The sequence below is a fragment of the Artemia sp. Qi Xiang Cuo genome, chromosome 20 (assembly GCF_049724085.1).
Source record: "Artemia sp. Qi Xiang Cuo chromosome 20, ASM4972408v1, whole genome shotgun sequence".
Lineage (NCBI taxonomy): Eukaryota > Metazoa > Arthropoda > Branchiopoda > Anostraca > Artemiidae > Artemia > Artemia sp. Qi Xiang Cuo.
Window position 1 is genome coordinate 266,744 of NC_142813.1, and position 72,089 is coordinate 338,832.

Consider the following 72,089-nt stretch of genomic DNA (forward strand, 5'->3'; position numbering starts at 1 on the left):
CAAGAGTTGGAATATTTAAGTAGTGACTTGTTGTGCTTTACCTTGTCACAGTTACATTCTCAGGATTTTTCGAAGTTCATTTTGAATTTCTGTCGTGAAATGCAAGAGTTGGAATATTTCAGTAGTGTTTTGTTGTGCTTTATCCTGTCACGGTTACATTCTGATAATTTTCATATTTCATTTTGAATTTCTTTCATTGAAATGCAAGAGTTGGAATATTTCAGTAGTGTTTTGTTGTGCTTTACCTTATCACAGTTACATTCTCTTGATTTTTAAAAAGTTCATTTTGAATTTCTTTCGTGAAATGCAAGAATTGGAATATCTTTTCTTCAACTGAAAGTAAGGAGCAACATCAAAACTTAAAAATGGACAGAACATAGAGGCTGTTTTCAAAAGATTTAGGATTCATTAACATTTTTTAACTTTATTTATTTTTTTCTTTTTGTACATATCTTAAAATGTCAAAATATGCTTATGGTTCTAACAATTATGCTCTATGATTGGTCAGAGACACGATGGGGGTCAATTTTGGAGGGAAAATCAAAAATACTCAGAATCAAAAATAAACTGGATCTGCCTCAAGGGAAGGCTCAGAGGCCCTTCGTTTCCCCATTTCTGAGGGCTGGAGAGGGGAGGGATCAATTTTGGAGGGAAAACCAAAAATACTCAGACACTAATATCAATATTTGTAACGATTCTATTTGAACTTTCTCCAAGTTGATCAAGGGGGACGATGGGATTGAATCATAGAGAAACATCGAGTTTATTTAAAAAAAATACCACTAATCACCATCTATAAATAAATGAAACCCAAACCGAAAAGAAAATACAATTAATAATCGAGTCAAACTCAAAACGAGCAGAAATTAAGATAAGTTGGGGGGCAAAACCCCCATGCCTTCCCAAGGCCAATGTGGGGGGTTGGGGGTTAGGTGGAAGGATCTTTCCACGGAGGGGGGGCTCTGGGAAATTTTTGCGTTAAATAAGTAGTTTCTGTATCTTTTAAAAGGGCTTTAAGGGGATTTGAGAGACTTGGTTGCCTAATTCCGTTTGATTTTCTTTCGTGAAATGCAAGAATTGGAATATCTCACTAGTGTCTTGTCGTGGTTTACATTGTCACAGCTATATTCTCATGATTTTTCAAAGTTCACTTTGAAATTCATTAGATTTAGAATTCATTAACATTTTTCAACTTTATTTATTTTTTTCTTTTTGTACATATCTTAGAATGCCAAAATATGCTTATGGTTCTAACAATTGTGCTTTATGATTGGTCAGAGACACGATGGGGGTCAATTTTGGAGGGAAAATCAAAAATACTCAGAATTGAAAATAAACGGGATTTGCCTCAAGGGAAGGCTCAGAGGCCCTTCATTCCCCCATTTCTGAGGGCAGGAGAGGGGAAGGGTTAATTTTGGAGGGAAAACCAAAAATACTCAGACACTAATATTAATATGTGTAACGATTCTATTTGAACTTTCTCCAAGTTGATCAAGGGGGACGATAGGATTGAATCATAGAGAAACATCGAGGTTATTTACAAAAAACTACCACTAATCAGCATCTATAAATAAATGAAACCCAAACCGAAAAGAAATTGCAATAAATAATCGAGTCAAACTCAAGACGAGCAGAAATGAATATAAGTTGAGGGCAAAACCCTCATGCCTTCCCAAGGCCAGTCTGGGGGGTTGGGGCTAAGTGGGAGGATCTTTCCATGGAGGGGGGCTCTGGGAAATTTTTGTGTTAAATAAGTAGTTTCTGTATCTTTGAAAAGAGCTTTAATTTCTTTCGTGAAATACAAGAATTGAAATATTTCAGTAGTTTCTTGTCTTGGTTTACCTTGTCACAGCTACACTCTCATGATTTTTCAAAGTTCATTTTGGATTTCTTTCGTTGAAATGCAAGAGTCGGAATATTTCAGTTGTGACTTGTTGCGCTTTACCTTGTCACAGTTGCATTCTGTTGATTTTTAGAAGTTCATTTTGAATTTCTGTCTTGAAATGCAAGAGTTGGATTATTTCAGTAGTGTTTTGTTGTGCTTTACCCTGTCACGGTTACATTCTGATGATTTTCATAGTTAATTTTGAATTTCTTTCATTGAAATGCAAGAGTTGGAATATTTCAGTAGTGTTTTGTTGTGCTTTACCTTATCACAGTTACATTCTCTTAATTTTTCAAAAGTTCATTTTGAATTTCTTTCGTGAAATGTAAGAATTGGAATATCATTTCTTCAACTGAAAGTAAGGAGCAACATCAAAACTTAAAAACAGACAGAAAATAGAGGCTGTTTCCAAAAAATTTAGGTGTTTTTTGTTCGGCATAGATGAAAGGTCCAATACCTCAGTTAAACTAAGAGATTACATTTTGATATTGTATGACAATTTACTAAATTTTAAGGTTTTCTTAGTTTCAAAATGTTTATTTTTTGTCAGTCACCATCTTTAATCATTCACAAACAATACTGAAGAAAACCAATTTCCCCTGTTTATCGACATTAAATTGTTAAGAAGGCTATTATTTCATTGAAATACGCATTTAAATTTTTAATTTTCATGTTTTTGATTTTATATTGATGAAGAATTTAAACACAGCTTCAACTAGTTTTTTTTGTTCGGCATAGATGAAAGGTCCAATGCCTTGGTTAAACTAAGAGATTACATTTTGACATTGATTGACAATTTACTAAATTTTAAGGTTGTCTTTAGTTTTAAAATGTGTTTTTTGTCAGTCACCATCTTTAATCATTCACAAACAATACTGAAGAAAACAAATTTCCACTGTTTATCGACATTAAATTGTTAAGAAGGCTATTATTTCCTTTAAATACGCATTTACATTTTTAATTTTCATGTTTTTGATTTTATGTTGATGAAGAATTTAAAAACAACTTCAACTAGTTATTTTTCTTTTTTGTTCGGCATAGATGAAAGGTCCAATACCTCAGTTAAACTAAGAGGTTACATTTTGACATCGTTTGACAATTTACTAAATTTTAAGGTTTTCTTATGCAAGAGTCAGAACACACACACACACAAACACACACAGACATACACACATGTTACCAAATTCCACATTATTGCACAGAAATACCAAAACCATAGATTAGGTTAGCCTATGTACGCGCGCGTACATAGGCTAATCTAACCTATGGTTTTGGTATTTCTGTGCAATAATGTGAAATTTTTTCTTTGGATGTGTCTGGGAAAATGATGGGTATCCACGGGGGGGGGGGGGAGGGTGGCCCTCAAATCACTTCCGACTCCTAGAAAGGGCACTAGCCCTTTCAATTTCCAATCGAATGAACCCTTTTCAAAATTTCTACGACAACTCCTTCAGTTTTGACTAATTTTACTGATTTTTACCTAGGTTTTACTAATTTTCGACTCGGTCAAAAATTTCGGGGGGGGGGGGTTCAAACCAGGTGCCCCCCCACCTGGATAAGGCCTTGCATTGTGCCCACTTCACTCTTTACCTAGGCTGTGCTACTGCACTCCCATCAGGAGTAGTGCACTATGATCAGGAGTAAATAAAATACATCCAGTTATAAAGTTTCTGCCCCCCTTAATAAAATTATGTTTATTCGCCCTCTTTCTTGCCTTAGGAAAACATTAAAGGCCCATTAACAGAGAAATTTCGAATTTTAGCTCGTGCTAATTTGAGCTAATCAGATTTTTTGTTGAATTTTCCTGATTGGCTGAAAAATTGATTCACATTAACGATAGCTACATTTTTGTGGAAGAATAATTCCATTCCTGTTCATATAACTATCGTGAATCTCTAGCGTTTTTGCGTATAATCAAGATCTTTATCGAGGGGTTGCCCCCTTTAAAAAAAAATCACACACCAGTTAGCGCACGCCGCGCATGGTGAAAACGGCTACTGTACCGTTGAACCTTATTGTTTAGTCGTAATTAACTAATAAGTGATGTAGTTAGTTCAGTCCACCTTTAATCAATATTTGATAGCTTATCTCAGTTGTTTATGGTGGCTTACTTGACTAAAACCCTTAACTGGACTTAGTGGACAGGGGTGGGTCCAGGAACGGGGGGGGGATCTGGTGCCCTTATTCTTCTTTGGTTCTAGTTAATTAAATAAAAAGTACCCAAGAAGTGAAGATAGGTTAATCCATATGAAGCAAAACCTGAGGATTTCCAAAATCCTGCTGCCCCCGTCGTGATGTTTAATTTTTTTAATTCAAAATTTTAAGCGGCAAGTAATATTTTTTGAAAACAAAATTTTCATTTTTTTCTCAGTTAAGAAAAATGTGTTCTTCACTTTAAACAGCTTCGAAACTTGGAGACTTTCAGTCTCCAACACGCATTTCAGTAAAAACACAATCTCAGTTGCAAATTATTTAATCTTACTTACAATTTTTAACGTCTTGGCTCTTTTCGTCCAATTTTGACCCAAAAGGAATTCCATAAACAAGCCGATTAGGCTTGTTTTTATGTTTTGTTGTTGTAACAATGTAGGAAGAAAAAATTCGTAATATTCCCATTAAAATGACGCAATCTATAGGCCTATGCGATATACCAGGCAAGGTCTGAAGGTTTGAGTTACTTGGGACATCGCCCGATGATTGACAAAAACAGAATAAAGATAGAGACTCACAACTGCTGGTGCCACTGGCATTCTAGCATTTGACAACTGCGTTAAAAAAAAGAAAAAAAAAGAAATAAATATCTAATTATTCAATTCCTTCTGTTCCTCCATGCATATATTGATACAAGCAGAAAATTCTACGAAAAATCTGATTAGCTCAAATTAGCACGAGCTAAATTTCGAAATTTCTCTGTTAATGGACCTTTAATGTTTTCCTAAGGCAAGAAAGAGGGCGAATAAACAAGATTTTATTAAGTAGGGCAGAAACTTTATAACTGGATGTATTCTATTTGTTCCTGATTATATGCAGTACATTAGCACAGCCTAGGTAAAGAGCGAAGTGGGCAAAATGCAACGCCTTATCCAGAGGGGGGTCAATCGGTTTGAACTCCCCCCCCCGAAGTTTTTGACCGAGTCAAAAATAAGTCGAAAATTAGTGAAACCTAGGTAAAAATCAGTAAAATTAGTCAAAAACTGAGTCAAAAATTAGTAACCCCCCCCCCCCAAAAAAAAAATCATTTATCTGCCCTTGGCACAATGTAGTATTTTTTTTTTTTTCTTTTTAGAATGGGGCAATTAGTATAAAAGGAGTTGTCGTAGAAATTTCGAAAAGGGTTCATTCGATTAAAAATTGAAAGGGCTAGTGCCCTTTCTAGGAGTCGGAAGTGATTTGAGGGCACCCCTCCCCCCCCCCGTAGTGATTGCTGTGCGTGTGTGTGTGTGTGTGTGTTTGTTTGTGTGCGTGTGTGTGTGTGTGTAAACGTGTGTGCGCATGTGTGTGTGCGCATGTTTTTGTGTGTGCGTGTGTGTGTGTGCGCATATGCATGTGTGTGCATGTGTGTTTGTGTGTGTGTGTTGTGTGTGTGTGTGTGTGTGTGTGTGTGTGTGTGTGTGTGTGTGTGCATTTGTGTGTGTGTGTGTGTGTGTGTGTGTTTGTGTGTGTGGTTGTGTGTGTGTTGGTGTGTGTGTGTGTGTTGGTGTGTGTTTTTTTTTGTGTGTTTTTGTGTGTGTGTGTATTTGTTTCTATGTTTGTTTCTGTGAGTGTGTGTGTGTGTGTGTGTGTGTGTGTGTGTATGTGTGTGTATGTGTGTGTATATTTGTGTTTGTATCTGTATTTGTGTGTGTGTGTGTATGTGTGTTTGTGTCTGTGTGTGTGTGTGTGTGTGTGTGTGTGTGTGTGTGTGTGTGTGTGTGTGTGTGTGTGTGTGTGTGTGTGTGTGTGTGTGTGTGTGTGTGTGTGTGTGTGTGTGTGTGTGTGTGTGTGTGTGTGTGTGTGTGTGTGTGTGTGTGTGTGTGTGTGTGTGTGTGTGTGTGTGTGTGTGTGTGTGTGTGTGTGTGTGTGTGTGTGTGTGTGTGTGTGTGTGTGTGTGTGTGTGTGTGTGTGTGTGTGTGTGTGTGTGTGTGTGTGTGTGTGTGTGTGTGTGTGTGTGTGTGTGTGTGTGTGTGTGTGTGTGTGTGTGTGTGTGTGCGTGTGTGTGTGTGTGTGTGCAAGTGTGTGTGTGTGTGTTATTAATGAAATTTGTAATTTATTGTGCATTGTTTTGTAAAAAATGCTATGAGCAAAAATATTTTAATTTATTATGCATTTGTTCTGTAAATAATGATATAAGCAAAAAGTATTTAGTTTAAATAATTCTAGGAGGAATTGAGTTTTATGGGATGATTTGGAAAAAAATGGTATGTGTTAAACATTCAGGTAAACATACGACTAGAATTGAGCATGATTTTTCAAATTTATGAAATAATGCTTATTTCACATAGAAAATAAAACCTTTTTTCTACAGATTAATGAAATAGCAGTGCCACTGGGTCAAGAAACATCAGAATTTACTGAACCAATTCTATCACCACCAATGGAGTTTAGAGACGAACCTTCATTAGTTCTAGATAATATGGAGTGGCATAGGGGTTTTCTTAATGATTTTTTTGGGGACATGGCTAGCCTAGACGATTTAACTTGTGATATTGACATGATAGAGGATCCGGAGTCGGCCGATAGATTTATGCATGAGCATTTAGGGAGTGTTACTAGTGCATCTGAACATGGTCCTCATAAAGATATCCCATCACAGGACAGTACAGGCGGGCTCGATCAATTGTCTCCAAACAGCTTGGAATATATACTAGCAGGTCTAGGGGACCTCATGCCATCTCCAACCATTGCAACTGAACAGACTGGGGATGGTGTTATTGACAATTCTATGTCACCTTCCACCATTCCGCTTAATGATACAGCAACAACAATTCAAATTGTCAGACCTAATTTTTCCGGGGACATTTTTGACGATGACTTTACTATTAGCGAAATGGATCCTGTGCAAATAGGTGCAGGCCATAAAAATAGCATTGCATCCCCGGAATTACGTGAATTTTATTTGTTAGAGTCTGCTCTAAGTCACGCACAAACATATAGGGTAGATTTTAATCCTCCTGAAGAAAACGTGATTGAGGGGAGCGTTATTTTAACAGACCCTGTAAATGTTCTTCATACCTACATCTACCGAATTGGAGCACATGTAGAAATTCAGATTCAGATATGGGGGGGTCAAGAGGGGATTAAAGCATCAGTAAATCAAAAAGTATATTTACAAAAGGGGATATCTGGGGACATTTTTTACTTTCATTTTTCAACTGGCAACGAAACGTTTTATCCTGGTCTAAATGAATTTGAGGGCAACTTTTTCAACTGGGTTAATAAATTAATATCAACTTTGGACACGTTTAACGAGAGGGGAAGTGGGTCCACAATTTTATGCATTGAACACATTGATCTGAATCTCAGTAGATTTAAAAAAAAATTTATTTTAAGGGGAGGGCGGGGTAACAAAATAAAATGCCACCCAGATTTGTCGGCTACCAAAGGAGTTCAGAGTTTCAAATTTGACACGGGGCTGCAATGCTTTAAATACGCATTTTGAGCAGCAGCCCATAAAACATTGAAAGATGAGTCATCAATGAAAAATCTCGACAGACTTGCTCGTAACGGTGGAGAAAATTTCCGTAAAGTAAATTTTGACTGTTTAGAGGGGAAGTATACAGTGTCCTTGAAAGAAATAACCATATTTGAAAAAGCAAATGAAACTCTTGGGTTGGGGGGGGGGTGTTCTTCAGTATGACATGGAATTTGTAAAGGGGGGAAAGAAACCAAATAAAAAAGGGCTTTATATTCAGTTAGGACACCGATGGTAGATAATGTTAAAAATAGGGTTTGGGTTATTTACGAGCCTTCCAAAGATGTAAATTCCTATGGTCATTTTTCCCCGTTTCAGCAATAGGTCGACTCTTATCCCAAAGCACGAAGAAAGGAGAATGTCACTACTGCCCCATGTGCCTTTCCTCATTTAGATCTGAGCGAACTTTCTCGCATCCCATGAGACGTCGCAAAATTCATGGCAATCAAAGAATAGAAATGTCGGCAGAAGGCAAAGATACTTTACAATTTAAAAATTTCCCAAATTCCCTGATACAAGTTGACAAAGTATCTTTAAACTGTGAATCAAGACTGGTAGAGGTATCAGACCCATCAAGGCCAAATACAGCCAAGGAACACAAATTAGTTGCGTGTTCCTATGCGCATGCCCCTCGCAATTCCAATGATGAAATGCAGCTGGAAGAGTTTTTTTTAGCTATGGATGAGGAGGGTAACATGGAAAATTTATTGGTATCTTTAATAAAAACAGGAAACGGTGCAATTTCATGATTGCGTCACACCAACTACCCAATGTCATTATCAGATAAAGAGCAACTAGCACTAGAAAATGGGACAATTTGTTGGGTTTGTAGGAGTGCTCTTGCCCCAAAAGACAATGTCCAGGATCATAATCATGTTATTGACTCCAATTCAACGGGAAAAAGTAACTTTCCGGGGTGGGCTCACAATTCATGTAATTTAAAAATTAAACAGCAACTCTTTCTTCCGGTTTTTATACATACTTCTAACTACGATCTGATGTAAGTGCTACCAGCAATGGCACATCTTCAAAGAAATGAAACAGTGGATGATGCATGGGTGATAGACAGCTTTTCCTACAAAATCATTACTAAATCATCGGAAAAGTTGCTTGTTTTGGAATTTATGTGGAAATTTGCTGAAGACGACGTTGAGTACACGAATAAAATTCCCTTTTTAGATTCCTACAGTTTTTTTCTAAATCATTGAGCGAATTAATTCAAGTGCAGAAAAACGATGACGGCTGCAACGCTTTTCCCCTTCTCAAGCAACAATTTCCAAATGATTTATATGATTTTTTGACGGTCGAGGGCATATATCCTTATGATTATTATTGTTCCATTTCGAGATTCACCGAGGAAACTATTCCATCGATTGAATCGTTTTACGATAGTCTACACGATCGTAGGTGCACCCCCGATGAATAAAGTTTTGCTAAAAAAGTGTTGACAGAGGGAGGGTGTAAAAATGGGTTTTACTACTGCAAGCTGTATTTGTCGACTGATGTGTTAACTTTGATAGACATTATGTGTAAAAATACGGACAAAATCTATGGGGAATTTAATCTTGATTGGAAATATTATTTTTCATCTCCTCATCTGGTGATGGACCTCATCCTGAAAATTAGCGGGGGAAAAACTGGGCTAATCACTGACATTGATCAGCGTCTTTTCATCGAAAGGTCAATGAGGGGTGGATTTGTTTTTCACGGGGACCGTATCTTGGAAACTGATCCAACTGGAGAGAAGGTGCGGACAAAATCAGATGCAGTTTTCCTTGATATGAATTCTCTCTACCCCTCGGCCATGTCCCATTATGCGCTACCTTGCGATGACTATAAATTGCTCAATGACCTTCAATCTCCCCATTTCCCCAACATTGACAGTGTTGAGGAGAATGGACCGGTTGGATGGTTTTTTGAAATTGATGGGGAGATACCAGTTGAGCTTCACGATTCACTAAGGGATCTTGTTTTCCCGTGCTTCAATAGACCTGTGACTAGGGACACTTTGAGCCCTCGCAATAGGCGTTTAGTCGAGGCGGATGGATTGCATTGGTCGCCTTCAAAGCAAAAACTTATTGCGAACCCTATGCCGAAAAAAAATATTGTTTTACACCCGATGGTTTCAAAATGGATGCGCAACAGCGGGTTTCAAAGTTATAAAGGTTCACAGAGCGCTCCATTTTAGCCAAAAACCATCTACAAAAACGTTTGTTGACGCCTTTGTCAAGAAACGTTCTGAAACACAAACGAAAGCCGAAAAACAAATTTATAACCTCATTTTGAATTCGGCTTTTGGTAAAATTTGTGAGAGTTTTCGCAAAAGGAATCGTTTTGATGTCGTTACCAATCCCAAACAATGTGCTCGAATTATTGCCAATCCAAATTACACTTCCTTCACGAGCATTGACCCAGACATGGTACTATTGAATAGAAAAAAAAGAAGCACTGTCCGGAACAAAAATATTACTGCATTCAGTGTTATCTTGGAGATCTCTAAAAAGCTCATGTTGGGATTCTACTACAATGTAGCTAGGGTACAGTGGCCACAGAAGGGGCAAGTAGAGGTTTACTACGGGGACACAGATTCTCTACTGTTAAAAGTAAAAACCCCAAATCTAATTGATGATTTGGCGCAAGGTGAAATTATCAGCTCACGGATGGACTACACCAATTTGAGTAGGCTTTACCCAGAGCTAGTGAAACGTCGGGCACCAAACCAGCTTTTATTTTTTAAATCAGAAATGGGAAGCGACATGATTTCCCGTGGTATTTTTGTAAGTCTCAAGGTGTACTTTATACAGACACACGACGAGGAAATCAAGAAACGTTGCAAAAAAGTACCCACGCGCTATGTGGATAAGAATTTTGACATGGACATCTATAGGAATTATATTGCTGAAAATACAATTCCATGAGCCAAATTGCTGGCAATTCGTTCCCTCAACTACAGGAAATTTACTGTAAATGTAGAAAAAATTGCCATGAGTACCATTTCCGACAAGGTCTATGTATGTCAAGACGGTTTGACTACCCTCCCTCTTGGACACTATTTAACTTCAGACCGGGCTAAATGTGTTATCCATAGGGAAAGTCTTGGTTTGAATAAAGTCCAATAAATTTTTCTCAAAACCTTCGGGGGAGGGCCTCGCGGCCCGAGGGGGGGGGATGGGCTAGCTGCCAGCAGGGGGCGCACCGCCACTACCAAAGTTTTACTTTTTTGACTTAGAGCATATTTATTTTTTTGTAAATATACATGTTTCACTGAAAAGAAAAAAAAGTGATATAATTTTAAGTGCTTTTTCTAGTGCTTTTTTTATAAATAAATTTAAAAAGTGTATTTTTTCTTCGTTTTTTTCTGTAAAGTGCTTTTTTTAACACAAGAAATATGATTCTTTATTGATGTTGCTCTTGAACGGAGTAGTAGTAATAAGGAAATTATTTAGTCATTCGACAACTATAGTCTACGGTTATTTGTTCAGGTGAACTATTGAAGGGAACATGTATCAATTTAAAACACCATTCAGATCGTTTCTGTGTGGGCCGTCAATGTCGGGCAAAACAACACTCTTAACTAAAATAATTAAAAATTGTGATATAATGTTTGTGGAAAAGCCGAAAAAATCTACTATTGTTACAGTATTTGGCAGGAGTCATTCAATAAAATAAAAGCAATTGCCACGACAGGATTGGTGCAGATACAATTCATACAGGGACTTGATGTTTTCAACATTATTGAACCCAACCCTTGGCTGATTATTGATGATCTGGCTGAATCTATTGAACAATGGTCCCTGGAAATGCTGCAATTATTCACCGTTCGCTCTCATCATGAACAGATTTCCGTTACTCTGGTTCTACACAATCTCTTTCATCAGAGCAAATGTATGCGAACACTTGCATTGAACTGCACCTACTATATGATCTACAGAACTGTTCGTGATTCCAGCTCCCTAACAACTCTCAATAAACAAATCTATCCAGGCACCCCTAAATTTCTGCTCTCAGCATACAATCAGGCAGTTAATAAACCCTACGGCTATATCCTATTAGATCTTAATCAAAATACACCAGAGGATCTGCGTGTAGTCACAGACATTTTCAAAAATAAAATTACAGTGTATCTCCCCGTGAACACTAAAAAGACCTATTAGTTGCTATCATGACACTGAAGAAACTATATGAAAATAGACATCTGTTTTCAGTTCTAAGCACTTCAAAACCCTCGCTAAGGAAAGCCATACTCAAACCTGGTGTTGACAATGATTTCATTAATCTAATATCTTGACTTCTTTTAAATTTGACCGAGGGTAATGTTCAACTGCCAGAAGTAGTTAAGCAACAGGCGAAGCAACATCGTTCCATTGTGCGTACATTGGCCTCTAAAAACAAAGGAAATAATTTTAAAAGGAAACGACTTCTTCAGGCGGGTAGCAGCTTTTTCACACGTTTACTGCCAATAACTGCAGGACTTGTAAACAGTTTTCTCTAGTAAGAATGGAGAAACCCTATAAATTGACTCCAATAGAACTCGCTCTCTCACCCGTGGAACACTTTGAGAGCAATCTGAGTAAATTCCTTGACAATGAGAATATTGAGGATGATAAAAAACTGCTTTTACTTCAAGATGCACTTCGCCAAGTGGACAAACATAAGCCCTATCATGTGAAGGCCACTGCTGCTGCTATTGTTCACAAAAATGAGTCATCTCCTCAAGATTTTACTGCTCCTGTTGCTGCTTCTGCTGGAACACAATTAAATAAGGAAGAATTGGATTCAATTGTATTGAAAATTGAAAATCTAATGCCCCACTCATATCGTGAACAAAATAAACGACTCCTAATCTATCTCATGGAAAGTGTTCAGGATCATATTCAAGTTGATAGCAATGGGAAAGAGATTATAATTCATGGCAAGAGCTATAATCTACTTAATTTAATCTTTGACATGGTCACAAATCTCAAAGGACTATTATCATTTGACTCTCATCTATACAACTTTCTAAATACATTAAACTTCCCCAAAAGTCTTATTAGCAATAGACAAATTCTAAAAAAATTAAATGAACATGCATCAACAACAACAACATAAACTAAAACAACAACAACACCATTAAAATATAAAGAGGAAGAAGAAGAAGAAGAAGATTTTAAATCAATCTTGTAAAATACTAGCACACCTAGTGAAAAAAACTTGACAATGGTGGCAAGGAAAAAACGAAAACGTATCATGTCACCATCACCAACCACAACTAGTATACAAAAGGGTAGCGGACGTTACACAACGTGTTTACGTTCAAAATTGTTGAAGTTCTGAAAGGTGTTTATGAAAATATTGGTGAAGCGGGGAGTTTAAGCTCCCCCACAACTCTTTCCACGGTCACTGGTGTTCACACTAAAATTGTACATGACTATCTACGAAATGAATCAAGTTACACTCTGCATAGAAATCATAGACTTTGCGCTAATGAATATCGAAAAACTAAAGCCTTTTTCCCATTGCATATAATGCAAGCAGATCTCCTGACTCTAGATGAGATTCACAGACGTCACAATACACCATACAAGTACATTCTACTTGCAATCAGTGTTTTTAGTCGCTATGCATATGAAATTCCATTACGCTCGAAGAGAGGCATTGAAGTTGCTCAGGCCATTGAAAGTATTCTCGAACAGGATTCATATAAAAAAATTCAAACGGATTGCGGTAGTGAATTTGTTAATCCCCATGTTGCAAAAGTACTAGTGAAATATAATACACTGCTCTATCACAGTCATAGTCCTATAAAGGCTGCATTGGCCAAACGATTGATAAGAACTATTCGACTTTTAATTTTAAGATATTGTACATTGAAAAATGCATCTGTTTTTATTCATGATTTAGATAAAATCATGTTGATTTATAATCAACGACCTCATCGATCATTGTCCAACTCAACCCCAACGGAAGCTCATCATTCTGATCATGATACAATTGACACCATTCTTAAACAATATTTCAATGAAACGATTGTCAAGAAGAAAATTAACTCAATGTTGGTGATACTGTTTGAATTAATAGAACAACTAATGTTTTTGAAAAGGGGAATTACTTATGGTCCACAGAACTTTTTAAAGTGGCAAAAATCATAGACACTAAGCCCATAACTTATCGTTTGCACGATACCAAAGATGAAGAGATTCTCGGCGGCTTTTATGACTATGAACTAAAAAAAGTTAAAAAAATAGTGAAATCTATCAAATTTAAAAGAAATTAAAAACTCGTACTCGCAGGTTTAAGAAACGGTTACTTGTTCGGTGGCTAGGATAAAATTCTGATTTTGATTCTTGGATCGGTGTTGAAGATATTGACAATGCCCAATGATTTCTATGTAACTTTTATGTCCAATGTTTCCGATCCTTATTACAACGACTTGAATACGACAAATGATTTTTGGACGAAACTCTCCCCCACCATCGAATTTGACGGTGCGTATGAAGTGGCTCTTGTCGACTGTATTCTCAAAATACCTTTGACATCCTTAGAAAGGATCGTGTGTATGATATAAAAGTTATACCATTCGATTGGACACTCTTTGTCGACTATGAATTGGTTGAAGCACTTAAATCTAGTCAGTATCCCCATGCTAAATTAAAATATATTGAATATGATGATATGAGAGATTTGTGTCGTACGATCAATATAAAAATCTCATATCGTAGGAATGGTACATTCCATTTTAATTATTCATTGGAACACGATAGGATTTACATTACCTCACCTGTTGACACCGCAATATTTATTCTCAATAATAATCTGACAGACATTTTTGGCTTTAAACAGAATATGATCAATGAGAAAAATGCTGTCACCGTTTACGGGATGGATCAAGTAATTTTTGCTGATTATCCACCTGGTTTCGCCTTGAACTCTTGCATATTTCTCTATGCATCCTTTGTGGAAACATCGAGAGTTGGTAATTCAAATGTTCCACTCCTACGGGTTCTTGAACGAAAAACAACCCATGAACATGTGCATCACTATAATATAAAGCATCTTCAATACGTTCCTGTAAACACTTTGTATTTGGAACTCTGTCAGTTAACACTAAGAAGTGAATTGGGTGATCCCCTAGCAATAACAAAAGGTTTAGCTGTGATTACCTGTCATTTTTGACCCATTGTCGGCGACAGCACAATCACCTAAAATGAACAATAGAAGAATTCCACTTGTCTGTCCCGATATTGATTGCTATGTTGATGCTTTGAGTCCACGTCAAATAGGCAATGGATTGGACTACTACAAGGGGCGTACTATAATGTCTGGCTATGGTCTTGGTAGCTGGTTTCCTAGGCTATTTCGTTCTGCACTACCCCTTGCCAGAAAATATCTTGTACCTGCTGCATCAAATTTTACTGCCTCAACACTACAGGACTGGGGGTCGGGCAAGAATTTCAAGGAGAGTTTTAAGGAAAATATTAGATCTTCTGCAAGAGCCGTTGGTGAATAATTAAAATCTCGGCAAAATGGGGAGGGATTAAAAAGGATGCGTGTGCGTCATTCACTCATCAGTCTCCACCCAGGCGGGAAGAGAAGGATATCAAGAAGGACTTTGTGGAATAAATTAAGGAAGACCAATAAGCAGAAGAAGAAGAAAAAGATTGTTAGATCAAAGAAGGATTTCTTCTCTTAAGATGACTTATCTCCCCCACAAGGAATCATGCCCATCAATCAGTTCCTCATTGAATCTATTCAATGCTGAAAATTTTGATGTCAGTGTCAAGTATGGCTACTACAAACAATTTCAGCCCCAACAACCCCTCTCGGAAAATATCACTTTCAAATATTTTCCAATGAAGACTATTTCATAGATTTGTCATCAACATTCATTGATTTAAATGTTGTGGTGAAGAAAAAGTCAGATAATACAACTCCAACTGCTGCCGATGGTCTCTTCTATGAAAACTGTATTCTACAAAATCTGTTCAAACAAATTAATGTATTTATGAATGGAACATTGGTGAGCACTAGCAATAATGTATCCAACTATGCAAGCTATATACAATTTATGATGATGATACCAAAGGCGTACAAGGAGATGAGAGGACAATCATTGGGCTATGAATATCGATCAGGTGTTGATACTGACGGTGAGTTGACTACTTCAGAGACCCAGGAGTATCATCTGGTTGGAAAATTAAATCATGTGATATTCAATATATCCCAATGGCTACTCCCCAATGTCAAGATTGACATAAAGTTACAGATGGCCCCATCGAATTTCATTTTGAAAAAAAAACACTTCCTGCAGAACCCGATGCAAATGTCATTATCAAATCGGCACTCCACTTCCGAAAACAGCAGGTTATGAGCTCTGTTGCATTGGCAGTGGAAAAGCTAAGAACCAATGGCAACAACATTAAACTTCTTGTCCCCCATACGATCACCAATCAACTTCACATTGCCAGCGGCTCTCGTGGCTATAGCGATTCATCATTTATCAATGGAGAAATCCCATCAAAATTGGCTTCGGGCTTTGTGAAGAGTAGCAGTGCCGTTGGATCCTGGACCGAATCCCCCCATGATTTTAATTTTTTTGGTATATCTAGCCTTGTGTGCAAAGTGAAGGGTATTCCATTGTACACTCAATCATTTGACAAAAAATCCTATAGAACTCTGTACGAGTTGACCATGCAATCCCTAGATCATGACTCTCAACTATTTAAAAATGAATAAACGATTCAATGTTTTCAAAAAATCATGGGGTAATTGTTTTGGACTTGTTGGGGACTCAGGATATGAGCGTAGTACGAACAGGGAATGTATGTTTAGAGTGTACATTTGCCGATGCTCTGACTGAGAGTAATACGCCAATATCACTGAGTCAATTTGAAACCTATTGGGAAATCACACCCGACGGCAGTGTTCTATTAGACCTAGCACCATGAACACAAACCAAATAATTAACGTATTTAGTATGGATCCATACATGTCCCAGTACAACTCCTATTGTATACCTTTGGACTTCACTGAAAAAATTCCAAGTGTTAACAATACCATAATCGTTGTTAATAGAAGCCCATCAACTTTGAAGACCGGCCATTGGCTATGCATCTTTCAAACATCGAAGAATATTGAATTTTTCAATTCTCTTGGCCTATCGTATAAATTCTACACGCCGTACATCAGCAACTTTATTGAAAGCAGTGGGAAAACCATCATTCAAAATAAACGAAGAGTACAGGATTTAACGACTAAGACATGTGGCATTTATGCACTACTCTTTTTCATGTTCAGATGTCGTGGCTATACCCACAAGCAGTTTCTCGACATCTACGTTGACTTACCTCGATTGAACGACTGGCTAGTGGAAAATATAATTACAAGCGTATTTAATATTAATTTTAGCGCCCTACGAATAAAATGTTCTAAAAAAGTATGTGAAATTGTTTATTAATAAAAATTTATATACATGATATAACGACTTTTCTACTCTTTAGATTTCATCTTCTACTAGGTATTTGTCGACAGCAACTAATGCAGGTGGATTATCTGAATTCACTGTATACTGGTCCTGATTTACTGCAATGTCAGGGTGACATTTTCTACAGTAGAGTGTAACTTCACTCTTGTCTTATCTCTTTCTACAATCAATGATACTATTCTTATTCATTCTGTAGAATTCTCGTGTTTCAATTTGCTTACTCGAAGCAATTTCACAAACAGTGTCCTCAAGCGTCGAATCACATTCCGTCACAGCCAAATAAAAATTAGTGGGCGTATATTCATAAGACCCATTGTCTTCACAATGATGACGTAGAAACCGTATTCTTTTGTTGTTCCAATAGTTGAATCGCTGACCCGGCTCCTACTCCCAGAACAATCTAAAACCACGACGATACCAATCTCGTAGCAATAAACTAAAATCATGGTTAGAATTCTTTCCAATCATACCTGGATTTGTATTCTCCCACTTATTACATTTATCATAATGGCAATTGGAGCATAGGTGGTCTCTAGGATGAGAGTCACACACCTCTTCAAGACATGAATTACAACCTTTAATTTATACAGCATATCCTCTATGCAATTTACACGGGTTGCATAATCTACACTTTTCATCATACTCATCGATCATCGTGCGATTCTCACATGATGACCAGCTGCCCAGTGTGTATATACATAGCGGACATGTATGGAACATTTTTTCATGTGTTGACACTCTCACCGCCACAATGAAACTGAGCTAGCAACAACAAAAAATTGTCTGAGATAGAGAGAGAGAGGAGTAAATCATCCTTGAGCAACATCTTTCTCATGAAAAAAAATATCCTAAATTTCTAAACTAATGTTTAAAAGCATATCCACAATATAATTTTGCCATGTCGTGATTAATATATCAATAAATTGTGTAAATGCATTTGGATCATGACGTAGAAGCTTCATACAATAGTATACGGATGGAGAATAAGTTTTCATTATATCGACATGCATTCCCCGAGAAAATATCTTTCTTTGAATAGACAGCTCTAGAAAATCGTCATCTAGAATCAATTGTTTTTCCATTAGCACTCGATTCCTCATGATTCGCTCTTCCTCAAATCTATCCATTTTTTTTTAGTCCTAACACTCTCACAACCAACTACAGACTAACCAGAATTTTTTTCTACTCTAGAAAATATATGCTAGTCTACTATAAAAGGAAAAATACCTTTGATTTAGAAACAATTTCATTGAGTGTAATTACAATAATAATATTCACTGATGAATTTTGTTCTCATCAATATATTTCGATAGGACATCTAATGCTGACCGAAGTTTATTTATATGGAGAATATTTACTTTTCCAGTAAAAGATAGTTGCTCCTCCTGTTTAAACTTGCTTAATGATATCACTTATCTAGCATATATATTGTCCCATTCAGGACATAGTCTACAGCAAGCGGTTATTTCCACAGCCACATTGGGTAATCGTATATCGTTGCTGCTGCTGTCGACTCCATCATTCCTCTCCAATAATGTAAATGCACCCCGCATTTTTTCTCTTCTAATATACTCTCAAATAAACTATTCTCTCTGAATTCAATTCTCTTACTAATATGAATTGTAGTGAAAACCATTCCTTTTATTCAAATCCCTACCACAAATCAAGTTATACTAACTCTCTTTGAAAAGGTGAATTTGTCTTGTAAAAATGTTTTCCTATATGTCCCATAAAATCCATACGACATAACGAGGGGATTCTCACTCTCTTTGAAAAGGTGTGTGCGTCCCGTAGAAATGTTTACCTATATGACCCATAGAATTCCATACGACATTCCGAGGGGATTCTCACTCTCTTTGAAAAGGTGCATACGTCCCGTAGAAATGTTTACCTAAATGACCCATAGAATTCCATAGATACACCCTACTGTTGTAAGTTATGCCCTGGGGCATAAAACGTCTTTATAGAAAGAGTGGTCGTTATAAACTTTTGAGGGACCTCATTGGGTAGGTAATCAGAAGTTCTAGTGCCCCTTTTAAGAGTCAAAGTCATTGGAGGTCATATACCACGCCCTCCCTCCCCTGACCAAAATGGATCATTTTCCCAAAATGTATCGGATAGAAATATTGAGATGGCACTTAGATGTGGTAGAAACTTTGAAAAGGGCTTATTCGATTAAAAATTGAAAGGGTTAGGGCCTTTTTTAATAATCGAAAGTGATTGGAGGGCAAAAACCCCCCACCCACCCCTCCCCCATACCTATCATTCCCGCAAAGTAATCCAATCAAAATTTTAAAATGTGCTCAGCGTAGTTGAAAGGTCCAGAAATAATCGGAGGGCAGCTACCCCCCCCCATGTTATATTTTCCCCAAATGCAGCATTAGAAATTTTTAGATATCCCTTTGTTGAAAAATAGTCCAAAGATCACATAACAATGCCTTTGCAATTGACACAACGGGGGTGAAGGTTTTCAGTTATACCCCTGGGGAAATCAAGGTTTTTATGGAAAGGGTGGTTATTTAAACTTTAGAGGAGGCTCATTGCATTAAAAAAGTATAATTTTAGTTCTCTTTTAACATTCAAACATGATGAAGGGCAATTATCCGCCCCCCTCCCCATCACTGACATCTTCTTTTCTCCAAACGCATTTGATCGAAATTGTGAGAAAACAATTTTGGTGCCAATAATCCAAAAAAAACAACAATGTCTTCAAGGTGGACCCATCCCCCCAGAGCTCGGTGGAAATAGTTGTAAGTTACGCCACTGGGCTTATGTTGTGAAGTATTATTGTGGTATTTCGGTGTTTTAGTCGTAGATGCCTTCATTCTCCCTTTATAGGGGAGATAAACTCTGGCTCTAAGGTAATTTAACTTTGGTAGCGTGCCTTAGGCTATGACCGAACTAATGAGGCATACCGACTGGGTATGTTCGAGGGCTAACGGTAGATCGTAAAGAGGTTGTCTAAAATACAATACTTTTATTCATTTAACATATAATATATCGGATATATTCGGTCCACTGGGAGTGGCTGTTCCAAGTAGACCACAAGTCTCAAAAACAACAATAATATATAAATAAGATACTTCGACACTGACAATGATAAGACAAAATTCCAAGGTATTTCTAAAAACAATGGACCAGAGGTCAGTCCGGTATAAAGTTAGTATAAGATTCCTCCTTCCGATAAAATGTATCTTTTATACATTTTAATCAACCACACCTTCCCACGTAATCGCTAGGAAGTGGTAATTTCTCAATTTCCCGTTAAACAGAACTTGGCAGGATATGTTCCTCATCTTAATAAAAAGTGATATTTCCAAACTTCGTATTTGCGTCTTGTATATTTTTACTAAATTAATAATTAACTAAATTAGAAAGCTTTACCACAATTCTCCCCATTGAAAGAAGAATTGTCCCAATTCTCAATATTTTACTTTTAAAAATTCTTAATTTCGTTTACAGCTATTATGCTGCCATCTTTGTGTCATTATGTGCATCTACCCTTAATGGGTTTCCTTAGGGTTATGTTTCTGGTCCAATATAGGCCATGTTCTTTTTTTTGTCGAAAGATTTCAATTTGACATTCATCCTTGTTTCTTTTTTTCTGTCTCTAGGACTGAAAATTACTCTTTTATCCTTCTTCATATGTATCTTCTGTTTTAACTACACCCCAAGCGGCTTAAACATAATATTAATGGTTTTGCTAAAATTAGATTTCAAGCTATATTAGACAAGTTTATGAATTATTTGAGTTTAAATTTAATTCCCCTTAATAATTTAATTTATCTGTGTGATGTGGTTGATATACCGTTTATTTTTCGATTTAGAAATGCCTTGGTAAATTACACATAACACTTTGATTTCAAAATTTTTACATATTTTTCCAGCACAAAGCATTTTCACATATTTCAATAACATAAGCCATTGGGCTATGTAGCACATTTTCTAGGCCTAAATTATGTTCTGATTTTATCTCACTTTCTGACAAACTTGTAGTAAAGTCTGTATTACTGCTATAGTTTCCAAAATATCAGTTGATCGAGTATGAGATGATAGTATCAGGATATATTTGAAGTGTCTTCAAGATTTGTTACTTCCCAAAAATTTGTCAAAATATGATTGAAGGAAAAATGGATCCGAAAAGATGCTACGAAAAATTTAGATTCAAAAAAAAATAGCTAATGCTGTATTTAAAATAAACATCCACATTAGTATACATATAAAGCATATATTTTTACATATATAGCAGAATAAAACACTCAATTTTCGTATATATCAATGCATTCGAAAGTTAATTACTTTAATTACTTTCTCCACTTTTTTAATCACTCTAAAAATAATCGAAACACGCTTAAATCGAAACATTATGTTCCTTGCTGGATTATTCTTTCAAACTTAATACTAAACAGATTATTTTAAAATAAAAAAAATTATTAATACTTTGACTCGAGGTCAAAAATTTACATATAACATTACATCACTAGTTAAAATTTAAAGTAATTTAAACAAGCGTATATATAAATAAGAATTGTGTAATAACTTACACAAGTATTTAAGTCGCAAAACTAGATATGTTATTATACTATTGGTTAAAACTTAAAGCATTTTTAAAACAAAACACGGTGTAGACTAGTATTTATAACAATAGATATTTTCTCAATTACATTTTATACAACTATATAATTTTTCTCATATACGGCTACATACATTTTGTTTTAGAACTTTGGTTCTATTTTGAACCCACTTGTGTTATTAACTGTCATTATTTTATAAGCCTGTTTGTCTATTCAGACTTTTAAGCTTTTCAATTCTTTTCAAATTTCTAGGTACTTTAGACCGTTTTATAACGTTTCTGTCTGTAATCTCTCTTTTTTCAGCTTTAATGTCTTTTTGTTTAAGGCTTTTATTTATAGCTTATATCTAATAAGCTAAAAATTTTAGCTGTTCGTCTTTTTACCTGTTTTGGCACTACCAATTGACTTATGCCCGTACCCTGAAGGTTTGCTTACCAGGGCTGCCTTCTGGTAGCTCCTATAACGTTTCTAAGTTCTCTTGTCCTCAGCTACAGCTAAAAAGACTATTATGAACCTGCACACAGAGTAATTAATTATTTAATAATTTTTGGCACATTTTTATCTTGGGCTATTCTTTTTCCAGAAAAAGTGGCCCTTCTGCAGAAAATACCTGGCCTTCATGGCACACAGTAGTTCGGTTTTTGACATACAAGTGACAATGACTATTTTCTCTTTAACTTCCCCACTTTTAGTGGTCTTGTCTTAGGTTTCAAATTCAAATTCTTATAGCTATTATGTGCCTTACTTTCAAATTATGTCAAGCTAGTCATTTTTCTGAAAACGACTTCCACATAAGAGAGCCAAATTTCTTTTCTTGACTATTTTGTGCAGTTCTCCAATATTTCTATTAATCTCGGTCCGCGTTTACCAATGTAACGGTGGCTCCGTAGTATTAATGCTACTTATTTGTACTAATTTACAAATTTTTTACTTATTAGTACAATTTTCATACTAGTTCGTTCGGCAAGCTCAATAAGTGCGTATAACAGAGTTTAACTGACTTCATTCAGTTTATTTTCCTTTTATTTTCGTCTGGCTATATTTTCAAATTGAACCCTTCTCTTTTTTTTGATTAGACTTTTCAATGGAGCCTAAGAGTTTTTTCAAGTCTTTTCTGCTTTTTCAGTAAAATATATCTTTTTTTAAAGCCTATATTTATATATTCCATGTTCTTTTTCACAAACCTTAACAAGTTTTTATGCTAATTGCCCTTTATGATCAAATTCATTATCTCCCTATTTCTAAGAGGTGGGGGGTTGTCGAATTTTTGCAACTTGTATTTTTTGAAATTATTTAATTTTTTTTTGAAAGTTTTTGGTGTTAGAAAAGTACTGTAGTTTTTCAGCTAATTTTTTTGAATACTTTTAAGTAAGCTTTTCCCCAAAATTTCTAGTTCTTATGTATTCATAAAAATGTACGTTTTTACGATATCCTTGATCCCCACAAAATTGTGTGGTTTTGATTGTAGACACATATTTCTGTCTGAGGTAGTTTTACCAAAAATTAGTGCCTATGTCGTGCCAAAAGTTGCTTATAGATAGGGGTTATCTTTTTGCGGTTTCCCTATAATTTTTTTTTATTATTTGTGTCTGGAATGGAATTATCCTCAGTTTAATTTGCGCCTTAGTTTTATACAGTCATTGAATGCAATTTGTCCCTTTTGTGATATTTTGACTATTACTCTGTTCTACAAGTGGATGGGTCTAGTGCCCGTATAAAATGTTTCCTTTTGCTATTTATTTTAGCAAAAAGTATTTTATACGAACACTCAGCCCAAACCTTCTTCAGTTTGACCGATATTTCTAATATCAATTTGATTAGCTTGGTGGATCTCCCCCAATGACAAGACGTTTAGCAGTTTCGTTTTTTAATGCCAATTGTCCTGTCATTGGTGTCTTTCACCTGCAATATCCTCGCCTGGTTATTTCTGTTAATGGTGCGTCGTCAATTTATTTAATATGTGAAATTAATTTTACCAGAGAAAACTGTTTTACACTGTGCTATGCTTTTAAACTGTGACCCATTTTATCTACGGCTTCTTGTTTATACATATCTTCCTTATTGGTAAGTGTTTAATTTTTATCTTTTACTATTTATAACAAGATTACAGCTAGCTTGTACATGTCACGATTCATGTAAACTCTTGCTGTCTTTCCCATTATAATTATTTTAAAAATTCTAAAACAAACAGATTTTTTTTAAATTATCTCCCCCGAAAAAAAAAATTGATATATACATATCAAAAGAATTGCCTTTTAATGCTGATTCTAAATATGTATAATTTAATTAGGTTTACTACACTAATTTAAAAGTTACGTGGCCTTACTTATTTCCTTTTTTTTTGAAGCGAAGCCTAATTTTGTTTTGACAAGTCTTGACATTATACCGCTCGCGAAGTCTTATCTCGTATCGGAAACAAAAATTTGGAGGAATCTATGATGTCACTTCAGATCGGAGCTGTAATTTAACGTTAGAATGTGACGGTCATAATTTATACTGGCGATATATGGTTGAAAGAAACCTTGATGTTATCTATCTACCAATTAAAAAAAAAATATAGATATTTCTTAAGTGGCTTTTATACTCGTTTGATTTTTATTTAATATTTTTTTTTATTATTACTATTTTATTAAAATATTAATCTGCTGGGCGCTGCACTTGTTTTGCCTTTCTCTGTTTCCTGGTCCGAGTTTTGAACCCCAAATTTTTGTTTTTTTTCTTTATAATATTGGCAAGTTTTTCCGTGGTTTCTATAGTGTGGCTTACAAGGCTCTGAGTCCCAGTGCTGCTTTGTTGCCTCGTCAAATATCTTTAATCTTTGTTTCTCTTGATGTTTGGCCTTTTTCATAAGTGTTTTAGCAACTTGTGCTGCTGACAAAGGAACTTCTTGTTGCTCCTTTGGTTTCTTTACTGTTCTCCATAATTTTTCTCTCAAAGAAGGTTTTCTTGACGACGGCCCAGGTTTAGCTACATTGGTTTTTGTCGAAGAATTTTCGGTGTCACATTCTGTTAGCTCGCGTCTGGTAGATGGCGTATGTTCCAAAAGCCATTTTTGCGCTACGACTGTAGGTGGGTCTAGCGCATGAAAATCAGATAATTCTTTAGTTTCTTCCAATTTTTCTTCCTCTTTGCATTTAACCTTTGGTTTGTCATGTTTTAAACCAGTAGGTTGTGTTTGAGGCTCTTCTCTGTCGCTTTCATCGCTAGTATCCGATGGACATTGAACTTTTCCTTTTTTCTCTTGTTTGTTGTGGAAAGTTTGTAGCCAAGACTGGGTTAAATATTCCTTCCACTTCTCCCAACTGTTGTTGTCATTAAAAAGGTCATAAAATTCATATAGTCTTCTGATATATTCTGGTGAGATCGTGTCTTCTATTTCTTCTTCTGAAAGTATGAGTTTTCCACGGTTTTGAAAAATATCCCTTTTTCATTCTATTATGGTGCACTATTTCTTCCTTTTCCTTATGCAGATGCTTTAGAACATATGTTAAGTTATTTGGTAGAATTTTTATAATCCTTTAGGGTCCATCCCATTTTGGTTTTAACTTTTTTGTTCCTTCCAGATTCGTTTTGTAAACATAAACCAAATCTCCTAAACAGTAACTCGTTTTATTTTTGCTTGTTCTGTCATAGTGTCGTCGTCTCTGTGTGGTCTGTCGACATAGAGAGACGACACAGAGACGACAAAGAGACGACACAGAGACATGACACAGACAGAGACGACAGAGAGACGACAAAGAGATAAAACAGACCACACAGACGTCTCTGTGAGATAACACAGAGACGACGACAGAGACGTTGTCTCTGTGTCGTCTCTGTCGTCTCTGTGTCGTCGACACTGGGTGTCGTGACTCTGTGTTGTCTCTCTGTCGTCTCTGTGTCGTTGACACTGTGTGTCGTGACTCTGTGTCGTCTCTGTGTCGTCTCTGTGTCATCTCTCTGTGTCAACATCGTCTGTCTAATGTCTCATCGTCTCTCTGTCTCTGTCTCATCGTCTGTTTCTGTCTCTGTCTCGTCCCTCTGTCTCATCGTCTGTTAACATAGAGAGACGACACAGAGACACGACACAGACAGAGACGACACAGAGACGACACAGAGATGACACAGACTACACAGACGTCTCTGTGAGACGACACAGAGACGACGACAGAGACGTTGTCTCTGTGTCGTCTCTGTCGTCTCTGTGTCGTCGACACTGTGTGTCGTGACTCTGTGTAATCTCTGGGTCGTATCTGAGTCAACGACACAGTGAAGACACAGAGATGACACACAGACAACACAGAGACACCACACTGACAGAGACGACACAGAGACGAAACAGAGACGACACAAACGACACAGACATCTCTGTGAGACGACACAGAGACGACGACAGAGACATTGTCTCTTTGTCGTCTCTATCGTCTCTGTGTCGTCGAGCCTGTGTGTCGTGACTCTTTGTCGTCTCTGTGTAATCTCTGTGTCGTCTCTGTGTCGTCTCTGTGTCATCTCTGTGTCGTCTCTGTGTCACACAGAGACGACACAGAGACAGAGAGTCGACACAGAGACGACACAGAGGCGTCTCTGTGTCGTCTGTCGACATAGAGAGACGACACAGAGACGACACATATACGACACAGAGACACGACACAGACAGAGACGACACAGGGACGACACAAACGACACTGACGTCTCAGTGAGACGACACAGAGACGACTAGAGAGACGTCATTTCTGTGTCTCTTTCGTCTCTGTGTCGTCGACACTGTGTGTCGTGACTCTGTGTCATCTCTTTGTCGTCTCTATGTCGTCTCTGTGTCGTCTCTGTGTCAAACAGTGATGACACAGAGACACAGAGACAGAGAGTCAATACAGAGACGACACAGAGACGTCTATGTGTCGTCTCTGTGTCGTCTCTCTGAGTCGTGACACAGAGACAACACAGAGACGACACAGAGACGACACAGAGACGAAACGGAGACGACGACGTCTCTGTCTCGTCGTCTGTGTGTCGTCTGTTGACATAGAGAGACGACAGAAGCGACAAAGAGACGAAACAGATACACGACGTCTCTGTGTCGTCTCTGTGTCGACTCTCTGTCTCTGTGTCTCTTTGTCGTCTCTGTGTGACACAGAGACGACACGGAGACGACACAGAGACGACAAAGAGATGACACAGAGACGACACAGACGACACAGACGTCTCTATGAGACGACACAGAGACGACGACAGAGACGTCGTCTCCTTGTCGTCTCTGTCGTCTCTGTGTCGTCGAAACTGTGTGTCTTGACTCTGTGTCGTCTCTGTGTCGTCTCTGTGTCGTCTCTGTGTCGTCTCTCTGTGTCAACATCGTCTGTGTAATGTCTCATCGTCTCTTTGTCTCTGTCTCATCGTCCGTCTCTGTCTCTGTCTCGTCCCTCTGTCTCATCGTCTGTTAACATAGGGAGACGACACGTAGACGACACGGAGATGACACAGACGAAACAGACGTCTCTGTGAGACGACACAGAGACGAAGACAGAGACGTCGTCTCTGTGTCGTCTTTGTCGTCTCTTTGTCGTCGACACTGTGTGTTGTGACTATGTGTAATCTCTGTGTCGTCTCTGTGTCAACACAGAGACGAAACACAGACGACACAGAGTCACGACACACAGTGTCGACGACACAGAGTCACGACACACAGTGTCGATGACACAGAGTCAAAACACACAGTGTCGACGACACAGAGACGACAGAGACGACACAGAGACGACACAGAGACGACACAGAGACACAACACAGACAGAGACGACACAGAGACGACACAGAGACGACACAAACGACACAGACGTCTCTGTGAGACGACACGGAGACAACGAAAGAGACATTGTCTCTTTGTCGTCTCTATCGTCTCTGTGTCGTTGATCCTGTGCGTCGTGACTCTGTTTCGTCTCTGTGTCGTCTCTATGTCATCTCTGTGTCGTCTCTGTGTCACACAGAGACGACACAGAGATAGAGAGTCAACACAGAGACGACACAGAGGCGTCTCTGTGTCGTCTGTCGACATAGACCGACGACACAGAGACGACAGAGATAACACAGAGACACGAAACAGACAGTGACGACACAGAGACAATTCGGAGGTGACACAGAGACGACACAGACGACACAGACGTCTCTGTGAGACGACACAGAGACGACGACAGAGACGTCATCTCTGCATCGTCTCTTTCGTCTCCGTGCCGTCGACACTGTGTGTCGTGACTCTGTGTTGTCTCTGTGTCATCTCTGTGTCGTCTCTGTATCGTCTCTGTGTCAGAGAGACGACACAGAGACAAAGAGACAGAGAGTCGATACAGAGACGACACAAAGACGTCTCTGTGTCGTCTCTGTGTCGTCTCTCTGTGTCGTGACACAGAAACAACACAGAGACGACACAGAGACGAAACAGAGACGACGACATCTCTGTGTCGTCATGTCTGTGTCATCTGTTGACATAGAGAGACGACAGAAACGACAAAGAGACGACACAGAGACATGACGTCTCTGTGTCGACTCTCTGTCTCTGTGTCTCAGTGTCGTCTCTGTGTGACATAGAGACGACACGGAGACGACACAGAGACGACACAGAGACGACACAGAGACGACACAGAGACGACACAGAGTCACGATACACGGTGTCGACGACAAAGAGACGACAGAGACGACACAGAGACGACGTCTCTGTCGTCGTCTCTGTGTCATCTCACAGAGACGTCTGTGTCATAGACACGTCTGTGACACAGAGACGATGACATCTCTGTGTCTTCGTCTCTGAGTCGTCTGTCGACATAAAGATACGACAGAGAGACGACACAGAGACACGACACAGACAGAGACGACACAGAGACAACAAAGACAATAAAGACGTCTCTGTGAGACGACACAGAGACGACGACAGAGACTTCGTTTCTGTGTCGTCGTCTCTGTGTCGTCTGTCGACATAGAGAGACGACACAGAGACGACACAGAGACACGACACAGACAGAGATGACACAGAGACGACACAGAGACGACACAGACGTCTCTGTGAGACGAAAAAGAGACGACGACAGAGACGTCGTCTCTGTGTCGTCTCTGTCGTCTCTGTGTCGTCGACACTGTGTGTTTTGACTCTGTGTCGTCTCTGTGTCTTCTCTGTCGTCTCTGTGTCGTTGACACTGTGTGTCGTGACTCTGTGTCGTCTCTGTGTCGTCTCTGTGTCGTCTCTCTGTGTCGACATCGTCTGTCTAATGTCTCATCGTCTCTCTGTCTCTGTCTCATCGTCTGTCTCTGTCTCTGTATCGTCCCTCTGTCTCATCATCTGTTAACATAGAGAGACGACACAGAGACGACACAGATGACACAGACGTCTCTGTGAGACGACACAGAGACGACACAGAGATGACACAGATGACACATATTTCTCTGTGAGACGACACAGAGACGACGACAGAGACGTCGTCTCTGTGTCGTCTCTGTCGTCTCTTTGTCGTCGACAATGTGTGTCGTGACTCTGTGTAGTCTATGTGTCGTCTCTGTGTCAAGAAAGAGACGAAACAGAGACGGCACAGAGTCACGACACACAGTGTCGACGACACAGAGTCACGACACACAGTGTCGATGACACAGAGTCAAAACACACAGTGTCGACGACCAAGAGACGACAGAGACGACACAGAGACGACACAGAGATGACACAGAGACAACGAAGAGACACATTACAGACAAAGATGACACAGAGACGACACAGAGACGACACAAACGACACACACGTCTCTGTGAGACGACACAGAGACGACGACAGAGACATTGTCTCTTTGTCGTCTCTATCGTCTCTGTGTCGTCGAGCCTGGGTGTCGTGACTCTGTGTCGTCTCTGTGTAATTTCTGTGTCATCTCTGTATCGTCTCTGTTGTCATCTCTGTGTCATCTCTGTGTCACACAGAGACGACACAGAGACAGAGATTCGACACAGAGACGACACAGAGGCGTCTCTGTGTCGTCTGTCGACATAGAGAGACGACACAGAGACGACACAGAGACGACACAGAGACACGACACAGACAGAGACGACACAGAGACGACACAGACGACATAGACGTCTCTGTGAGACGACACAGAGACGACAGAGACGTCATCTCTGTATCGTCTCTTTCGTCTCTGTGTCGTCGACACTGTGTGTCGTGACTCTGTGTCGTCTCTGTGTCATCTCTATGTCGTCTCTGTGTCGTCTCTGTGTCAGACAGAGATGACACAGAGACACAGAGACAGAGAGTCAATACAGAGACGACACAGAGACGTCTATGTGTCGTCTCTGTGTCGTCTCTCTGTGTCGTGACACAGAGACAACACACAGACGACACAGAGACGACACAGAGACGACACAAACGACAGAGACGTCTCTGTGAGACGACACAGAGACGACAACAGAGACATTGTCTCTTTGTCGTCTCTATCGTCTCTGTGTCGTCGATCCTGTGTGTCGTGACTCTGTTTCGTCTCTGAGTAATCTCTATGTCGTCTCTGTGTCGTCTCGGTGTCATCTCTGTGTCGTCTCTGTGTCACACAGAGACGACACAGAGACAGAGAGTCAACACAGAGACGACACAGAGACGACACAGAGACACGACACAGACAGAGACGACAAAGAGACGAAACAGAGACGACACAGACGACACAGATGTCTCTGTGAGACGACACAGAGACGAAGACAGAGACGTCGTCTCTGCATCGTCTCTTTCGTCTCTGTGTCGTCGACACTGTGTGTCGTGACTCTGTGTTGTCTCTGTGTCATCTCTGTGTCGTCTCTGTGTCGTCTCTCTGTCAGACAGAGACGACACAGAGACACAGAAACAGAGAGTCGATACAGAGACGACACAGAGACGTCTCTGTGTCGTCTCTCTGTGTCGTGACACAGAGACAACACAGAGACGACACAGAGACAACACAGAGACGAAACAGAGACGACGACGTCTCTGTGTCGTCGTCTCTGTGTCACATGTTGACATAGAGAGACGACAGAAACGACAAAGAGACGACACAGAGACATGACGTCTCTGTGTTGTCTTTGTGTCAACTCTCTGTCTCTGTGTCTCTGTGTCGTCTCTGTGTGACACAGAGATGCCACAGAGACGACACAGAGACGACAAAGAGATGACACAGAGACGACACAGAGATGACACAGAGTCACGATACACGGTGTCGACGACAAAGAGACGACAGAGACGACACAGAGACGACGTCTCTGTCGTCGTCTCTGTGTCGTCTCACAGAGACGTCTCTGTCATAGACACGTCTGTGACACAGAGACGATGACATCTCTGTGTCTTCGTCTCTGAGTCGTCTGTCGACATAGAGATACGACAGAGAGACGACACAGAGACACAACACAGACAGAGACGACACAGAGACGAAACAGAGAAGAAACAGACGACACACACGTCTCTGTGAGACAAAACAGAGACGACGACAGAGACCTCTTTTCTGTGTCGTCGTCTCTGTGTCGTCTGTCGACATAGAGAGATGACACAGAGACACGACAAAGTCAGAGACGATAAAGAGACGACAAAGAGACGACATAGACGGCACAGACGTCTCTGTGAGACGACACAGAGACGACGACAGAGACGTCGTCTCTGTGCTATCTCTGTCGTCTCTGTGTCGTCGACACTGTGTGTTATGACTCTGTGTCGTCTCTGTGTCGTCTCTGTGTCGTTGACACTGTGTGTCGTGACTCTGTGTCGTCTCTGTGTCGTCTCTGTATCGTCTCTCTGCGTCGACATCGTCTGTCTAATGTCTCATCGTCTCTCTGTCTCTGTCTCATCGTCTGTCTCTATCTCTGTCTCATCCCTCTGTCTCATCGTCTGTTAACATAGAGAGGATTATTTTTGCTCAGAATTCTCTGTGAATGATAAATTTCTGAGCGTCTTATTTTTGGGATTGTTTTTTATGCATCAGAAATTTGTTTATATTCATTGTTGTTACGTTTTCACGAGACAGACAAATATTTAGGAGGAAGGGGTCAACACCTCTACCCCCCTGGATACAGACTTGTCTGACAGATATTCTATCTATTGTACCTGGTTGTACTATTTTAAGGCGGCACTAATTTTCATACATTATTACAATAACAATATGTTAACATTATACAATAATTTCAAGATAAATACAGTTTTTTTTTATTTTTAAAAGATTCTTACTTTCGTTTCTGTTTTTGCCATTTTCAATTCATTTTTTTAAGGTCTAGAGAAGTCAATTGACTATGTGATACTTTTAGCAAGTAATTAATTTAGTTTTCAGTAGTGCAAATGAAACTAGCCTTTCTGGGGGGGGGGGGTAGAAGAGCACAATACATTTATTATTTATGCCAGTTTCTCGTCGTTTTATGTTTAAATGTAGTTTCTTCATAAAGAAATAAAAGTTCACCACGGATAAACCCTTTTATTGGGCGGTGGGAGCAGTTGCAATTTTTAAGTCACATATGCAGCGATCGTCTTCAGCCGATAAACCAAAATACTATAAATAATGCATTGAAAATTTTACAAAAAAAAAATACTTCCGGATCATAAATAGATTCCAGTTCATTGGTTAGATTTGTTTGAGATATGTTCATTATCAGGGTTCATTGAAAGTCTTGAATGTAAACTTTTCTCCTTTAATAGTGCCTAAATGTAAATTGAAATTGAATTTTTAAAATGAATTGTAAATGGCCTTCTCCAGGCCACTTAGCGTGTCCCCAGGTGGTGATAAGGGAACGCCCTACATATGCTTAGGGTACCTCCATAGAAGGCACTAACCAAGTGGGGACCCTTAGTTGCTCACCAATCACTTTCAACTATTAAAAAAGGCACTAGCCCTTTCAATTTTTAATCTAATGAGCCATTTTGAAGTTTCAATGACAACACTTTCAATAAAAACCTTATATGCCCCCCAGACATAACTTACATCCCTTGCCCTAAGGACAGGGGGGAAGTTGTAGTTCTCAAAGACCTAATTTCCAAAACTTTTATTTACGTTGAATAAAATTGCTATCTCAAAATTGTGATTGGATGTGTTTGGGAAATTGTGGGCGTGAGAGGGGGGTTAGTTGCCCTCCAATCACTTCTGACTATTAAAAAGAACACTAGCTCTTTAATTTTTCCAATCGAATGAGCCCTTTTTGTAGTTTTTACAACCACGCTTTCTATAAAAAAAACTTATATACCCCAGGTCATAACTTACATTCCTTGCCCTGAGGGCTGTGAGGGGATTGTCATCCTAAAAGACATAGTTTTTAGACGTTTCAACTATGTTTAACAAAATGGCTATCTCAAAATTTTGATTGGATGTGTTTGGGGAAAAGGTGATCGTGAGATGGGGGTTACTTGCCCTCCAATCACTTTCGACTATTAAAAAGGGCATTAGCCGTTTCAATTTCTAACCGAATGATTCCTTTTTGAATTTTCTACGACAACGCTTTCTATAAGAAAACAATTATATGCTCCCAGGGCAAAAACTTATGACCTCTGCCCTGAGGGCTCTTGGGGGAGTGTCATTCTCAAAAACATAATTTCCGGACTTTTTAACTATGTCGAACAAAATGGCTGTTTCAAAATTTTGATTGGATGTGTTTGGGGAAATTGTGGGTGTGAGAGGGTTGTTAGTTATCCTCAAATCACTTTCGACTATTAAAAAAGGCACAAACCCTTCTAATTTCCAATTGAATGAGCCCTTTTTAAAGTTTTTACATCATCACTATCTATAAGAACCTTATATCCCCCAGGGCAAAACTAATTAACCTTTTCCCAAGGGCACTGAGGGTGTTATCATCCTCAAAAACCTAATTTCTAGGACTTTTAAGCAAGTTTGACATAATGTCCATCTAAGAATTTTGATTGAATATTTTTGGGGTTTGGCAAATATATAGCCCAAATTTGTTTCTAAACTGTTATATTTTCATCGTATTTTGTTTCATTTCATTAGCATTTTCCAAACTTCACTTCTTGCGTTGGTTCCAGCTAACTGATAAGTACCGACATAATTTCCGGATCTTTCAACTACGCTGAACAAAAAAGCTATCCAAATTTTTTCTTTGGATGTGTCTGGGAAAATGATGGGTATCTACGGGGGGGAGGGTTGCCCTCAAATCACTTCCGACTCCTAGAAAGGGCACTAGCCCTTTCAATTTCCAATCGAATGAACCCTTTTCGAAATTTCTACGACAACTCCTTTTATACTAATTGCCCCATTCTAAAAGAAAAAAAAAAATACTACATTGTGCCAAGGGCAGATCCAGGATATTTTTTTTGGGGGGGGGTTACTAATTTTTGACTCAGTTTTGACTAATTTTACTGATTTTTACCTAGGTTTTACAAATTTTTGACTCGGTCAAAAATTTAGGGGGGAGGTTCAAACCGGGTGACCCCCCCCTGGATAAGGCCTTGCATTGTGCCCACTTCGCTCTTTACCTAGGCTGTGCTACTGTACTGCCTATGATCAGGAGTAAATAGAATACATCCAGTTATAAAGTTTCTGCCCTACTTAATAAAATTTTGTTTATTCGCCCTCTTTCTTGCCTTAGGAAAACATTAAAGGTCCATTAACAGAGAAATGTCGAAATTAGGCTCCCGCTAATTTGAGCTAATCAGATTTTTCGTAGAATTTTCCTGATTGGCTGAAAAATTGACTCACATTAACGATAGCTACATTTTTGTGGAAGTATAATTCCATTCCTGTTCATATAACTATCGTGAATCTCTGGCGTTTTTGCGTATAATCAAGATCTTTATCGAGGGGTTGCCCCCTTTAAAAAAATCACACACCAGTTAGCGCACGCCACGCATGGTGAAAACGGCTACTGTACCCTTGAACCTTATTGTTTAGTAGTAATTAACTAATAAGTGATATAGTTAGTTCAATCCGCCTTTAATCAATATTTGATAGCTTCTCTCAGTTGTTTATGGTGGCGTACTTGACTAAAACCCTTAACTGGACTTAGTGGACAGGGGTAGGTCCAGGAAGGAGGGAGGTGTAAAGCTTAGCATATATTAAATACGTAACGTAACCTAGGTATCTTTTTTTGCCCCTTTAACCCCAAAAAACAAAAGTTTAAACGTTGTTCACGTAGTTAGCAATACCTCACTAGGCAGAGGAGCCCAGTTTTTCATTAGGATCTGAGACTCTATATGCAGTTCTTGTTGTATGTGTTAAAGCTAAACAATAACCACCATTATGTCCTTGAAGATGACACCCCCCCACAGCCCTCAGGTCAAGGGTTGTAGGTTATGCCCTGGGGCAAAAAAGGTTTTTATAGAAAGAGTGGTCGTTATAAACTTTGGAGGGACCTCATTGGGTAGGTAATCAGAAGTTCTTGTGCCCCTTTTAAGAGTCAAAGTCATCGGAGGTTATATACCACGCCCGCCCTCCCCCACCCTACATGTAATATTTTCCCAAAATATATCGGATATAAATTTTAATATTGCCATTAGTTGTGGAAGAAACTTCGAAAAGGGCTTATTCGATAAAAAATTTAAAGGGTTAGTGCCGTTTTTAATAATCGAAAGTGATTGGAGGGGAACCCCCCCCAAACACCCCTCCCCCACGCCTATCATTCCCGCAAAGAAATCCAATCAAAATTTTGAAATATTCTCAGCGTAGTTGAAAGGTCCAGAAATAGAGGATAACAACCCCGCCCCCCACAGTCCTCAGGAAAAGGGTTTTAAGTTATGCCCCAAGGGTATATACGGTTTTGGTCGAAATGGTGGTCGTATAAGCTATGGAGGAGGCTCATTGAATTCGAAACGAGAATTCCTATTTCCCTAATGAAAATTTAAAGTAATCGGAGGGCAGCTGACCCCCCCATGTTATATTTTCCCCACATGCAGCATTAGAAATTTTTAGATATACCTTTGTTGAAAAATAGTCCAAAGATCACATAACAAAGCCTTTGGGGTTGACACAACGGGGGTAAAGGTTTTAAGTTATACCCCGGGGGCAAGCAAGGTTTTTATGGAAAGGGTGGTTGTTTAAACTTTAGAGGAGGCTCATTGCATTGAAAAAGTTTAGTTCTAGTTCTCTTTTAACAGTCAAATATGATGGAGGGCAATTAGTTCCCCTTCTCACTGACATCTTATTTTCTCCAAACGCATTCGATTGAAATTGTGAGAAAGCAATTTCGGTGCCAATAATCCAAAAAAAACAGCAATGTGTTCAAGGTTGACCCATCCCCCCAGAGTTTGATGGAAATTGTTTGACTTTATGCCACAGGGCTTATAAGGTTTTATGGAACTGGTGGTTGGATAAGCTTTGGATCGTATATGGCTCATTTGATTGGAACTCGGAAATTCTAGTACCCTTTTTAAGAGTAAAAAATCAATGGAGGGCAATCAGCCCACTCCAAAGCAAATCATTTTTCAAAACCCATCTGATCAAAATGTTAAGAAAACTATTTTGTTCATCATTCTTGAAAGGTCCAGTAATTTCGGATTCGGGGATGTCAACCACCCCACAGTTCCAAAGGCAGTAAGCTAGGCAATTCGTTCTTTGTTTACCCATAGTATATGCTATATTCAAAATTGAAAGTGTGAGACAGCCATTTTGGTGCCAATTGGCACCAAAATGACGAATACTTAACAATGTCTTCAGGGTGGACACATCTCCCCGGTGCCCGGTGGAAAGGGGAACAAGAATGGATAGGGTCAAAATGCATCTGATATACTTAGCAATGTTAGATAATTTTAAGGAACTTAGCTTTTAGTTTTGGGAACTAGGATACATATTGACAAAATGCATCTAATATCCTTAGCAATGTTAGATCATTATGAAAAACTGAGCTTTTACTTTTGAGAAACAAAGATACATGTGGTCAAAATACATTTGATATCCTTAGCAATGTTAGATCATTTTGAGAAATTTATCATTCAGTTGAGAGAAACAAGGATGCATATGATAAATATGCATCTGATATCCTAAGCAAAATTAGATCAGTTTGAAGAATTTAGCTTTTAGTTTTGAGAAAAAAGGATGCATATGGTCAAAATGTATCGGATTTCCTAAGCAGTGTTAGACCATTTTGAGGAGCTTAGCATTTAGTTTTGAGAAACAAGGACACATATTGTCAAAATGCTTCTGATATCCTTAGCAAACTTAGATCATTTCTGAGGAGCTTATCATTTAGTTGAGAGAAACACGGATGGATAGGGTCAAAATGCATCTGATATACTTAGCAATGTTTGATCATTTTGAGGAATTTAGCTTTTAGTTTTGAGAAACAAGGATACATATTGTCAAAATGCTTCTGATTCCCTTAGCAATGTTAGATTATTATGAAGAACTTATCATTTAGTTGAGAGGAACAAGGATGCATAGGGTCAAAATGCATCTGATACTCTTAGCAATGATAGATTATTTTGAGGAAATTAGCTTTTAGTTTTGAGAAACTTGGATGGATGTGGACAAAATGCTGCTGATATCCATAGTAATGTTAGTTCATTTTGAGGAACTTATCATTTAGCTGAGAGAAATAAGGATGCTTAGGGTCAAAATGCATCTGATATCCTTAGAAATCTTAGATCATTTTGAGGAACTTAGCTTTTAGTTTTGAGAAACAACAATGGAAACGGGCAAAATGCATCTGACATTTTTTGGTAGTGTTAGATTATTTTGAGGAACGTATCAATTAGTTGAGAGAAACAAGAATGGATAGGGCCAAAATGAATCTGATGTACTTAGCAATGTTAGATCATTTTAAGGAGCTTAGCTTTTAGTTTTGAGAAACAAGGATACATATTGTCACAATGCATCTGATATCCTTAGCAATGTTAGATCATTATGAGAAACTGAGCTTTTAGTTTTGAGAAACAAAGATACATGTGGTCAAAATGCATCTGATATCCTTAGCAATTTTAGATCATTTTGAGGAACTTATCATTTAGTTGAGAGAAACAAGGATGCATAGGTTCAAAATAAATCGGATATCCTTAGCAATGTAAGATAATTTTGAGGAACTTAGCTTTTAGTTTTGAGAAACAAGGATACATATTTTCAAAATGCATCTGATTCCCTTAGCAATGTCAGATCATTATAAAGAACTTATCATTTAGTTGAGAGGAACAAGGATGCATAGGGTCAAATTGCATCTGATACCCTTAGCAATGTTAGATCATTTTGAGGAACTTAGCTTTTAGTTTTGAGAAACTTGGATGGATGTGGACAAAATGCTGCTGATATCCATAGTAATGTTAGTTCATTTTGAGGAACTTATCATTTAGCTGAGAGAAATAAGGATGCTTAGGGTCAAAATGCATCTGATATCCTTAGAAATCTTAGATCATTTTGAGGAACTTAGCTTTTAGTTTTGAGAAACAACAATGGAAACGGGCAAAATGCATCTGACATTTTTTGGTAGTGTTAGATTATTTTGAGGAACGTATCAATTAGTTGAGAGAAACAAGAATGGATAGGGCCAAAATGAATCTGATGTACTTAGCAATGTTAGATCATTTTGAGGAACTTAGCTTTTAGTTTTGAGAAACAAGGATACATATTGTCACAATGCATCTGATATCCTTAGCAATGTTAGATCATTATGAGAAACTGAGCTTTTGGTTTGAGAAACAAATATGCATGTGGTCAAAATGCATCTGATATCCTTAGCAATATTAGATCACTTTTAGGAACTTATCATTTAGTAGAGAGAAACAAGGATGCAGAGGTTCAAAATAAATCGGATATCCTTAGAAATATAAGATAATTTTTAGGAACTTAGCTTTTAGTTTTGAGAAACAAGGATACATGTGGTCAAAATGCATCTGATATTCTTAGCAGTGTTAGATCATTTTCAGGAACTTAGCTTTTAGTTTTGAGAAACATGGATGGATGTGGACAAAATTCTTCTGATAGCCTTAGCAATGTTAGACAATTTTGAGGATTTTATCATTCTGTTGACAGAAACAAGGATGCTTAGGGTCAAAATGCATCTGATTTCATTATCAATATTAGATCATTTTGAAGAACTTAGTGTTTAGTTTTGAGAAACAAGAATACATATTATCAAAATGCATCGGATATCCTTAGCAATGTTATATCATCATGAGGAATTTAACTTTTAGTTTTCAGAAACAAGGATACATATTGTCAAAATGCATCGGATACCCTTAGCAATGTTAGATCATTATGAGGAACTTTGCTTTTAGTTTTGAGAAACAAGGATGCATGTGGTTAAATGCTTCTGATATCTTTAACAATGTTAGAACATTTTGAGGAACTTATCATTTAGTTGAGAAAACTCGTAAGATCATTTTGTAAGATCACTTTGAGGAACTTTTCATTTAGTTGAGAGAAAATTCGGCATAAATCAAGTAGCGATTCGGTACGATTCACGAAGATCACCCCCCATTAAAATGAGCCGTGGAAAGCCCCTGACTATGGGTATACTATTGAAGGAATATTTAAAGTAAATTAAAGCTGTGTGGAGGGGGGATATACAATGAAACTTTGAATAGATTGAAGATGACAAGAAGCACGCGCTGCTGTTTTTGCCTCAGCTTAGTGCTACAGTGAGTTGTTAGTAGTAGAAATATATAAAGGATTATGAACTAGTTAGGAGGGATAATTCTACCACAAGAGTTACTGTAACTATTGATGCTAAGGGCATAAAATTGAAAATTTTAGGAAACGTTTAGGGGGAATTTCAATTAAATCAAAAAAACTATGTATGCAGCTAGAAATATCATTGAAACTTTTAAAAGTGCTAATTTGATTCAAAATTAAAAGTTCTAGTGGATTTTTTAAGAGTAATTAATTAAAAAACTTTTGGAAAAATAGGTTTTTCAAAGAAAAGTAAAGGCCATTTTAAACTTAAGCTCAGGAGAAACTTAAGTTCATGTGTGTACACACATATGTGTACATGTCTGTACATGTCTTTACATGTGTGTACATTTGTGAACATGTGTGTACACAAATTTGTGTACATATGTGTACATGTGTGTACCTGTGTGTACATGTGTGTACATGTGTATACATGTGTGTATATGTGTGTACATGTGTGTACGTACGTGTACATGTGTGTACATGTGTGAATATGTGTGTACATGTGTGTACATATGTGTACACACATATGTGTACATGTCTGTACATGTGTATACATGTGTGTACATGTATGTACTTGTGTGTACTTGTGTTTACATTTCTGTACATGTGTGTACACACATGTGTGTACATATGTGTACATGTGTTTACATTTGTGTACATGTGTTTACATGTGTGTACATGTGAGTACATGTGTCTGCATGTGTGTACATGTGTGTATAAGTGTCTAAATGTGTACACATGTGTGTACACACATGTGTATACATGTGTGTACATGTGGGTACATGTGCGCATATGTGTGTACATGTGTGTAAACACATGTACACAAATTAACAAGTTTGTACATACGTGTACACACATGCAAACACATGTACACACATGTACACACATATACAAACATATGTGCACATGTGTGTAAAGGTGTGTACATGTGTGTAAACACATGTACACAAATTAACAAGGTTGTACACACATGTACACACATGCACACACATCTACACACATGTACACACATGCACACACATGTACAGACATGTGTGTACATATGTGTACATGTGTTTACACACGTGTGTACCTGTGTGTACACACATATGTGTAAATGTGTTTACATGTGTCTAAATGTGTTTACATATAAGTACACACGTGTGTACATGTCTATTTATGTGTTTGCATGTGTGTACATGTGTGTACATATGTGTAAATGTGTGTACATTTGTGTACATGTGTGTACACTTATGTACACACATTCACAGATAAGTACAAACATAGATGTACATGTATGTACATATGTGTACATGTGTGTATATGTGTGTACATGTTTGTTTATGTATGTATATGTGTGTACATTCATGTGTGAACATGTTTGTACATGTGTGTATATGTGTGTAAATGTGTGTACATGAGTTTACATGTGTGTACACAAATTTGTTTACATGGGTTTACATTTGTTTAAGTGTGTGTAAACACATGTACACACATATGTGTACATGTTTGTACATTTGTATCCACGTGTGTACATGTGTGTACATGTGTCTATGTGTGTGTACATGTGTGTACACACATGTGTGTACATTTGTGTATATGTGTGTACATGTGTGTACATGTGTGTCCATTTGTGTACATGTTTGTACATGTGTGTACATGTGTGTTCATGTTTGTACATGTGCACACATGTACACACATATGTGTAGACACATGTACACACAAGTCCACATATCTACACACATGTACACACATGTACACACATGTTCACATATGTACACACATGTACACACATGTGAATACACGTACACAAATGTGTGTATGTGTGTGTAAATGTGTGTACACACATGTACACACATGTACACACATGTTCACACATGTACACACATGTACACACCTGTACACACATGTGAATACACGTACACAAATGTGTGTATGTGTGTAAATATGTGTACACACATGTACACACATGTACACACATGTTCACACATGTACACACATGTACACACATGTAAATACATGTACACACATGTGTGTACATGTGTGTACATGTGTGTACATGTTTGTACATGTGTGTACATGTGTGTAAATATGGGTACATGTTTGTACATGTGTGTACATGTGTGTAAACACATGTGTGTACATGTGTATACATGTTTGTACATTTGTGTACATATTTGTAGATGTGTGTACATGTGTTCATGTGTGTACATGTGTTTACATATGTGTACATGTTTGTACATGTGTGTACATGTGTGTACACACATGTCTACACACGTACACACATGTGTATGCATGTGTGTACATATGTGTGCCTCTCTGTACATGTGTGTACACACATGTGTGTACATGTTTGTACATTTGTGTACACACATATATGTACATGTGTGTACTTATGTGTACATATATGTAGATGTGTGCACATGTGTGTACACACATATGTGTAAATGTGTGTATCTGTGTGTACATATGTGTACATGTGTGTACACATGTGTGCACATGTGTGTACACACATTTACACACATGTAAACACATGTACAAACATATGTGTACATGTTTATATATTTGTTTCCATGTGTTTACATGTGTGTACAACTGTCTATATGTGTGTATATGTGTGTACACAGATGTATGTCCATTTGTGTCTATGTGTATACATGTTTGTACATGTATTTTTATTTATGTACATGTTTGTACATGTTTTTACATGTGTGTACATGTGTTTAAATGTGTGTACACAATTTTGTGCAAATGTGTGTATATGTGTGTACACACTGGTGTGCACATGTGTTTATATGTGTATACATTTGTTTAAATGTGTTTAAATGTGTGTAAACACATGTACAAACATATGTGTACATGTTTGTAGATTTGTATCCACGTGTGTACATGTGTGTACAAGTGTCTATATGTGTGTACATGTGTGTACACACATGTGTGTACAGGTGTGTATATGTTTGTACATGTGTGTACATGTGTGTACATGTGTGTACATGTGTGTACATGTGTGTACATTTGTGTACATGTATTGACATGTGTGTACATGTGTGTACACACTTTTTTGTACATGGATGTACATGTGTGTACACACTGGTGTGCACATGTGTGTATATGTGTGTACATGTGTTTAAATGTTTTTACATGTGTGTAAACACATGTACACAAATCGGTGTCCCTGATTGTATAGGTGTGTACACTTGTTTCACTGTGTGTACATGGGTTTATGTGTGTGCACATGTGCGTACACACATGTGTGTATCTGTGAGTCTATGTGTGTACATGTGTGTACATGTGTGTATATTTGTTCAAATGTGTGTTCATTTTTGTACATGTTTTTACTAGTGTGTACATGTGTGTACATTTGTGTAGTTGTGTGTATATGTGTGTACATGTGTGTACAAGTATGTACAAGTGTGTACATGTGTGTACATGTGTATACATGTGTGTAGATGTGTGTACATGTGTATACATGAGTGGACATACGTGTAAATGTGTGTACATGTGTGTACATGTGTGTACATAAGTGTACACGTGTGTACATGGGTATACATGAGTGTACATGTGTGTACATGTGCGTACATGTGTGTACATGTGTACATGTGTGTACAAGTTTGTACATGTATTTACAGATGTGTACACACATGTACACACATGTGTGTACATGTTTTTACATGTGTATACATTTTTGTACAAGTTTGCTCATGTGTGTACATATGTGTTCATGTGTGTACAAATATGTGTGTACATATGTGTACATGTGTGTAATTGTGTTTACATGTGTTTACAAGTGTGTACATTTGTGTACATGTGTGTACATGTGTGTAAACACATGTACACACCTTAACAAGTTTGTACACACATGTACACACATGTGTGTACATTTGTGGACATGTGAGTACATGTGTTTACATGTGTGTATATGTGTGTACATGTTTGTACATGTGTACATGTGTGTACAGGTGTGTAAATGTGCTTACTTGTGTACATGTGTGTACATATGTGTACACACATGTGTGTACATGTGTGTACATGTGGGCACATGTGTGTACATGTGTGTTCACACATGTACACAAATTAACACGTTTGTGCACACATGTACACACATGCAAACACATATAAACACATGTACACACGTGCACACACATTTACAAACATATGTGAACACATGTACACACATTTACACACATGTTTACACATGTACAGACATGTACGCACATTTACACACATGTACACACATGTACACACATGTAAACACATGTACACACATGTACACACATATACACACATGTACTCAGATGTAAAACATGTAAACACATGTACACACATATACACAAATGTACACATATGTACACACAAGTTCACAAATGTACACAAATGCTTGTACATGTGTGAAAATGTCTGTACATGTGTGAACACAAATGTAGAGACATGTACACACATGTAAACACATGTACACACATGTACACCCGTGTACACACATGTACACACATGTACACACATGTACACACATGTGTGTACATGTGTGTACATGTGTGTACACGTTTGTACATGTGTGAATATGTGTTTACATGTGTGTACATGTCTCTACATTTGTTTACACACATGTACAGACATTTTCACACATGTACACGCATTTGTGTACATGTATGAACATGTGTGTACATATGTGTACATTTGTGTATAGGTGTGTACATGTGTTTACATGTTTTTACATCTGAGTACATGTGTGTACTTGTGTGTACATCTGTGTACTTGTGTTTGCATGTGTGTAAATGTGTGTACACACATGTGTGTGTGTGTACATGTGTGTACATGTGTGTACATGTGTGTACATGTGTGTAATTGTGTGTACATGTGTGTATATGTGTGTACACATATGTGTGTACATGTGTGTACATGTGTACACATGTGTGTACATGAGTGTACATAAGTGTACATGTGTGTACATATTTGTACATGTGTGTACACATGTGTACATGTGTGTACACATGTGTACACACATGTGTGTACATGCGTTTATATGTGAGTATATGTGTATACATGTGTGTACATGTGTGTAAATGTGTTTACAAGTGTGTACACACATGTGTGTACATAAGTGTCCATGTTTGTACTTGTGTGTACATGTGTGTACATATATGTACATGTGTGTACATAAGTGTGTACACACACATGTGTGTACATGTGTGTACATGTGATTACATGTGTATAAATGTGTGTACATGTGAGTACATGTGTGTACATGTGTGTACATGTGTATACATGTGTATAAATGAGTGTAAATGTGTGTAGTGTGTACAAACATGTGTGTACATGTGTGTACATGTTTGTATATATGTGTATATGTGTGTTTATATGTGTACTCACATGTACACACTTGTACACACATGTAAACACATGTGTGTACATGTGTTTACATGTGTGTAAATGTCTATGCATGTGTGTTCATGTGTTTACATGTGTTTACATATGTGTACATGTGTGTATATGTGTGTACACACACGTACACACATGTACACATATGTAAAAACATTTGTGTACATGTATGTACATGTGTGTACATGTGTGTACATGTGTGTACATGTATGTAAATTTGTTTACATGTCTGTACTTGTGTGTACATGTGTTTACATGTGTATACATGTGAGTACATGTGTGTAGATGTGTGTATAAGTGAGCATATGTGTATACATGTGTGTACATGTATGTACATGTGTGTACATGTGTGTACATGTATACATTTGTATACACACATGTGTTTATATGTGTGTATATGTGTTTACATGTGTACACATGTGTGTACATGTGTGCACATGTGTGTATATGTGTGCACACACATGTACACACATGTGTGTACATGTGTGTACATGTGAGTAAATGTGTGTAAATGTGTTTACATGTGAGTACATGTGAGTACATGTGAGTACATGTGTATACATGTGTGTAAATGTGTGTACATGTGTGTACATACATATGTGTACAAGTGGGTACACACGTGTGTATATGTGTGTATATGTGTGTACATATGTGCACTTACATTTACACACATGTACACACATGTACACATATGTACAAACATGTGTGTACATGTGTGTACATGTGTGTATATGTATGTAAATTTGTTTACATGTCTGTACTTGTGTGTACATGTGTGTACACTCATGTGTATACATGTGTGTATATGTAAGTACATGTGTGTACATGTTTGTACATGTGTGAGCATGTGTGTACATATTTGTACATGTGTGTACATGTGTGTACACACATGTTTGTACCTATGTGTACATGTGTTAACATGTGTGTACATGTGTGTACACACATGTACACACATGTGTGTACATGTTTTTATATGTGTATACACTTCGGTACATGTGTGTACATGTGTGTGCATGTGTGTTGATATGTGTACATGTGTGTACATTTGTGTACATGAGTGTAAAGACATGTGTGTACTTATGTATATATATATGTGTGTTCATATATGTAAATGTGTATACATGTGTGTAAATGTGTGTACATGTGTGTACACACGTGTGTACATGTGTGTACATGTCTGTGCATGTGTGTGCATGTTTGTACATGTGTGTACATGTGTGTATATGTTTGTACATGTGTGTACATGTGTACATGTGTGTACACACATAAGTGTACATGTGTGTACATGTTTGTACATGTTTGTACATGTGTGTACATGTGTGTTCATCTGTGTACATGTGTGTACATGTGTGTACATGTGTGTACATTTGTGTGTTTGTAAATGTGTGTACATGTGTGTATATGTTTGTACATGTGTGTACATGTGCGTACATGTGTATACATGTGTGTACATGTGTGTATACGTGTGTGCACACATGTGTGAGCATGTTTGTACATGTGTGTACATATTTGTACATGTGTATGCATGTGTGTACATGTGTTTACATGTGTATACATGTGTGTAATTGTGTTTACATGTGTGTTCATACGTGTAAATGTGTTTACATGTGTGTCAATGTGTGTACATGTGTGTAAATGTGTGTATATGTGTGTACATTTGTGTACATGAGTGTACACACATGTGTGTACATGTGTGTACATTTGTGTACATGTGTGGACAATTGTGTACATATGTGTACATATGTGTACAAATGTGTACAAAAATGTAAAAAAATGTGTGTATATGTATGTACATGTGTTTACACGTGTGTACATTTGTGTACATTTGTGTACATTTGTGTACATTTTTGTTCACACATGTACAGACATTTACACACATTTGTGTACATTTTTGAACATGTGTGTACATATGTGTACATGTGTGTATATGTGTGCAGATGTGTGTATAAGTGTGTACATGTCCGTACATTTTTGTAGATTTCTGTACATGTGCGTAAATGTGTACATGTGTACATTTGTGTACACACATGTGTGTACATGTGTGGACATGTGTGCACATGTGTGTACATGTGTGCACATGCGTGTAAATGAGTGTACACACATGTGTGTACATGTGTGTACATGTGTGTACATATGTGTACATATGTGTACATATGTGTACACAAATGTAAACAACTATGTGTATATGTCTGTACATGTGTTTACCCGTGTGTACATGTGTGTACATGTGTGTACATTTGTATATATTTTTGTTCACACATGTACAGACATTTACACACATGTACACACATTTGTGTACATTTGTGAACATGTGTGTACATGTGTATACACGTATGTACATGTGTTTACATATGTGTACATATGTGTGCATGTTTGCACATGTGTGTACATGTGTGTATATGTGTGTACATGTGTACATTCGTGTACACACATGTGTGTACATGTGTTGACATGTGTGCACATATGTGTACATGTGTGCACATGCGTGTAAATGATTGTACACACATGTACACACATTAATACGCATGTACAAACATGTACACACATGTACACACATGTGTGTACATGTTTGTACATGTGTTTACATCTTTGTACATGTGTGTACATGTGTGTACATGTGAGTATATATTTATACATGTGTGTACATTTTTGTACATGTTTGTACATGTGTGTACATCGGTGTACATGTGCGTATATGTGTTTACATGTGTGTACATGTGTTTACATGTGTGTATATGTGTGTACATGTGTGTACATGTGTGTATTTGTGTGTAAACACATGTGTGTACATGTTTGTACATATATGTACACGTTTGTACATATAAGTAGATGTGTGCACAGGTCTGTATATGTGTGTACATTTGTGTACACACATATGTGTAAATGTGTGTTCATATGTGTATATGTGTGTACATGTGTGTACATGTGTGTACACACGTGTTTACATGTATGTAAATGTGTGTACATGTCTGTGCATGTGTGTACATGTGTTTACATGTGTATAAATATGTGTACATGTGTGTACATGTTTATACATGTGTGCATGTGTTACACACATGTACACATATGTACAAACATGTGTGTACATGTATGTACATGTGTGTACATGTTTGTATATGTGTGTACATGTGTGTACAGGTGTGTAAATGTGTGTATTTGTATGTACACACATGTGTGTACATGTGTGTATATGTTTGTACAAGTGTGTACATGTGTGAATATGTGTGTACATGTGTGCGAATTTGTGTAAACACAAATTTGTACATTTGTGTACAAGTGTGTACATGTATGTACATGTGTGTGAATGTGTGTATATATGTGTACATGTTTGTAGATGTGTGTACATGTGTATACGTGTGAGTAAATGTGTGTACACTAATATGTGTACATGTGTGTACATGTGTGTACATGTATGTACCTGTGTGTACCTGTATGTAAATGTGTGTACATGTTTGTACATGTGTGTACATGTGTGTAAACACATGTGTGTACATTTGTGTACATGTGTGTGCATGTGTGTACATGTATGTAAATGTGTCTAAATGTCTGTGCATGTGTGTGCAAGTGTGTACATGTTTATACATATGTGTACATGTGTGTATATGTGTGTACATGTTTGTATATGTATATACATGTGTGTACACTAATGTGTGCACATGTGTGTACATATTTGTAAATTTGTGTACATATGTGTACACAAATGTACACAAATGTGTGTATATGTATGTACATGTGTTTACACGTGTGTACATGTGTGTACATGTGTGTACATTTGTATAAATTTTTGTTCACACATGTACAGACATTTACACACATGTACACACATGTGTGTACATATGTGAACATGCGTGTACATGTGTGAACATGTGTGTACACAAATTTGTGTACATTTGTGCACATGTGTGTACACGTGTGTACATGTGTGTAAATGTGTGTACATGTGTACATGCGTGTACAAACATGTATGTACATGTGTGCACATGTGTGTACATGTGTGCACATGTGTGTACATTTGTGTACACACATGTACACACATTAATACGCATGTACACACATGTACACACATGTGTGTACATGTTTGTACATCTGTGTGCATGTGTGTACATGTGAGTACATATATACACATGTGTGTACATTTTTGTACATGTGTGTAAATGTGTTTATATGTGTGTACATGTGTGTACATGTGTGTATATGTGTGTAAACACATGTTTGTACATGTTTGTACATATAAGTACATGTGTGTACATGTGTGTACATGTGTGTACATGTGTGTACACACATATGAGTATATGTGTGTACATGTGTGTACATATGTGTACATGTGTGTACTTGTGTGTACATGTGTATACATATGTGTACATGTGTGTACATGTGTGTACATGTGTGCACACACATGTACACATATGTACAAACATGTGTGTACATGTATGTACATGTGTGTACATGTTTGTATATGTGTGTACATGTGTGTAAATGTGTGTACATGTGTGTACATGTAAGAATATGTGTGTACATGTGTGTACATGTTTTTACACAAATGTTTTTAAATGTTTGTACACGTGTGTACATATGTGAATATGTGTGTACATTTGTGTGCATTTGCGTACACATATGTGTGCCCAGTTTTGTGTATGTGTGTGCAAGTATGTACATTTTTGTGCATTTGTTTACATGTTTGTACATGTTTTTACATTTGTGTAGATGTTTTTATATGTGTGTACATGTGTGTACACTAATATGTATACAAGTGTGTACACTAATGGGTGTACATGTGTTTACATGTGTGTACATGTATTTAAATGTGTGTACATATGTGTACATGGGTGTACATGTGTGTATATGTGTGTAAACACATGTTTTTACTTGTGTGTAAACACATGTGTGTACATTTGTGTACATGTATGTAAATGTGTCTAAATGTCTGTGCATATGTGTGCAAGTGTGTACATGTGTATACATATGTGTACATGTTTGTACATGTGTGTACATGTTTGTATGTGTGTGTACATGTGTGTACACCCATGTGTGTATATGTGTGTACATGTGTGTACATGTATGTACATGTGTGTACACTAATGTGTGTACACGCATGTGTGTATATAAGTGTACACACATGTTAGTACATGTGTGTACACACAAGTGTGTACATGTTTGTTAATGTGTGTACATTCGTGTACATGTGTGACTATGTGTGTACATGTGTGTAAATTTGTGTACACACATGTTTGTACATTTGTGTACATGGGTGTGCAAGTGTGTACATGTGTGTACATTTTTGTACATGTGTTTACATGTGTGTAAATATGTGTACATGTGTGTAAATGTGTGTACATGTGAGTACATGTGTGTACATGTGTGTACATGTGTGTACACGTGTGTAAATGTGTGTAAATGTGTGTACAAGTGTGTACATGCGTGTACATGTGTGTACATTTGTGTACACACATGTGTGTACATTTGTGTACAAGTGTGTACTTGTATGTATATATGTGTACACACATGTACACACATGTGTGTACATATGTATACATGTGTGTACATGTGTGTACCTATGTGTACAGACAGGTGTGTACATGTGTGTACATGTGTGTATATGTGTGTAACTGTTTGTACATGTGTGCATGTGTGTATTTGTGTGTACATACATGTGTTTACACGTGTGTACATGAGTGTAAATATGTATACATGTGTGTAATGTGTGTACATGTGTGTACATGTGTGCAATTGTGTGTACTTGTGTGTACATGCATGTACACAAATTAACACGCTTGTACACACATCTACACACATGAGTGTACATGTGTGTACATGTGAGTACATGTGTATACATCTGTGTGCATGTGTGTATATGTGTGTACACGTGTGTACATGTGTGTAAATGTGTGTACAAGTGATTACATGCGTATACATGTGTGTACATTTGTGAATATGTGTGTACATGTGTATAAATGGGTGTACATTTGTGTACATGTGTGTGCATGTGTGTACATGTGTGTACATGTGTGTACATGTGTGTACATGTGTGTAAATGTGTGTACATGTGATTACATGTGTATACATGTGTGTACATGTGTGTACATGTGTGTACATGTGTGTAAATAGGTGTACATGTGTGTACATGTGTGTAATTTTGTGTACATGTGTGTACATGTGTGTACATGTGTCTACAAACATGTGTGTACATGTTTGTACATTTGTGTACATATATGTACACACATGTGTACATATATGTATAGGTGTGTACATACATATATACACGTGTGTACATGTGTGAATATGTGTGTACATGTGTATAAATTTTTGTACATTTGTGTGCATTTGTGTACATGTGTGAATATGCGTGTAAATGCGTGTACATGTGTGTACATGTGTTTACATGTGTGTATATGTGTATAAATGTGTGTAAATGTGTGTAAATGTTTGTAAATGTTTTTACATGTGTTTACATGTGTATACATATGTCTATATATGTGTACATGTGTGTACATGAGTGTACATGTGTGTAAAAGCGCGTACATGTGTATACATGTGTGTAAACACATGTGTATACAATTGTGTACAAGTGTGTACATGTATGTACATATGTGTACACACATGTACACACATGTGTGTACATATGTATACATGTGTGTACATCTGTGTACATATGTGTAAAGACATGTGTGTACAGGTGTGTATATGTGTGTATATGTGTGTAAATGTTTGTACATGTGTGCATTTGTGTACATGTGTGTACACACATGTGTTTACACGTGTGTAAATGAGTGTAAATATGTGTACATGTGTGTACATGTGTGTACATGTGTGCACATGTGTGTACTTGTGTATACTTGTGTGTACACGCATGTACACAAATTAACACGCTTGTACACACATCTACACACATGAGTGTACATGTCTGTATATGTGTGTACATGTGTATACACGTGTGTAAATGTGTGTACACGTGTGTACATGCGTGTACATGTGTGTACATTTGTGTACACACATGTGTATACATGTGTGTACAAGTGTGTACATGTATTTACATGTGTGTACACACATGTACACACATGTGTGTACATATGTATACATGTGTGTACATGTGTGTACATCTTTGTACATGTGTGTACTTCTTTGTACACACATGTGTGTACATGTGTGTATATGTGTGTAAATGTGTGTACATGTGATTACATGTGTATACATGTGTGTACATGTGTGTACATCTTTGTACACACATTTGTGTACATGTGTATACACATGTATACATGTGTGTACATGTGTGTATATGTGTGTAAATGTGTACATGTGTGTACATGTGTGTACACACATTTGTTTACATGTGTGTACATTTGTTTAAATGTGTGTACATGTGTGTAAATGTGTGTACATGTGATTACCTGTGTATACATGTGTGTACATGTGTGTACATGTTTGTACATGTGTGTACATGTGTGTACATGTGTGTACATGGGTGTACATGGATGTAAAGGTTTGTACATGTGTGAACTTTTGTGTACTTTTGTGTAAATGTGTCTATATGTGTGTACTTGTGTATACAAACATGTGTGTACATGTGTGTACATGTGTGTACATATTTATAAATGTGTGTACATGTGAGTAAATGTGTGTATATGTGTGTACAAACGTGTGTACATATGTGTACATGTCTGCATGTGTGTGCATGTGTGTACATTCGTGTACATGTGTGTACACACATATGTGTACATGTGTGTACATGTTTGTACATGTGTGTACATGTGTGTTCATTTGTGTACATGTGTGTACATGTAAGTACATGTGTATACATGTTTGTACATGTGTGTAAATGTCTGTAGATGTGTGTACATGTGTGTAAATGTGTGTATATGTGTGTACATGTGTGTACATGTGTGTACATGTGTGTACATGAGTGTACATATGTGTACATGTGTGTAAATGTGTGTACATGTGTGAACATATTTGTACATGTATTTACATGTGTGTACATGTGCGTACAAGTGTATAAATGTGTGTACATGTGTGTACATGCCTGTGCATGTCTGTACATATTTGTACACACATGTGTGTACATGTGTGTACATGTTTGCACATTTATTTACATATGTGTTCATGTGTGTGTACATGTGTGTACATGTGTGTACATATGTGTACATATGTGTACATTTGTGTACATGTTTGTACACACATGTACACACATGTAAACACATATGTGTACATATGTGTACACACATGTGTGTACATGTTTGTACATGTGTGTATATGTGTGCACAGGTGTTTAAATATTTGTACATGTGTGTATATGTGTGTATATGAGTGTACATGTGAGTACATATGTATACATGTTTGTACATATTTGTACATGTGTTTACATGTGTGTACATGTATGTACATGTGTGTACATGTGTGTATATTTGTTTACATGTTTGTACATGTGTGTACAAGTGTGTACATGTGTGTATATGTGTGTAAACACATGTATGTACTCGTTTGTACATATGAGTACATTTGTGTACAGGTGTGTATATGTGTGTACATGTGTGTACACAACATGTGTAAATATGTGCTCATGAGTGTAAATGTATGTAAATGTATGTACATGTGTGTACATGTTTGTACATTTATGTACAAGTGTGTACATGTGTGTAGATGTGTTTACAAGTGTGTACACACATGTGTGTACATGTTTTTACATGTGTTTACATGTTTGTACACACATGTACACACATTTGTGTAGATGTTTGTAAATGTGTGTACACGTGTGTACATGTGTGTATATGTGTGTACATGTGTGTAAATGTGTGTACACACATGTGTGTACATTTGTGTACATGTGTGTACATGTTTGTACATGTGTGTACATGTGTGTACATGTGTTTAAATGTGTGTACATGGATGTGCATGTGTGTACATATGTCTACATGTGTGTATATGTGTGTACATGTGTGTACATGTGTGTAAATGTGTGTACATGAGTGTAGATGTGTGTACATGTGTGTACACGTGTGTACATGTGTGTACATGTGTGTAAAGGTATGTACATGTGTGTACACACATGTACAAAAATTTACAAACATGTACACACATGTGTGTACATGTGTGTACATGTGTATACATGTGTGTACATGTGTGTACTTGTGTGTACTTTTGTGTACATCTGTGTAATCAAATGTGTTTACATGGGTGCACATGTGTTTACATGTGTGTAAATGTTTGTACATGTGTAAATGTGTGTACATTTATGTACATATGTGTACTTGTATGCACTGGTGTGTACAAGTGTGTACACAGATGTACACACATTAACACGCTTGTACTCACAAGTACACACATGTTGGTACATGTGTGTACATGTGAGTACATGTGTAAACATGTGTGTACATGTGAGTATATGTGTATACATGTGTATATATGTTTTTATATGTGTTTACATGTGTGCACATGTTGTTACATGTGTGTACATGTGTATACATGTGTACACACATGTACACACATCTGTGTACACAAATGCAGACACAAGTACACACATGTACACATATGCACACACATGTCAACACATGTACACACATGTACACACATATGAGTAAACACATTTACACACATTTACACATATGTACACACACATACACAAATGTAAACACATGTACACACATGTAAACACGTCTACACACATGTAAACACAAGTAAACATATATAAAAACATGTACACACATGTGCACACATGTAAACACATGTGTGCACACATGTATACACATGTACACAAATGGACACACATGTACACACATGTACACAAATATACACACATGTACACACATGTACACACATGTGTGTATACACATGTACACAAATGTACAAACATGTACACACATGTACACACATGTACACACATGCACACACATGTACACACATGTACTTACATGTACAAACATGTACAGACATGTACACACATGTACACACATGTACACACATGTACACAAATGTACAGAGAGGTAGACACAAGTTTGAACATGTGTGTACATGTGTGTTCATGTGTGTGCATGTGTGTAGATGTGTGTACACACATGTACACATTTACATACATGTACATACAGTTACACAGATGTGTGTACACACATGTACATATATCTAAACACATGTACAAATATTTACACAGATGTACATACATGTAAAAACATGTGCACACATGTACACACATGTACACAAATGTGTGTACACAAATGTGTGTACACACATGTACACAAATGTACACACATTTACACACATGTACACACATGTGTGTACACACAAGTACACAGATGTACAAACATTTACACACATGTACACACATGTGTGTACACACATGTAACACGCTTGTACTCACATGTACACGCATGTTTGTAAATGTGTGTACATGTGAGTACATGTGTGTACATGTTCACACATGTACACACAAGCACACACATGTACACACATGTGTGTACACACATATACACACATGTACACAAATGTACACACATTTACACACATGTGTGTACACACATGTACACACATGTACAAACATGTACACATGTACACAATGTGTGTACACACATATACACACATTAACACGCTTGTACTCATATGTACACACATGTTTATACATGTGTGTACATGTGAGTACATGTGTATACATGTGTGTAAATGTTTGTATATGTGTGTACATGTGTATACATGTTTTTACATGTGTTTACATGTGTATACATGTGTACACACATGTACACACATGTACACACATATAAATACATGTACACACATGTACACATATGTGTGTACAAACATGCACACACATGTCAACACATGTACACACATATGTGTAAACACATGTACACACTTGTACACACATTTACACACATTTACACATATGTACACACACGTACACAAATGTACACACATGTACACACATGTAAACACGTCTACACACATGTAAACACAAGTAAACATATATACAAACATGTACACACATGTGCACACATGTGTACACACATGTACAAACGTGCACACACATGTACACACATGTACACACATGTAGACACATGTACAGACATGTATAGACATGTAAACAAATGTATACACATGTACACACATGTACACACATGTACAGAGAGGTAGACACAAGAGTGAACATGTGTGTTCATGTGTGTGCATGTGTGTAGATGTGTGTACACACATGTACACACAATTACATACATGTACACACATGTACAAATATGTGTTTACACACATGTACACACATCTAAACACATGAACACACAGTTACACAGATGTACAAACATGTAAAAACATGTGCACACATGTACACACATGTAAACACATATACACAAATGTACACACATGTACACACATGTGTGTTCACAAAAGTACAAACATGTAAACACATGTAAACACATGTACACACATGTGCAGACATCTACACACATGTACACAAATGTAAACACATGTACACACATGTACACATATGTACACACATATACACACATGTACAAACATGTCTACACATGTACTCACATGTATACACATGTACACACATTTACACACATGTACACACATGTACAAACATGTACACACAACATGTACACACATGTGCACACAGGTACACACATATACACACATGCACACACATGTAAATACAGTACACACATGTACATACATGTACACACAGGTACATATATGTGTGTACATACATGTACATATATTTACACACCGGTACACTTATTTACACACATGTACACACATGTACACAAATGTACACACATGTACACACATGTAGACACATATACACAAATGTGTTCACACACATGTACACACATGAAAATATATGTACACACATGTGTGTACACACATGTACACACATGTACACACATTTACTCACATGTAGACACATGTACACAGATGTAAACAACTGTATACACATGTTCACAAATGTACACAAAAGTACACAATGGTACACACATATACACACATGTGCACACATCTACACACATGTACACATATGTACACACATGTACACACATGTACACACATGTATACGCATGTGTGTACATGTGTGTACATGTGTGTACACACATGCACACACTTGTGTGTACACACATGTACACACATTTACACACATGTACACACATGTAAACACATTCACAAACATGTAAACACATGTAGAAAAATGTACACACATGTTCACACATATAAACACTTGTACACACATGTACACATATGTACACACATGTACACATATGTACACACATGTAAACACATTTACACACATGTAAACACATGTAAAAAAATGTACACACATGTTTGTACACACATATACACACATGTACACAACTGTACACACTTGTGTCTACACACATGTACACACAGTGTACACACAGTGTACACACATGTACACACATGTACACACATGCACACACATGTACACACACACATGTACACACATTTACATACATTTACACACATGTAGACACATTTGCACACATGCACAAACATGTACACAAATGAACACACATGTACATACATGGAGACACATGTTTGTACATGTGTTTACAAGTGTGTACACACATATGTGTAGACACATGTACAAACATGTACATACATGTACACACATGTAAACACATGTGTGTACATGTGTGTATATGTGTTTATATATCTGTACATGTGTGTACACACATGTACACAAATATACACACATGTACACAGGTGTGTACACACATGTACACACATGTACACACATGTACGCAAAGGTACACACATGTACACACATGTATACACATGGACACAAATGTATACACATCTACACAATGTGTGTACAACCATGTACACACATGTACAAATATATGCACAAATGTACACACATGTACACAAATGTACACACATTTACACACATATACACACATGTCCAAACATGTACACACAGGTACACACATGTACACACATGTGTGTACATGTTTGTACATGTGTGTACATGTGCGTAAATTTGTTTACATGTGTGTAAATTTGTACATGTGTGTAACTGTGTGCATTTGTGTGCATGTGTGCACACACTTGTGTGTACCTGTGTGTACATGTGTCTAACTGTGTGCATATGTGTGTACATGTGTGTACATGTGTGTGTATGTGTGTACATGTGTGTTTATGTGAGTACATGTGTGTACATGAGTGTACCTGTGTGTACACACATGTGATTACATGTGTGTACATGTGTTCACATGTATGTAAATGTGTGTACATGTGTGTACATGTGTTTACATGTGTTTTCATTTGTGTACATGTGTGTACACATGTGTGTGTACATGTGTGTACCTGTGTGTATATGTGTCTAAATGTGTATACATGTGATTAAACTCATGTACAAACATGTACAGTCATGTACACATGTACATGTAGACACATGTACATGTACACACATGTACACACATCTACACACATGCGTGTACATGTTTTTACAAGTTTGTACATGTGTGTACATGCGTGTACATATGTGTACATGTGTGTACATGTGTGTACATGTTTGAACATGTGTACACACTCATGTACACACATGTACTGACATGTACACAAGTACATGTAGAAAAATGTTCATGTACACACATGTACACAAATTTTCACACATTTACACACATGTACACACTTGTACACACATGTACACACATGTACACATATGTGTACACACTTGAACACACATGTACACAAATTTACACAAATGTACACACATGTACACAAATGTACACATATGTACACACATGTACACATATGTGTTTACACACATGTACACACATGTACACACTTGTACACAAATTTACACACAATCACACACATATACACATATGTACACACATATACTCAATTGTGTGTACACAAATGTACACAAAAGTAGACATGTACACATATGTACACACATGTAAATACATTTGTGTACACACATCTACACAAATGTATACATGGACACACATGTAAATACATGGACACACATTTACACACATGTACACCCATGTACACACATGTACGAACATAGACACACATGTACACATATGTACACACATGTACACACAGGTACAAACACATGTACACACCTACAGACACATGTACACACAGGTACACATATGTACACACGTGTGTGTACACACATTTACACAAATGTACACACATGTACACACATGTACAGACATGTACACACATGTACACACATGTGTGTACAGACATGTAAACACATGTACACACATGTAAAGCCATGTACACACATGTACACACATGTAAACACATGTACACACATGTACACACATGTACACACATTTACACATATGTACACACAATCACACACATTTAACCACATGTGCACACATGTACACATATGTACATAAATGTACCCACATGTACACACATGTACAAACATGTACACACATGTACACACAGTTGTCTAGACACATGTACACACATGTACACACATGTACACATATGTACACATATGTAAACACATGTAAACACATGTACAAACAAGTACAAGCATTTACACACATGTAAACGCATGTGCACAAATGTACACACATGTGTAAACGCATGTATACACATGTACAAACATTTACAGACATTTACACACATGTACACACATGTAGAGAAATATTTGTACACACATGTAAACACATTTACACACAAATACACAAATACGTGTACAAACATCTAAACACATATGTGTACACACATGTACACACTTGTTCACACATTTACATACATGTACACACATGTACACACAAGTACACACATGTGTGTACACACTTATATGTGTTTAATGTATACATAAGTGTATACATTAGTTTATATGTGTTTATATGTGTTTACAAGTGTGTACATGTGTGTACACACATGTATACACATGTACACACTTGTAAACACATATAAACACATGTACACTAATGTATAAACTTGTACACACATACACATGTATACACATGTGTGTACACACATATACACACATGTAAACACAAGTACACACATATACACATATGTACACAAATGTACACAAATGTACACATATGTACACACATATACACACATTTATAAAAATTTACACGCATGTGTGTACATGTGTGTACATGTTTTTAAATGTGTTTACATATTTGTAAACATGTACACACATGTACACACATGTGTCTACACACATGTACACACATGTACACACATGTGTGTACACAGATGTACACACATTTACGCACATCTATATGCATGCATACACATGTACACACATGTACACACATGTACACAGATGTATGTACATGTGTGTACATATGTGTAAATATGTGTATATGTGTTTACATGTTTGTACATGTGTGTACACACATGTACACAAATGGACACACATATACACACATACGTGTACACATATGTGTTTACACACATGTACAAACATGTAGACACATTTACAAACATGTACACACATGTAAACACATGTGCACACATTTACACACATGTACACACATGGGTGTACACACATGTACACAAATGTACACACGTTCAAACACATTTACACATATGTGGTGTACACAAGTACACACATTTACACACCTGTACACACATGTACACATGTACACACATATAAACACATGTAAACACATGTAAACACATGTACTTAAATGTACACACATGTGTGTACATGTGTGTAGAAACGTGTTAATTTGTGTAAATGTGTTTATACACATGTACACAAATGTACACACATGTACACACATGTACACACATTTACACACATGTACACACATGTACACACATGTGTGTACAGAGATGTACACACATGAATACACATGTACACACATTTACACACATGTATAAACCTGTAAACACCTGTACACACATGTGTGTAGACATCTGTAAATACATGTACAAACTTTTACACACATGTACACATGTACACACATGTACACATGTACGCACATGTACAAACATGTAAACACTTATATACACGTTTACACCCGTGTACACACATGTACACTCATGTACGCTCATGTACACACATGTACACACATGTACACACATGTACACACATGTACACACATATACACACATACGTGTACACATATGTACACACATGTACACACATGTACACACATGTACACACATGTACATACATGTACACACATGTATACACAAGTACACACATGTGTGTACACACTTGTACACACATATACACACATATACATACATGTACACTCATCTACACACATGTACACACATGTACACACATGTACACACATGTACACACATGTACACACATGTTCACACATGTAAACACATGTTCACAAATGTACACACATGTGTCTACATGTACATGTGTCTACATATACATGTGTACATGTCTGTATATGTGTGTACACACATGTACACACATGTTTCTACATGTACATGTGTCTACAAGTACATGTGTACATGTCTGTACATGTATGTACATGTGTGTACACACATGTATACACATGTACACACATGTACACACATATACACAAATGTACACAAATGTACACACATGTACACACATGTAATTACATGTACAAACATGTGTGTACACACATATACACACATGTAAACACAAGTACACAAATGTGCACACATATACACAGATGTACACAAATGTACACACATGTACACATATGTACACACATGTACACACATGTATAAAAATTTATACGCATGTGTGTACATGTTTTTACATGTTTTTACATGTGTTTACATATTTGTACATATGTACACACATGTACACACATTTGTCTACACACATGTACACACATGTACAAACATGTGTGTACACAGATGTACACACATTTACGCACATCTATATGCATGCATACACATGTACACACATGTACAAAGATGTGTGTATACACCTATACACACATGTACACTCATGTACACACATGTACAAACATGTTTGTACATGTGTGTACATATGTGTAAATATGTGTATATGTGTTTACATGTTTGTACATGTGTGTACACACATGTACACAATTGTACACACATGTACACACATATGTGTACACAAATGTACACACATGTACACGTATGTACACACATGTAAAAACATATACACAGATGTACAAACGTGTGCAAACATGTGTTTACACACATGTACACTCATCTAAAAACATGTAAACACATATACACAAATGTAGACATATGTACAAGCATGTATTCACATGTTAACTCATGCCCAAACATATGTACACATGTACACACATGTACAAACATGTGTGTACACACATGTACAAACGTGTACACACGTGTGCACATGTGTTTGCATGTGTGTAAATGTGTGTACACACATGTACACCCATGTACACAAATGTGTGTACACACATGTACACACATGTACACACATGTAAAAACATGTACACACATGTACACACCTGTACACACATGTACACACATAAAAAAAACATGTACACACATGTAAACCTCTGTACACACATGTACATACATGTACACACATGTTTGTACATATCTGTGAATGTGTGTACATGTGTGTACACACATGTACACACATGTACACACATGTACACATATGTACACACATGTACACACATGCACACACATACATAGACATGTACACTCATGTACACACGTGTGTTTACATGTGTGTACATGTGTGTACACACATGTACACACTTGTGGACTCACATGTACACAAATGTACACACATGTGTTTACATGTGTGTACATTTGTGTACACACAGGTAAACACATTTACACATATGTGTGTACACACATATACACACATGTACACACGTGTATACACACCTGTACACATATTCACACATATGTAAACACATGTGCACACATGTACACATATGTATTCACATGTACATACATGTACACACATGTACAAACATGTACACACATGTGTGTAAACACATGTACACACATGTACACACATTTACACACATGTAAACATATGTACAAACATGTACACACATGTACACACATGTACACACATTTATAAATATGTACACACATGTACACACATGTACAATCATGTGCACACATGTACACACATGTACACACATGTGCACATATGTACACATATGTAAACACATGTGCATACATGTATACACATGTACACACATGTATGTACACACATTTACAAAAATGTACACAAATGTACACACTTGTACACACATGTAAATACATTTACACACATGTACACACATGTAAAAACATGGTCAGACACGTGTGTACACACGTGTACAAACATGTACAGACAGGTGTGTACACACATGTACACACATGTGTTTAAATGTCTGTACATGTGTGTACACAGATGTATACTTATGCACACACATGTACACAAATGTACACACATGTACACACGTGTGAACACATGTACATATATATACACACATGTGTGTACATGTGTTTACCTGTGTGTACATGTGTGTACACACATATACAAACATGTACAAACATGTACACATATTTGCACACATTTACACAACTGTAAACACATTTACACACATGTAAACACATGTACACACCTGTAAACACATGTACACACATGTGTGTACTCGTACACACACATGCACGCACATGTACAAACATGTACAAACATGTACACACATATACACATATGTGCACACATATGTACACTTATGTACACATATGTACACATATGTACATATATGTACATACATGTTAACTCACGTAAACACACGTAAACACATTTGTGTACACACATGTACAGACATGCACACACATGTGTGTGTAAACACATGTACACACATGCACACACATGTATACACAGTTACATACATATACACAACCGTACACACATGTATACACATGTTTATACATGTGTGTACACACAAGTACACATATGTACGAACCTATACACACATGTAAACATGTGTGTACATGTGTGTACACACATGTACACATGTACAAACATGTGCACACATGTACACACATGTGTTTACACACATGTAGACACATGTCTGTACACACATGTACACACATGTACGCACATGTGTTTACACACATGTACACACATGCACACTCATGTACACATACGTACATACATGTACACACCCGTACATACATGTATACACATGTTTATACATGTGTGTACACACAAGTACACATATGTAAGCACATATACACACATGTACACACATGTACACACATGTGTGTACTCACATGTACACACATGTACACACATGTAAACACGTGTACACACATGTACACACATGTAAACACATGTACACACATGTAGACACATGTACACACATGTACATGCATGTACACACATATGTGTACATAAGTTTACATGTGTGTATATTTGTGTACATGTGTGTACACACATGTACACACATGTACACACAAGTACACACATGTACACTCATGTGTACACACATGTACACACATGTACACACATATACACACATATTCACACATGTATATACATGTACACACTTGTGTGTAAATGTGTGTACTTGTGTGTACACACATGGACACGCATGTGTGTACACACATGTACACACATGTAAACACATGTACACACATGTGTGTGCACACATGTACACATATGTTCACACATGTACACACATGTGTTTCCACACATGTAGACACATGTCTGTACACACATGTACACACATGTACACACATGTGTGTACACACATGTACATACATGCAAAAATATGTACACACATGTACACACAAGTACATACATGTAAAAACATGTGTAAACACATATGTGTTTACACACATGTAGACACATTTACAAACTTGTACACACATGTACACAAATGTACACACATGTACACACAAGCACAAACATGTACAAACATGTACACAAATGCAAACTCATGTACACACATTTACACACATGTACACACATGTACATACATGTACACAAACGTACACACATGTACACAAACGTACACACATGCATAGAAAGTTAAACACACGTACACACATGATCAATCATTTGAGTATACACACGTACAAATATGTGTGTCCACACACGTACCGACATGTACACACATTTACAATCATGTAAATACATGCACAAATTTGTCAACACATGTATACACCCGCACAAATAAGTAAACACATGTGTGTACACTCACGTACACACATGTAAACACATGTACACAAATGTACACACATACACACACATGTACACACATGTACACACATGTTTGTACACACATGTACATACATGTACACACAAGTAAACACATGTAAACACATCTACACACATGTGCAGACATGTTTGTACATGTTTTTACACAAATGTGAACAAATGTACACACATGTGTGTACACACATGTAAACACATGTACACGCATGTACACACATGTTTTTACACACATTTGAAAACATGTACACATATGTACACATATGTGTGTACATGTTTGTACTTGTGTGAAAATGTGTTTACATGTGTGTACACACATGTACACACATGTAAACACATGTACAAACATGTGTGTATATGTGCATACATGAACACAAATGTGTGTACACACATGTACACACATTTAAACACCTGTACATATATTTACACACATATACACACATGAACACACATGTGTGTACATACATATACACACATGCACACACATGTACACACATGTACATACATGTACACAAACGTAAACACATGTACACAATTGTACACACATGTACACACATGTACACACATGTTTATACATGTGTGTACACACAAGTACACATATGTACAAACATGTACACACATGTAAACACATGTACACACATGTACAAACATGTACATACACGTACACACATGTACACAATTGTGTGTACTCACATGTACACAAAAGTACACATATGTAAACACATGTACACACATGTAGAAACATGTGTTTTCACACATGTACACCCATGTAAACACGTGTAAACACATGTACACACATGTACACCCATGTACACACATGTAGACACATGTACACACATGTACATGCATGTACACACATATGTGTACATAAGTTTACATGTGTGTATATGTGTGTACATGTGTGTACACACATGTACACACATGTACACAAATGTAAACACACATGCATAGACATGTAAACACACATACACACATGTACAAACAGTTGTTTATACAAATGTAGACATCTGTCTGTCCACACGCGTACCGACATGTACACACATTTACATATATGTAAATACATAAACAAATTTGTCAACACCTGTATACACCAGCACAAACAAGTAACCACATGTACACAAACGTGTTTACACACATGTTAACACATTTTCACAAATTTACACACATGCACAAACAGGTACACACATGTACACACATGTTTGTACACACATGTACATACATGTACACACAAGTAAACACATGTAAACACATCTACACACATGTGCGGACATGTGTGTACATGTGTTTACACACATGTTCTTACATGTAAACACATGTACACACATGTGTATACACACATGTAAACACATGTACACGCATGTAAACACCTGTGTGTACACACATTTGAAAACATGTACACACATGTGTGTACATGTGTGTACTTGTGTGAAAATGTGTTTAGATGTGTGTACACACATGTACACACATTCAAACACATATTCACACATTTAAACACATGTACAAACAGGCTAACACCTTTACACACATGCACACACATATTCACACATGGACACAAATGTAAAAAAATGTACAGACATGAAATCAAATGTACACACATGTACACTCTTGTACAAACATGTGTGTAAACACATGTAAACATATGTACAAACATGTACACACATGTAAACACATTTACACACATGTGTGTACACACTTGTGCAAACCTGTACACACATGTGTGTAAACACATGTAAACAAATGTACACACCTGTACACGCATGTACACACATTTACACACATGTATACATGTACACACATGTACACACAAGTACACACGTGTACACACTTGTGTGTACACACATGTACATTAATGTACACACAGCTACACACATGTACACAAATGTGTGTACACACATATACAAAGATGTGCACACGTGTACACACATGTACACACATGTGTGTACACACATGTACACACATGTACATGCATGTACACACGTGTAAACACATGTGCACACATGTACACACATCTACACACATATGTTTACAAACATGTTCACACATGTACACACGGGTAGACACATTTACACACATGTACACACATGTACACACATGTAATCACATGTACACACATGTACACACATCTACAAACATGGGTGTACTCACATGTACACACATGTAAACACATATAAAAACATGTAAACACATGCAAACATAGGTACACACATTTACACACTTGTAAACACATGTACACACATGTGTGTACACACATGCACACACATATACAAACTTGTAAACATATCTACAGACATTTACACACATGTACACGCATGTACACATGTACAAACATGTACACACATGTAAACATATGTGTGTAAACACAAGTACACACATGTACACACATGTATACAAATTTACACACATATACACACAAGTACATGTACACAACTGTACAAACATGTACACTCATGTACACACATGTGTGTACACATATGTACACAGATGTGCACACATGTACACACATGTACACACATGTACACACATGTATATGCATGTACACACATGTGTGTACACACATATACACACATATTCACACATGTACACACATGTACAAACATTTATAAAAATGTACACACATGTAAACACATGTGTGTACAAATATGTACACACATGTACACACATGTACGAACATGTACACACACGTACGAACATGTACACACATGTACACACATTTACACACATGTACACACATGTACTCACATGTTTTTACACACATGTACACATATGTAAACCCATCTACACACCTTTACACACATTTACACACATGTACACACATGTACACACATGTACACACATGTACACACATGTACACACATGTGCATACATGTACACACATGTGTGTACACACATGTACACACATTTAAACACATGTACACATATGTACACACATATACACACATGAACACACATGTGTGTACATGTTTGTACATGTGTGAACATGTGTGTACAGACATGTACACTCATGTACACACATGTACAAACATGCACACACATGTACACACATTTGTGGACATGTGTTTACATTTTTGTACATTTTTATACATGTGTGTACTTGTGTGTACATGTGTGAACATTTGTATTCATGTGTGTACACACATGTACACACATGTACACACATGTACACACATGTGTGAGCATGTGTGTACATGTTTGTACGTGTGTGAACATGTGTGTACAGACATGTACACTCATGCACAGACATTTACACACATGTACACACATGTACACTCATGTACACACATGTACACACATCTGTGGACATGTGTTTACATGTGTGCACATGTTTGTACACACATGTACACACATGTACACACATGTAAACACATATACATACATGTATACACATGTAAAAACATATACACACATGTATACACATGTGTGTGAACACATTTACACATATGTACACACATGTACACACATGTAAACACATGTTTTTACACACATGTAAACAGAGCGACAGATGACTTCATTTCCCCAAACTTTGCAATACTTGGAGAAAGAATGTTAACTAGATCCAACAACAGAATTTTTGGGTTGATTCGCAATCATGTCTTGGTTTGAAGCTTGAAATAAAATATTAAAAAGTTTTTTTTACCTCTTCCACATAATGCTCCTTTACTACACCCTTTTCGATGTTTTCAAGCTAGTATAGTTGACATTCTGCACCGAAATGAATATCTGTTTTCTCTTGAAGTTTCTCAGGTCTCAGGGGACTTTCGCTAAGAAAATTAGATGCTATGTGTTGAACAAAGGACGAAATGGTAGACTGTAATTTCAAGACTTTTACGGCTGCACTCAGAGATCTGACGTTTAGTCCATTAACAAGAAAACATATATAAGACAAATGTAACAATTTTAGTTTAGGATTTACAAAATCCAAATAAAGATTTACAGCACTGATGTTCTTTCCTTCTAAGAATGGTATCTTAAAAAAATCAATGAGTACCATCCATTGCTCAATCAAGCGGTTGGCAACTGATTCAAACACTAACTATTTTGTTGTGCAATGATAGAGAGGCTGATGCTCGACAGTCTGTAGAAGATACTGAGATTTTTTCAGCTCTGCTTGTCACTTTGCACTTCCTGAAGTGTAATTATAGATGTCAAGACTGAATTGCGCAATTTCAGATGAAAGTTGAATGCAGCCGCAGAGAAATAGAACTAAAACAAATGACAAACACGACCAATTATGAAAGGCCAAGGCAAATCAGTTTTAATTAAAGTGGCCGGATTCTTCTGTTTGCCTAAAATTAAACTGGCATTGTCAGAGACAAATCCACTTATATTTGAGCATGAAATGTATTTTTTTCATTGAGTATCTTATAAATAACCTTGTTCAAACAGTTTGAACTGGTGTCGGGAACATCGAGACTCTTCATTTAATTCGCCTGAATTGAAGCAACATAACGACAAATAATCATCAGGAACTTAGATCCAGTCCCGAAAGGAGTTTCATCAACTAGAATATGTTCAAGCACCAAAACCTAAGAATGAGACATCTCAATGACACATCTGTTTCATGCAATCTGAAAGCAGTTTCAAGTCATATAAAGTCATATAAACCCGCTGATTACAATTATATCCATGAATAGATACCTCGAATGGTGCTCGATCATTGATAAGGATTTGAAATATTAAATACTACAATCTAGTGAGTTTTACTTGCAGCCCATTACATTTTGGTTCTTCGAGCTCAACCTAAATTAAATATTTAAATTAAGTTCTTAAAATGTCGAAGATCAAATTCTCCTAAGCCTTAGCTCTTCCCTGACGCACATATTATGCTTTGTAGTTATTGTAGTTTTATCGTAGATTAGGTTTCGTGTAACTGCTTCATTCGTAGTTTATGAATTTATTTATCGATACTTCCCTATGTTTGAAGAGTTTGGAAAGCTGAGAGTATATTGAAAACTAGGCGTTTTCTAATTTTCTAGCCATTTTCTTTGCACGAATTTTCTAATCATTACTCTCATATAATGATTTACTATAGTCTATCCGGAGCTGGCATTTACCCCCCCCCCGTAAAATAAAACCAGCTGAACATACCCCTGTAGAAATGTCCTCCGTACTAAAAATACCCCCTCCCCAAGTCCCTCGAACAAAAATTACCCTCCTTCTCTCAGAGAAAATTCCCCAGCCAAAGATTGAGCAGCCACTGAGAAAGTATAAAATAGGTACCTCAACATGTTGATCGGTTTTCTAGTCATTTTCTTTGAACATATTTTCTGGTCATTACTCTCATATAATAATTTGCTATAATCTATCTGGAGCTGGCATTCACCCCTCCCCCGGAAAATAAACCCAGCTGAACATACCCCAGTATAAATTTTCAACCTCTGGAAAATCCCCCCAAGTCCCTCAAAGAACAATTACCCTTCCCTCTCCTAGAAAATTTCCCCAGCCAAAGATTGTGCAGCCACTGAGAAAGTACAAAATAGGTACCTCAAAATGTTGATCAGATTTCCTTAGTAATAACAAAAGGATGAGTTACCTGCGAGCATTCACGCAGAGAGGTTCTCCGTGCCAAGTGAATGAATTCGTATTAAAAAAATCGCAGTGTTATAGTGAAAGGATACTATACCAAAATTTAACAGTGTTATACTGAAAGGATACTGCAAGCTGGTTTTTGGAGAATTTTCTTTTTGACGAGGGTGGGCCCCGAGTGATAACTGGATTTATTACATAAAAGGCGCCCTTGCGTGTATGTCTCACTCAATGCTTTTCTAGTTTTATTTAGGCAGTGCGGTATTATTTGGTAGCAATATGTCAGTGACGAAAGACCATTTTGACCGCCGTATGGACGAGCTTCAAAGTTTGATTTCAAAGCTTCAAAATGAAAATAAAGTACTGAGAGCAGAAAATAAATCTCACAGATGCTGATCAGCTAAGTATGGGTACATTGTATCGTATTTCTAAGAAGACGGCTCCCTCCCAATCTGGAACTGGGCCGAGCCTTCGAAGTAATTCACAAAAGCAGAAAGCTATCGAGCCTATCTTTATTAGCCTTTCAGACACTGAACGCTCAGCTATTATGAAAGAATGTCGAAAGCTGAAAAAAACGGGTTTCAGTGTGTCAACAGACTTGCCAGCTGAGCTTGGTAAACAAAGAAAAGAATTACTAGCGCTCGGGGACAAGCTGAAAAGTTCTAAATTGTTAGCAGAAAAGGTTGCAGAAACTCGTGTTGTTCAGCGAGGAATAAGACTGTGGTTAGAGGTAAAAAAGTCACAAAATTTGCAATGGACTAAATCTCAAGATGACTGCTTTGATCCGCTAAAATTGGCAGTACCCACCAAACCGGACGATACCGACTTTGATGCTTGAAATGATTTTAGTGTGATTTGTTTGTTGATGTCTGTTGATGTCTGATGCCTGCTGTAGTCAAAGAGATGAAGGAAAAATATGATAAAATTAGTTGAGATTTTTTTTTTATTTATTTTTTTTATTTTTTTTTTTTACTATTTGTTATTGGGGCTACAGCAGCGGAAACGGAAAAGAATTTCATTGAGGAAGTAGTTTTTTTTGCCGCTTTCCGAAATGAGTAATTTGTTGTCAAAAAATGTTTAATTTTCAATTTTTCTGGGTTTTTTGTGGTAATAAATGTTTGTTTACATCAGTTTTTTGTTGCATTTTCAATGAAGTTCATTCGGGTGTGTGCATTTCTCACGGCTCTCCGCTTTGCTCCAAGATGCGACCACATTCCCCAGAGAGTTTTGGGTAAGTTTTGAGTTCCTTGTCTTCGTCTCCGAGGCCCACTATCTTACCAGCAGCTAAAAAAAAAAATTAGAACAGTTAGAAAAGTCATTCTTAAGTTTGGAAGAAATTTTTGATAGAGTAATTAGTAATGAAAATGATTGTTTTTTTTAGTGAAAATGAATTTCCTTGAAGTAAATATATTCAGTTAATGAGTATGCCCATGGGACGCTCTGAATCTCACCTCAGTATAGTTCAGCTCAACTGCCAAGGATTATGTTCGTCACTGACAGATGTAATGACCATGTGGCGACAAATACGACCTGACGTTCTTGGACTGTGTGAAACATTCCTGTCGAGGCAGACTGACATCCTGGTAGATATCCCCAGGTATACATCGAATTTCGTACACAGACAAGAGTCAGCACGAGGAGGATTGACAATCTACACAAAGAGTGAATACCCAGTCTGTGTTAATGGCAAACTAACTCGAAATATAGAAGGTATTTTTGAGTCACTTTTTCTTGATATGTCCCTTCCTTCACAACGGAAGGTAATCGTTGGAGAAATTTACCGATCACCGTCAGGTTCTGTTTCTTCGTTTACGGAATATTTATTGGAAAGACTCCAAATGATTGAAAAACAGAATCATGATGTGGTCATCATAGGTGATTTAAACATCAACCTAGCCTATCTCCTAACTAATAGCGCTAATGATATTCTCACTCTTATGTCTGGATTTAATCTTTACC